Source organism: Rhinoderma darwinii, chromosome 2 (genome assembly GCF_050947455.1).
Source record: "Rhinoderma darwinii isolate aRhiDar2 chromosome 2, aRhiDar2.hap1, whole genome shotgun sequence".
NCBI lineage: Eukaryota > Metazoa > Chordata > Amphibia > Anura > Rhinodermatidae > Rhinoderma > Rhinoderma darwinii.
The window spans coordinates 406,862,365-406,934,453 of NC_134688.1; the positions used below are offsets into that span (position 1 = coordinate 406,862,365).

The 72,089-nt window shown below is 44.5% G+C and overlaps 1 protein-coding gene across 2 annotated transcripts; it reads left to right on the plus strand.

Moving 5' to 3' along the window:
• The first annotated feature begins 602 nt into the window (after nt 1-602).
• On the plus strand, nt 603-37,850 carry VTN (vitronectin). Of its 2 annotated transcripts, XM_075854148.1 has the most exons (8): nt 603-712; nt 14,596-14,715; nt 20,387-20,629; nt 20,816-20,955; nt 26,020-26,176; nt 29,725-29,877; nt 35,317-35,619; nt 37,207-37,850. In XM_075854148.1, exons 1-8 carry the CDS (start codon nt 646-648, stop codon nt 37,332-37,334), a joined length of 1,311 nt encoding a protein of 436 aa, XP_075710263.1. In that variant the 5' UTR covers nt 603-645; the 3' UTR covers nt 37,335-37,850. The 2 variants fall into 2 exon arrangements, with proteins under 2 accessions (XP_075710263.1, XP_075710264.1); XM_075854149.1 differs by lacking the exon at nt 14,596-14,715 and having other exon boundaries at nt 610-712.
• Nucleotides 37,851-72,089: the final 34,239 nt, after the last annotated feature.

Consider the following 72,089-nt stretch of genomic DNA (forward strand, 5'->3'; position numbering starts at 1 on the left):
AATCTCTGGGAGGCTATTCTGACATCCTGCAAAGATATTCAAGCAGAAACTGTCCAAATACTCACAAATTCAATGGATGCAAGAATTGTGAAGGTGATATCAAAGAAGGGGTCAACATGTAACTTGGCCTGTTAAGATTTTTTTGATTGAAAGAGCTTTTGATTTCTGTGAATATGTCCTCCTGATGCTGCAAATGCAACAAATTACCATTTAGTTCTCTTTACAACCTATAAAATGTTTTGATCTCTGTTGTGCATAATAATTTGAAACAGTGCATTTTGAGTTTTTTACTTCTAAAAAAAAATCTGGTATCATTAGGAGATTTGTTCAATAAAATTCACATTATACTACAACGGTTGATGGCTTGAAGATTATACTGACTGTCATTTGCATCGACTATTTAGGAAAATCAGCAAAAAATAACATTTGCATAATAATTTGGAACGCGGTGTATACCCGTATATTCCCTATTTAGTGTTTTCATTAGGAATGGATTCCTGGATACCAGGAATACAGAGGTGGGGGATTAGAAAAAATACTGTTGATCTGTGCAAACAAAAGTGGTGAAATGTCAAACAAACAGGATGATAAAACCATAGGTCAGAAACTACACCAGAGTAGACCGGAGAGTCTAAGAGTCCAGTGATGAGAGCTCTACTGCTCTCTGCTCTACTTCTCCTGGGGGCAGCCTGGTTTGCCCAGGCTGCTGAAGGTAGGTGGACATGGAGATGTAACTGTGTAGAGTTGTAGCTGTAGTTTTTGTTTTTTGTTTGTTTGTTTATTGATTGTATTCCAGGTTAATTTATGTAGTGTAATACTGTCTGTATAGTCAACAGCAATATACTTAATTATAGAGACCTTTTCTACAGGAGCTATCTGGTATTGCTGTTTATACTGACTGACACAGCTATCCCCATAGTCCATGTGTTTTAGAAATCTAGACTGCTACTTAAATGGGTTTTCCAGCTCATGAAATTTTTGGGAAACGGCTGACAATGCTGTAAAATAACAAAAGAAGTGATATCATAGCACGTCGACACAGGAGTGGCTGGGGATCGGTAAGTTGGGTACTCCTTTTGTTATTTTATAGCATTATCAGCCGTTTACATAAAAAAATCATGCACCTGGAAAACCCCTTTAAGAAGTCATTAAAATTTACAGAAAGCCTTGTCAATACATTGACAATGTTATAACTTATTATTTTGATTTGATATAACTGTATTAGTCATCAAATTTTACATTTATCAAAGAATCCTTCAATTGCAGCTATTACTAGTTAGCTCTTCCCAGAGGTGTTAGTGTACAGCATCTTCCTAAAAGCTCATCCCACAAGAGCTCGTAGAGTTGATATCTGGTGATGACAGTTTCATCGATGACAGTTCTCTGAATTCCTGTTTCTAAACCAAGTAGCTTTTGCATATTTTAGTTTCAGTCCTGCTGCATGATGAATTTGTTCAAATCAAACACTGAACGCAGGGGGCAGGGACGTAACTAGGAAAGACTGGGCCCCATAGCAAACTGACTGGGGCCCCCCTCCCCGGGGTGTCACACAACCCCCCCCCCTTGTAGATAGTGCCTTTTTTACTGCCCCCCCCTGTAGATAGCACCATACAGCCCCCTCTGTAGATAACCTCTTACAGCCCCCTTGTAGATAACGCCATACAGCCCCCATGTAGATAACGCCATACAGCCCCCCTGTAGATAACGCCATACAGCCCCCCTGTAGATAACGCCATACAGCCCCTCTGTAGATAACGCCATACAGCCCTCCCTGTAGGTAACGCCATACAGCCCCCCCTGTAGGTAACACTATACAGCCCCCTGTAGATAACGCCATACAGCCCCCCTGTAGGTAACGCTATATAGCCCCCCCTGTAGGTAACGCCATACAGCCCCCCCTGTATGTAACGCCATGCAGCCCCAACCCCCCAAAAAAATGCGACCTACAGTGTGTCCTACAAAAGACATGCATCCCCTATCCACAGGATAGGGGATACATGTGTGATCGCTGGCATTGATAGGGAGAACGGCGGACCGAAAGTCCCCTGAAGTTCTCCATGACTAACCTCTGACTTCCGGCGTCTGCTCAGCTCAATAAAAATGAAAGGAGCGCTGGTCACACATGCGCACAAGCGCGACCGGCGCTCCATTCATTTCTACGGAGCTGCCGACACAGACCCCGAAAGTCCGAGGTTTGTGATGGAGAACTTCAGGGGACTTTCGGTCCCCCGTTCTCCCTATCAATGCCAGCGATCACACATGTATCCCCTATCCTGTGGATAGGATAGGGAATACATGTCTTTTGTTTAATGACAGAGCGGGGAGATACCTCCCTGCTCTGCCGTAGTGTTCAGTGGCGTCGCGCTGTAGCAGCCGTAGCGGCAGCTAGCGGAGCCTCCGGCCATGGTGGGGGCTCGTGCCGGCGGGCAACATGGGCCCCCTCGTGCCGCAGGCCCCGTAGCAGCCGCTACGGCTGCTACAGCGGTAGTTACGCCACTGGCTGCTACGTACATGTACGTGGCATGTCGTTAGGGTGTTAAAGGGGTCCTCTGGGAATTTCTTATTGATGGTCTATCTTTATGATAGGTTATCAATATTAGATCGGCGGGGGTCCAACTCCCGGAACACCCGCCGATCAGCTTTTTTGAAGGGGCCGTAGTACTCGTCGCCTTGGCCTCTTCAGTGTTTACCAGGCACACCGCCGTACACATCGGTAGCAGCTGCGCCTGGGATTGCAGCTCAGTCCCGTTCACTTGAATGCAATCACATGCACAGTCGCCCCGTGTGTGTACGGTGTTGTGCTTGTTAACTGTGAAAAGTCAGACGAACGCTATGGTCCCATCAATCACGGACCCCCACTGATCTGATATTGATGGTCTATTCTAAGGATGAGCCATAAATATAAAATGCCCAGAGGACCCCTTTCTTTAATGTAATGTGTGTGAAGTTTGAACTTATATAACGTGGCAGAGGGCAGGCATCAGTATATGTGTTAGGGGGAATTCACAGAGTTTTTCAGCATGCTTTTTGACGCGGAAAAACGTGTAAAAAAACAGACGAAAACTGATGCGTTTTTTCCAGCGAGCGCTAAAACCGCTCACGGGAACAAGCGACTTGCCCCTATCTTCGTGCGTATACGTCTCTGACCTCCCATTGACAATAAGAGGCAGAGAAATTTGCCAGCGGCGCTCAATGTCCGCAGCCAAAAAACGCAGCAAAAAACACGGCAAACGGCGTGCAGACATGTGAAAATCTGCCTCGAAATTACAGAAGGAATTTTGAGCCAGATTTTTCTGCCTGCAAAAAACTCTGTGTGAACAGGACCTTAAGGCTTCAGTATAGGTGTTAGGGGGAGTTCACACTGAGTTTTTTGATGCGGAAACCGTGGCAACAGTAAAAAACGCCTGCGGGAAAAAGAAGCGTAAGGCTATGTTCACACTGAGTTTTTTGCAGGAGGAATATCTGCCTCAAAATTCCATTTGGAAGTTTGAGGCAGTTTTACCTCTCGCTGCACGCCGATTTTCGCGGCGTTTTTCGCCCGCGGCCATTGAGCGCCGCGGTCATAAAACACCGCGAAATACGCTTTCTCTGCCTCCCATTGAAGTCAATGGGAGGTAAGAGGCGTAAACGCCCGAAGATATGGCATGTCGCTTCTTTTTCCCGTGAGGCAGTTTTAGTGCTCGCGGGAAAAAGACGCCAACGCCTCCCATTGAAATCAATGGGAGGAATTTTCGGACTGTTTTTGACGAGTTTTGCGACGCGGTTTCCGCATCAAAAAACTCTTTCAAATACTACGTGTGAACATAGCCTAATGCCCTTTCTTCGGGCGTTTCTGTCTCCGACTTCCCATTGATAACAATGGCAGGCAGAAAATGCGTTTTTTGCTGCGTTTTTCTGCCCACGGCCCGATGGCTGAAAAACGTCACAAAAAACGCAACGAAAAATGCGGGAAGTGTTCAAAATATGCCTCAAAATTCCAGAAGGAATTATGAGGCAGATTTTTGTACCTAAAAACTTTTCCCTTCTCCCATGAAGTTTTTAACTTCATGTACCTGTCCTCTGCGGTCTGCACGCCCTCCACCCGTCCTCTGAGATACCTAGTACCCCGGCAGTCCTGACTGTGCTGTCCTCCGCCCGAAGTCTCGCGTCGTTCGTTCCCTTTAGCTCCCCCCCCCTGCCCTCTCCCCTGCCTGAGCGCTCCTCCTAACACCTATCTCCGTCCTATTCAACTGTGTGGCAGACTATCAGTGCACAGTGTGCAGAGCAGCGGCTATCACCCGGCCCCCGGACCCCCCCCCGCGGCTATCACCGGACCCCCCTCCCCCCGCGGTTATCACCCGGCCCCCGGAATCCCCCCCCCCGCGGCTATCACCGGGCCCCCGCCCCCCCCCCATTATTGATGCTACTATTAGGCATGAGGGGGCCCGTGCCTCCAGCCCTGGCACATAATGTAATGTGCCTGTCAGGGCGACACGGGCCCCCCCATGCCGCGGGCCCCGTAGCAGCTGCTACGGCTGCTATTGTGGTAGTTACGCCACTGGCATTACTTTGTAAGTGGTGACCTTTCTACCTCATTATACCTTGCACTGCGGAAATCTCTTACCATCACCAAATGAGTCCTATATCAGTACATCTCCATTATCCATGATGACAGGAGGTATCAATCACTTCTACAGGATCTTTAATTTGTTCTATGTCTCACGTGCTCTTCTTTGACCCAAACAAATTATATATGGATGTTGACAACATCGAGTTAGAACATTGGTGTACTGATCCTGTTGAACATCTGGGCCTTCTTTTTCTTTTCCTATTTCGGCTTGATCCAGTTTGCCACCTTAAAGGTGCATTCACACACGGCGTGCGGAAGACTTTACAACGTATGCCTATGGGAAAAATATATTCCGCAAATTTCTACACTTTTTGCATTGCAGAATATTTTTCCCATAGGCTTACAAAGCAAGTATGCCACGTGTGACTGGACCTTAATACTATTGTGGACACCTGTGCATTAAATCTTGCCATTTTTATTCGCTCACTACAAAAATTGTGTAGTCTATAGAAACGCATTGAGTAGCTTAAAAATCTCTTTAAAAGTGCTCCAGTCAAGTGAACCGCTAGTGATTTCTTTTTTAATCGCTACATTCTGGGATTTCTTAGCCTTTTTAAAAAAGTAGTACCTCCTTGTTTCCTAAACAGAGTAATATAAGGGTATGTTCCCATAGGTTTGATTTGCTGCAGTATTTCCACAAGGGAATACTGTGCAGAAAATCCACAGTTTTAGGCCCCATGAACACGACCGTTTTAAACCTCTGTTTTTGTGGACCGCAACCCATTCACTTCCATTGAACACCTTTCCGTATCGCTACGGATGAGTGTCCGTGTCGCATAACTGTTCCGGGAATTATGGAGCATGTCCGTTTTTGGTCCGTAATTGCAGCACAGACTCCTCCATAGAAGTCTATGGGGGAAGCCAAAATTGCGAATGGCTACAGAGGTGCGTCCGCAAATACGTATAGCCATCCGCAAATATGGAAGTGTTGTTAAGCATTAACCAGGCCTCTTGTTTTACGGATCCGTATATATGGATGCAATACGGATGCACTACGGGTCGTATTTGCGGATACCATTCAGCAGAAATGGGTACGTTGCTGATGACTATAAAGCAGTACGGAACCGTATTTACAGTCAGTATTTGCGGATATGGTCGTGTGCATGAGGCTCTAGGCCCCATGCACACGACCGTAAAAAACGGACCCATTCACTTCCATTCAACGCAGATACCTTTCCGTATCGCTACGGATGGGTGTCCGTGCCGTAGAAATGTTCCGAAAATTATGTAACATGTCCGTTCTTTTGCATTTTGCGAGCCGTGCTCCCATACTTTGTATGGGAGCACGGCCCGAAAATGCGTGAGGCAGTCGGTGGCCGGCCTTGCCCGCAATTACGGGCACGGCTGTGTGCATGGGGCCTTACAGTAGCAGCAAAGTAGATGAGATTTTAGCAAAAATTTGTCACGCTGCAGAAAAAATAAGCAGAAAAGTGGCGCGGAAAGTGTTCTGCGGGGCAGCTTTCAAATCTACAGCATGTCAATTTATGCTGTATACTCTGAATGGAGATGCGTCGTATTTGGGCCATAGACTTCAATGGGAAGCATAAATTCCGTACTAAAATACGCAAATTGAGTTTTGTTGCAGTTTTTACAGCGATTCTGTTCGGATTCCGCAGTTATAACCGCAGTAAATCCGCACCTACATATACCGCTTTCTACAATCAATGCTTCACACTTAAGTCGCAGGTTAAAGCTATATGTGCAGAAAAAAAAGGCACTATTTGTTGCGGATTTCTGTGACTAATTTACCTGCGGATTTATGAGTTCCGCAAAATCTGCAGCGTTTCCAGCTGGTGGGAACATACCCTAATATTTGCTTGGAAATCTCTTGAAAATCGCTCAAGGGGCTGACACATGAATGAGCCTTTATTTCACAAAATATTTAGCAAAATATCAGTAGATTGGGATGTTTACTGAGAAACCTGTTTAGTTTTCTCTTTTTTTTAACCCACACTCTAGAAATACTAGTACCACGCCACTAGTTCTGCCCCTTCTTCTTGCTAACCTAAAGACAGTAAAAGGGGACAGGGCATGGGGTAACACATGCAGGATCAGACTACATACAAGGTTTGTTTGTAGTCTGTAACCAGGGAGACAAATAGGTATGCGTAGGACCTGTAAACACAAAATGTTTTAAAAAAATAAAATAAATGTATCATGAATGGAGCAAGGAAAAAACATCATAACCAAAGAAGTGTATTCTTGAGAGATGAATACAGATAGTGAACTTCTGATATATTTTTTATTTTATTTTCTATCCTATTTTTACAGTTAGATAACTGATGACTTGGAAAATAATTAACATGGGGCATTGACCTTTCCTGAGTCAACAGATGTGCAGAAACTGCAAATAAACATGTGATGAAACCAAATAGAGACATGAGATCATAGAGCCTTGGATTAGATAGCACTGTTGATAAGACAATAACATGGACATAACAACATTTCACCAAATGTAACCATTTACATGCATTCCCACAAAATTATATACATGTATGTTATTAATTGCCTTTTCTTAATGCAAAACGACGTATAAGTACAACACGGTGATCACACAGGTGTAGAAGCCATGGCCATGCAATTTCCGGAGGAGGCAGCGGTTATTGACAGCCAGGCTTCCCTGAGCCCTCTAATCCCGGCCATTTAACCGCTTAGACGCATTAGAGGTGTTTGACAGCGGAAGGGGGCTCCCTCTGTCAGTCAATCAGTGCCCCGCAATGCAATCACGTGGCGCCGATCGGATGTCAGGGCAGTAAGGGCTAACATAGATCTCCTGGCCTACCATGGCTATATGCCTATTAGTATGTTTATTACTGACATCCAATAATGCTTTGCACATTGTGAAGTCCACTAGTGGGACTAAAAAATAGAATGAAATAAGGTTTAATAAAGTTTTTTTGTTTTTTTAAAATAATTATTTCCATAAAAAGTGGTTTTATTTGATAAAAAAATAAACACGTATGGTATCGCCTCAGTGGTAAAGACCTATGTATAATAATGGTTATTTAAACTGCACGGTGAAAGACGTAAAAAAAAAAACTCGCAAAAAAAACTCAAAAGTACTTTTTTTTTTATTCCCCACCACAAAACAAATTATAAAACGTAATCAATAATCTAAAAATATGACTTTGTCACGCTCAAATACAGCTGCATAAAAAAAAAAAAAATTATGACTTTTGGAATGCGACAACATAAAAGCTATGTTTTTGCATTAAATGTGCTATAATTGTGCAAAGGTAATGAAACATAAGAAAAACTATACAAATTTGATATCGCAGAGATTAAAAAAAACAATGATGCAATTGCTGTCATTTTTCCATTCCCCCCCAAAAAAAGTAATAAAAGTCATTCAATAAGTTATATGTACACCCAAACGGTACCTTTGAAAAGATGTCATCACTCAAAAAACTATGTCCTCATATCGCTACAACGATGGAAAAATAAAAATTTCATGGTGCTCAGAAAGTGGTGACACAAAAACAAAAAAATTCTTGCGCTCCGTAATGCCAAAATAGGCTCAGTCCTTAAAGGGTTATTGATAATTATTACATATATTGTGTTAAAATTATTGGTCCTAAACATTTTTAATCAGTTTTATCATCTTGAATCAGGCATTCTTCAACTTTGAGTTGTTTGGTAGCCTTACACAATTATCATAACGTCTAAAGAACAACCAGAATTTCAATATCAAATGGGAAAGTCTGTCTATGAAAAATGTATTTCCAGGGAACAAAGAAAACATTGTTGGTGCAGAAATAATAGACTGACATTTACTGTTTTCTGCAACTCACTTTATAGCTTTGCTAGAAAGACTGGGACAGAGTCAACAGAGTCATCTCATTACTATTAGAGGCCAGAGGATTAAGTAATAGATGACATCTCTGCTGTTCTGCACTTTCTGTTCTGGGGGAGAGGGGGATTGGTTCTCCATCTTTTTTTTTAAAATATAAATTCTTCTATTTATCAATTTTTCAAACATAACACGATGATGCAAAAAGAATCTGCAAGCATATAGCACGTCGGCACGCGGGCCGGAAAATGAGGTCATCTTGTATGATGTGTGTGCAATCAGAGAAAAATCAACATTAATTGGGGCTAGGCCCTTGCATCCCGAACCTGCAGACATGCACTAGGCCCACAGTGAAGCATAACTTAAGAGGGGGAATGAACAAGGAGAGGAGAAAAAGGGAAATACAGGGGAGGGAGGGTAAAGGACAAATTCTGGTGTTATATGCCCTGCAAAGAGTACAAATCAGGAGGCTACGATGTTCCTGAACTCCACTGATGATTGAAACCTGACCCAGTGATACCAGGTCTTCATGAACTTGGCGTGAGTACCTCTCATGGATGCCGTGAGATCCTCCATCCTCATAATCTCCTGTATCTTATTAAACCACATGCTGAGCGACGGCGCAGCAGATTGTCTCCACAGCGCTGGTATGCAGGCCCTGGCAGCGTTCACCAGGTGGCGGACCACAAAGCGACGATATGAGGCTAGTGGAACCTCGCACAGATGGAGCAAGAAGAAGGCCGGTGTGCATGGGAGCGGGAGGTCCGTGAATTTAGAAGTGATGCGCCACACTTCTGACCAAAAGTCAGTCAGCCTCGGGCAATGCCAAAAGACATGGAGAATCGTTCCCACCTGGTCACCACATCTCCAGCACAGCGGGGAGACCGCCGGAATCATGGCATGTAATCTGGAAGGCACCCTATACCATCGCGTTAAAATTTTAAATCCCGCTTCTTGATACCTGCTGGCCATGGACGATTTATGTGTCATCGTGTATACCCTATCTTGTTGTTCAGCCGAGAGTGAAATTCCCAAATCCCTTTCCCACCGTAGCAAATATGTGGGTGTGGAGAGGGTAGATGGGGAGATCAGTAAGGAGTATAGTCTGGATAGAGAGTGCTGCATCAAGCCCGTGCCTGCGCAAAGGAGTTCAAACTGAGTTTTGGTCTGCGCATATTCCGCAGAGTTAGGTAAGGACCTCAGGAAGTGTCTCAGCTGAGTAACCTGCCAGGGAGTGAGGGGGAGAGGGTCTTTTCAAAGACGTCAGTTGCGTGCCAGTCATCCATGACTCCCCGTGCAGGTAATGGGAGGCGGGGCCCCTACCTGCCTGCAACCAGCTCCGAAAAGGACCCCCCTCCCGCCCTGGAGGAGACGCCGGGTTACCTAAGACCGGGAACATGGGGGACGGAAATGGGGAGATCTCTTTCCGGGGAAAGACCTTTAACGCCACTGTCAGTGAGGGCCCTATCGTCGGATGTGTCTTTGCTGTCAGAGGGGTATCCCTGCCCAGCCAAGGCAGAGCCTGTAGGGGGATAGCCATAGAAGACTGTTCCATCGATACCCATTGTTTGACCTCCGTGCGGCGAAACCAGTCCAGGATGCGCGTCATGTGCGAGGCCTGGTGGTAGGAAATAAAGTCAGGGAGCCCCCTTCACTCTTAGAGCGAAAAAGTGTGGAGCGGGTTATACGGGCCGGTTTCCCCATCCAAATGAAGCGGTGGAGCAAGGACAACAGAGTTCGGAAAAAAGTGCGGGGAATGTGGATCGGTAGGGCTTGGAAGAAGTACAATATCCGTGGGAGAATATTCATTTTGAAGATTGCACATCTGCCGAATCATGTGAAGGTGCCCTTCGTCCAGGAATCCAAATCGCTCTTTACCCGTTGCAGGAGAGGAGGATAGTTAACTGCGTAAAGGCGAGAGAGATCCCTGGAGAGCTGGACCCCCAAGTATTGAAGCGAGTCTCTAGCCCACTTGAAGGAGAAGGACCCCGATAAGTCCTCAACTAGGGACTGTGGCAATGATATGTTTAGAGCCTTAGATTTCTGATAATTAATTTTACAATTTGACAGCTTCGAGTATCTACTCATTTCCGCCATGAGGTTGGGCAGGGAGATCCTGGGTGCAGTGAGGAAGAACAGAAGGTCATCCGCATACGCCGCCACTTTATGCGATCTTCCCCCCACTAATACACCCGCTATATCTGGATTGGAACGAACCCGACAGAGGAAGGGTTCCAGGCACAAAATAAAGATCAAGGCAGACAGGGGGCAACCCTGCCGCGTGCTATTGGAGATAGAGAGCGTAGATGATAAGGTACCATTCACCTTAACCCTGGCAGATGGAGATGAGTAGAGACTCGAGATCCATTGCATCATGTGGGAACCCAGTCCGACGTGCCGCAAAGTGGCCGACATGAAGTTCCAGTCCACTCTGTCAAATGCTTTCTCCACGTCCGTGGACAGCAGCAGTGTGGGCAGAGACGAGGCAGTCGCGTGATAAATCAGGTTAATTGCCCTAGTAGTATTATCCCTAGTTTCCCTCTGGGGCATGAAGCCCACCTGATCATAGTGGATCACACTGTGGTGAAGGGGGGTAAGTCTATGGGCCAAGATCTTTGCAAACAACGTGAGATCTACATTAAGCAGGGAGATGGGACGGTAATTTTGGCAGCTGGTGGGGTCCTTCCCTTCCTTGGGTATGACCGTAATGTATGCCCGCAAGGCATCCTGAGGGAGAGGACACCCGTCTGTGAGGGAGTTATAGGCCTGCAGGAAGTGAGGCCCGAAAAGGTCTGAGCATGCCTTGTAGTACTGAATGGGAAGACCATCCGGGCCCGGTGCCTTCCCCACCGGGGAATCCTTCAGGGCCCAGGACCACTCCTCTGGAGAAATCGGCTCTTCCAAGGCCGCTAGAGCTTCCTGTGGGATACTTTTCATCCCCGAAGAGCGGAGTTATGCCTCCATCTGCTCCCGTCTAGTTCCCCCCTCTGCGGAAGGGGAGGTCCGCGGGAGATTGTAGAGTGAGTGGTAGTACGCCTGGATTCCGAGATGTCCTGGGGGCGGTGTACACTCCCAGCTCCGTGTGTCTGCACTTGGGGGACATAGGTTCGTGACCTGGTTTTCCGCAGTGCCTGTGCCAGAGTCCTGCCTGGTTTGTTACTGAATTCATAGAAGTGTCGCCTACATTTTACTAGGGAGACCCTAGCCTTAGCAAGACAAAGAGACCGGACCTGAACACGCAACTGCCCCAGCTCCGCCCCACCACCCGGTCCAGGGAAGCCTTGTGGGTCTGCTCAAGGAGGTGTATACGGGATAATAGGTCGCTCAAGTGAGCTGTCTGTTCCCTTTTGAGTTTAGATCCGATCCGAATAAATTAACCTCGGATCACGCACTTATGTGCCTCCCAGACACTAAGCGGACTTACATCTGGAGTTACATTCGTAGCAAAGTACTCCTGTAAGTCCCTGTGTATTTCTGAGATTACCGTCGGGTCCTGCAGAAGCGAGTCATTTAATTGCCACTGCCAGGAGCGAGGGTGGGCTGCAGGAAGACAGAGAGTGTAATGAGGGCGTGATCCGAGAAGGTTATGTTGTCTATAGCGAGGAGAGGGTGGAAATATGGGAGTGGCGCAGAAAGAAGTAGTCTAGTCTGGTGTATGTGTTGTGGGGGGCCGAAAAGAAGGTGTAGTCTTTAGTCGTCGGGTGCATAAGCCTCCACGCGTCTATCAATTGGTGGTCATGAAGCAGCCGCCGCAGCCGGCGATGTGCCGATCTGGGTAGCGACGAATGTCCACGTGAGGAGTCTATAGTCGGGTCCAATGTAAGGTTCAGGTCCCCCCTAGTATGAGAGTGCCTTCCGAAAAACCATCCAACTCCGTCCAGACCCCTTTAAGAAGGCAACCTGACCAGTGTTAGGGAGATAGCATGTGGCCAGTGTGAACAGTGTGTTAGCCAACCTACCCTTCACGAAGATATACCGTCCCGCTCCATCTGTACGAGTCTCCACGTGCTCCCACAGTAGAGAGCGAGAGATCAGGATAGAGACCCCCTTGGTCTTGGAGTCCGGTGAGGTACTGTGATACCCCTCCGTATAGCGAGAGTCTGTCAACCGTGGAACGCCCGGAGGTGAGTTTCCTGAAGGAACGCCACATGCGCTTTCTTTTTCCATAGGAGACGGAGGATCTTTTCTCTGGAACGTTCAGGCCCTGTGCATTCAGGGAAACAACCGTAATGTTAGACATATGGAGCCACAGAAGGGAAACAGAAAGGGGAGGGAAAGGCGGGAAAAGAAATGGAGACCCCCGTATAGAAGGATGAGGGCCGAGAAGAGGGACACTAGCATCCCACTAACAGCGGGGTGCAGAACCCCTAATCAATACTTTGCGTGTAATGCCGGACCCGGAAGAAAATACCCCCTAAGCACGACACTACAGCGCGGAATCTAGTGGGGAACATAGAAGGACAGCAGCGTGAAGAGGTGATCTCCCTGAGACTCGCCACCAGAAGAGCCTGAGGTAGTAAGTGCCAAAAAGAGAGCTGCCCGGAACCCCGGACTCATGCGGCCAACTCCAACGGGTGCATGAAGGTTCCCGACCTCACACCGCGGCACAGTGTGAGGGGGGAAAGGGTCCCTCAGACAAATCCCTGGACCACACTGAGAAAACCCACTGACCCACCTAAAGTCCCCTTCGGCCTACCAACAATCCCTCCCGCCAGAACCTGAGAAGAAACCTGAGGAGAAAAAGAAGGGGGGTTAGACACTCATATCAAACAAAACAGACCCCCACAGACTCCCTTATAGATACAATGGTCCATTAGTCTTCTGGCCGCAGGTGGATCAGTTTCTTCGGGTCGACCGCCGTCCAGATGCCCGTTGCTCCTGAGGACCGTCTCTAGGATGTGGCAGAGGAGGGCGCGGGGTGTCCGAATACAGTCCCCCCCTGGGGAAGAGCGACGGTGGCGGCTCTGTCCAGTCTGGAAGGCGTACAGGAGAGATGTCTAGGAAGCGGAAGGCTTCTTCCAAATCATCCGGTGAGCGGACGGCAAAGGATTGCCCCTGTCGGCGGAGAATGACCTGGAAGGGATGACCCCATCTATAGGAAGCGCCCGCATCTTTGGTAGCCTCCAGCAAAGGGCGTATCACCCTGCGCATATGTAGGGTCAGCTGAGAAACATCCGGCAAGATGGACACCAACTCGCCCTGGAAGGGGACGCCCCCCCGCTCCCAGTGCAATGTCCTCTTTTTGCTTATAGAAGTGCACCCTGCAGATGACATCTCGCGGGCGGTTGCTGTCCCTGTTCCGTGGGCCTGCTAAGCGATGCCCCCTGTCCATTTCAATGGCCGAGTCACGAGGTCTGTCCATGAGCATGTTAAAAATATGGGTGATAACTTCGTATAGATCCTCGGGCGGCACAGATTCTCAGATGCCCCTCAATTTTAGGTTGTTCCGCCTCCCCTGTTCTCCACGTCGTCCAGGTGCAGGGAGAAGGTTCTCATTTGGGTAGCATGGGTGTCCATTGACTGAGAGAGAACCGAGATATCTGTGATGTGATCAGAATTCTGGTGCTCCAGGGCGTCTACCCGTGCAGTTAAAGATCGTAAATCCTGGGACACCTCCCCTATGGCCCGGTCATGTTTCTCTTCCATACGGACGAGACGAGCGTCCAAATCTGATTTTGTGGGCAATGCCCTCACCATCTCCCATAACTCTGCCAGGGTCCGTTCCATGGAAGGAGGGGGGCCGGTAGAAGAAATTGGGTGGGGGTCCACGCGGTCCACGGAGGTGGTGAGCGGGCCCCTTAATATGGCTGGTGTGCCCTGGCTCAGGGGGTGTCATGTCGTCTACTTGGGGTTGCGGGAGGGCGGTGGGGGAAAGTGGCGCCTTATCAAACGCACCTTTTAGTGCCCGGCGGCTGGTTCTCCATCTTTAGATTATACATGCACACCAAACAGACAATATGGAAGAAAGTGTTTGTTTCCAGCATGGAAACTGTCAGGAAAGTTTTTAAAAGTAAAAAAAATAAATAGCTACAACATTTGAGACATTGCCTTTAATACATGTTTGAATCATTTCAATTTGGTCTGAGATATGCCTCACTGCTGATCTGGTCATAACAGAGCCTATTAGGGTGTCTCCAGCTTCTTTTTATACATTGTTATGTGCCTGAATTGGAGTTTTCATGTGTTCTTGTTGCAGAGTCCTGTGTAGATCGATGTTTAAGTGGCTTTGATGTTGACAAGAAATGCCAATGTGATAACTTATGCATATATTACAAGAGCTGCTGCTACGACTACATTTCAGTCTGCAAACCGAGAGGTAAGAAGGTAACATTAACGGTAGTGAACCGTCTAAACTAGAAATGTGCATGAGACACACAGCTTAATTACATCTCTGTTAAAGTCCTATAATAATAATAATAATAATCTTTATTTATATAGCGCCAACATATTACGCAGCACTTTACAATTTAGAGGGAACATGAAACAAACAATATCAGACATTACATAGTGACAAAGTTCATTTACAATTCAAACCTGGGGAGTAAGGACCCTGCTCGCAAGAGCTTACAATCTATGAGGACATAAGGGAGACACAAAGTGTAATAGTGTTTGTTCTGTACAATGGTCCGGCCATTTTTATACACATGCGGTGGTAACATAAAGCTGCATGAGCCGGTCACCAGCCAGTATCCGTGTATGACGGACATGAAGAGAAGGAGTGTGAGGGAATCTTATTCTGATGACTAATCTAAATGGAGGGCCATGGAAAGGAGTCAGATTAGGGAATGTTATAGGCCTGTCTAAATAGATGTGTTTTCAGGGCACGTTTAAAACTGTGGATATTGGGAATTAATCTGATTGTCTGGGGTAGCACATTCCAGAGGACGGGTGCAGCACGAGAGAAATCCTGGAGACGGTAGTGGGAGGTTCGGATAATGGAGGATTTTAATCTAAGGTCGTTGGCAGAACGTAGAGCCCGAGTAGGGTGGTAGACAGAGATGAGGGAGGAGATGTAAGGAGGTGCAGCACTGTGGAGAGCTTTGTGGGTGAGAGTAATAAGTTTGAATTTTATTCGGAAGGGGATGGGCAACCAGTGCAGTGACTGGCACAGATTAGAGGCGTTGGTGTAGCGGTTGGTCATAAAGATGAGCCTGGCTGCTGCATTGAGGATAGATTGGAGAGGGGAGAGTTTAGTGAGGGGAAGACCGACTAGTAATGAGTTACAGTAGTCAAGACGAGAGTGAATCAGAGCAACAATGAGAGTTTTGGCAGTTTCCTCCGTAAGAAAAGAGCGGATTCTGGAGATGTTTTTGAGGTGAAAATGACAGGAGCGTGAAAGTGATTGTATGTGAGGAGTAAAGGAAAGATCTGAGTCAAAAATAACCCCGAGACAGCGGGCGTGCTGCTTAGGAGTTATGATAGTGCCACACACAGAGATGGAGACATCAGGTTTAGGGAGGTTAGTAGATGGTGGGAACACAAGGAGCTCAGTTTTAGAAAGATTCAGTTTCAGATAGAGAGAGGACATGATGTTAGAGACAGCGGACAGACAATCACTGGTGTTCTGTATTAGAGCAGGGGTGATGTCACGGGAAGAGGTATATAATTGGGTGTCATCAGCGTAGAGATGGTACTGGAAGCCAAGTCTGCTGATGGTTTGTCCAATAGGAGCTGTGTAGAGAGAAAAGAGGAGCGGACCTAGGACTGATCCCTGAGGAACCCCGATATCAAGGGGAAGAGGAGAAGAAGTGGAACCAGCAAATGACACACTGAATGAGCGGTCAGAGAGATAGGAGGAAAACCAAGAGAGAGCCGCGTCCTTGAGGCCAATAGAGTGGAGCATGTTAAGTAGGAGTTTGTGGTCTACAGTGTCAAAGGCTGCAGAGAGATCCAAAAGAATCAGGAGAGAGGATTTACAGTCCGATTTAGCCGCCAAGAGATCATTTGAGACTTTAGTAAGGGCAGTTTCTGTGGAGTGTAGAGTGCGGAAACCAGATTGTAAGAGGTCAAGAATGGAGTTAGCAGAGAGATAGCGGATAAGGCGAGAGTAGACCAAGCGTTCCAGGAGTTTGGAGATGAAGGGCAGATTAGAGACTGGTCGGTAGTTGGCAGCGCTGGATGGGTCAAGAGTTGGTTTTTTCAATAATGGGTTTATAATGGCATGTTTAAAAGCGGAGGGAAAGATACCAGAGGAAAGAGAGAGGTTAAATATTTTAGTCAGGTGACTAGTGACAGCTGGGGAGAGGGACTGGAGGAGGTGTGAGGGGACAGGATCACTAGGGCAGGTAGTAGGACGAGAAGAAGAGAGGAGCCTCGAGACTTCTTCTTCAGTTATTGGGTGAAATGCTGAGAGTGAAGAAGAGGGAGTGCGGGGGGAAGGGGATCGATGTTACTAGGGGACTGGGAGATAATATCATGCCGGATGTTGTCAATTTTAACTTTAAAATAATTGGCCAGGTCTTCAGCACTGAGATCTGTGATTGGCGTCTGAACTTTAGGACTAAGGAGGGAGTGAAAAGTATCAAAGAGGCGTTTTGGATTATTAGATAGTGTGGAGATGAGAGAAGTGAAGTAGACTTGTTTGGCGCGGTGAAGGGCAGAGTTGTAAGTTTTGAGCATAAATTTGTAATGGAGGAAATCTGCATTTAAATGCGATTTTCTCCACAGTCGTTCGGCACATCTCAAGCACCGCTGAAGAAAGCGGGATTGAGGCGTGTGCCAGGGTTGTCGTCGTCTTTGTCGGGTGGTTCGGAGTGTAGTGGGGGCTGCTTCATCCAATGCATTTTTGAGAGTGTTATTATAAAGTTTGGCAGCCAGATTGGGACAGGAGAGGGAAGAGATAGGGGACAATGAGGACTGTAGACTGTCTATGAGTTTCACAGTGTTAATGGCATGTAGATTTCTGTATGTCTGATACGTAGGGATGACCTGAGGAGGCAGAGAATATTTGATAGTAAAGCAGAGAAGATTGTGGTCAGAAAGCGGGAGAGGAGAGTTAATAAAGTCAGAAACTGAGCAGAGCCGGAAGAAGACCAGGTCAAGTGAATGCCCGTCTTCATGTGTAGGAGAGTTAGTAAGTTGTGACAGACCGAGGGACGAGGTTAAAGATAGAAACTGGGAGGCAGATGAGGAGATTGGGTTATCAATGGGGATGTTGAAGTCACCCATGATGAGAGTGGGTGTTTCAGAGGATAGAAATTGTGGAAGCCAGGCAGCAAAATGATCCAGGAATTGGCGGGGTGAGCCCGGTGGGCGGTAGACAACTGCCACTCGGAGGGAAAAAGGGTGAAAGAGTCTGAGGGTGTGGACTTCAAAAGAGGGAAATGTGAGTGAGGGGACCGGGGGAATGACCTGGAAAGTGCAGTGTGGGGAAAGAAGTATACCTACTCCTCCACCCTGCCTGTTCTCAGGTCTGGGGGCATGAGAGAACTGGAGACCACCATAAGATAGAGCAGCAGGGGAAGCAGTGTCAGACAGGTGTAGCCATGTTTCTGTAAGAGCCAGAAGGTTGAGAGAGTTAGAAAGGAATAAGTCATGAATAAAGGTGAGTTTGTTGCACACGGACCGAGAGTTCCAGAGAGCACAGTTAAAAGAGACAGGAGAAGACATACAAGGAATGGTAAGAAGATTTGCAGGGTTTCTATGTGTGGCAGGTAAGTGGTTGAGCTTGGCAGAAGAAAAGGGAGGCCCAGGGTTGGGAGAGATGTCCCCTGCAGCTAATAGCAGGAGAATGGAGAGAGACAGCAGATGGTTCTGTGATTTATGAGAGCGTTTTTTATGTTGGGCAGTGGGATGAGATGGGTTAAGTTGACTGAGGAAAGTGAATAGTGAATGGGAGCTGTACATGGGTGAGGCCAGGAGAGAAGGACTGATGTGGACTGTTTTTGAGCAAGTATTAAATGGGCGATAGGATTGAAAACCAAGAGCAGCTATAATGATGAGAGCGGTGGCAAACATGTCTGTTTACAGATAGTTAGAAATCTAATATTGAGAGCGTGGGCTAGTTTGTCTGGTTTGGTAATGCAGCTTACCTGTCACTGACCCTGTGCAACTGCCATGTATAACTGCCAGGACACTTTGACAGTATGACACTTTGACAGTATGACACTTTGACAGTATGACACTTTGACAGTATGACACTTTGACAGAGATGACTTCTGCCGTCGTGCCCCCCTGCACGAGTGCCTTCCCCATATGCTACATCTAAATTTATAGGGGAGTAGATGCTCAGATCTAGGCCTAATTAAGCTCGTTCAGCTATTAATCAAATCAACTAGACACATGAGGTGAAAAGCTATGCAGAGATAAACAAACAAACTAGCAGGTCTGGATGATCATAAAACTTAACGACGATCAAACACTTTGACAAAACTTTGAGATAACATTAGACTATATAGCAAGACAGGAAAGCAGAGTACCATAAAATAAAAGTTTCAGCTTTTTGAAATGCAGCTACAGCAGGGATGAGGTTCATGCAGGAATGAAATGGATTATATACCATAAAATAAAAGTTTCAGCTTTTTGAAATGCAGCTACAGCAGGGATGAGGTTCATGCAGGAATGAAATGGATTATATACCATAAAATAAAAGTTTCAGCTTTTTGAAATGCAGCTACAGCAGGGATGAGGTTCATGCAGGAATGAAATGGATTATATACCATAAAATAAAAGTTTCAGCTTTTTGAAATGCAGCTACAGCAGGGATGAGGTTCATGCAGGAATGAAATGGATTATATACCATAAAATAAAAGTTTCAGCTTTTTGAAATGCAGCTACAGCAGGGATGAGGTTCATGCAGGAATGAAATGGATTATATACCATAAAATAAAAGTTTCAGCTTTTTGAAATGCAGCTACAGCAGGGATGAGGTTCATGCAGGAATGAAATGGATTATATACCATAAAATAAAAGTTTCAGCTTTTTGAAATGCAGCTACTTCACTACAGAATAAAAGTCATCTAAAGTTTACTTTTCCATTAGATGTTTTGCCAGGGAATGTTGTATTGCACATCCCCCATTAAAATGAATGGCCATGTATAAAAGACATATATGGTTATGCGAAGTTCTCCAGAGGTGAGTTTTCTATGGGCATCTTAGCACTGTAGCCTTGCAACTCTGGGGTTCTGGGTTTGAATCCAGCTAAGGACAACATATGCCTGAAGTTTGTATTTTCTAGCCATGTTTGCATGGGTTTTTAAAATGACATATGAGACACAGCCGGCAAGTCACCCTAATTAAAACTGCCCTCACGATCTTACATTGGACCTACCTGGTACGGGAATTCTTCCAACAAAACTTACCACAACATCTTACCCTTTTGCTTGCCGCAATTTACCATATATGGCGGTGCTATAGAGAGATCCAACATTATCTCTAACTTTGGATCCACCTCTTTAAGCTACCTACAATATGTTTACTAGGTGACAAGCTGTTGTGTATTGCCAACATGTATAGCACTTGTATATGAAATTCAGGTCAACTCTATTGTTTCCTGAAAACCGTACCCTAGAAGTAGGTGGAATACTTGAATCAGGAAAAAATTAAACATTACTTAAGACTAATACTTAAGAAGACTTAGGCCCTGTTCACGCGGCATGTTTGCGTGCCGAAAAACGTGTCAAAAACACATGATTTAAGCTTGACATCATTGTTAGTGCATACGACACATTTTTTACGCCAGCGTACTGAAAAACGCATCGCGTAAAAAAAAAAACATCAGGGCATTTCTTTGGTGCGTAAAACGCTCCTCATTTCCATTGTCAATGGGAGTCCTAATTACCCACCAAAAAAACATGCAGAAAGCAGGCACAAAACGCGTAAAAAAACCAGACAAAAATTTTAAAAAAACGCCTGTGTTTTGAAAAGCACGTTACAAAAACGCTAGCTTTTTGACACGTTTACACATTGTTTTTTTTATCTCTGTTGGCCTAAAACTGTTGACAGGTGAATGACAAAACATTAGCTGGATGTAAGTTCTTCTGTTTCAGAGACACGAGGAGATGTTTTTGACATTCCTGAAGATCACGTAAATTTGGATTCTTTTGACTTCACCACGGATCAAGCGTTTACAACACCTGCAGATGAGCTGGTGGAATCTACTTCTGTAACACAGACTGAGCAGACCTCTATAACACCTCCTGTAATAGAGGAGAGTCCCGAGGAACTATGTAGTGGGCAACCCTTTGATGCTTTCACTAACTTAAAAAATGGTTCCATTTATGCTTTCCGAGGTAAGGATACAAAATAACATAACTTGGGTTTAGTGATGTAAGTATATGTGATATTTCGTAACATCTTTTGGGTGCTTATACCAGTTTTAGTTTACATTACAATCAGTATATTTATATGTTTCATGAAAAATTGTCACCTAAAATACAAAAACTTGTGCTCAGAGTTGTTATTTTTATCCTTTAAAGGGAAATACTTTTATGAACTTGATGATAAACGCGCACTGGATGGATACCCAAAACTTATAAAGGATGTGTGGGGTATAGAAGGTCCAGTAGATGCTGCTTTCACTCGCACAAACTGCCAGGGGAAGACTTATATTTTTAAGGTGGGAATATCATTTTCTATTTCAATATTTTTTATTAATGGTTTTGTAAAACACAAAAATGTAAAAGTGCACTCGAAACCAGCTGACAAATATATTGAAAAGCACGGTGTACAAAAGCTACCAACAATGACACTTTAAAAAGTAAAAAGATTGAGCATGTGAAGAATTAAACTGTACAACAAAACCAAAAGCATAAAAGATAATCAGGAAGTTGGAGTTAGCAAAATAGAGGAAGTATTGATGGTTGGAAAGGGAGAAGTGAGATTAAAATTAGTTCCCATCCTTGAACACTATTTCATTCAACATACATTGTTCTAACATTCTGTGGTGATTAAGTTCTTAATATATCTTTATAGGAGTTGGAGCTTTGTTTTTCTGATCTAGAGCTCCAAAACACTTGCATAGACATAATAACATTCTGGCTGCCTGGAGCTACCACTAGGGGGAGCTTAAGAGCTTACTACATATGATTTATACATTAATCAATGATAAAACAGTATGCAGTAAGATAGTAGGGAGCCAAACTTTTAGCAGTTAACTCTTTGCCTTTGCAGGTTATTTGCAGCTCTATATAAATAAACATGGAACTTTGAACGCTATAAAGATATATTATGATAATTATTAAAAATTATTGTTAATAATTTATCAGCATAGAATATTAGAACTAAAAACGACATGTTGTTAAAAGATTGAAATTCACTTTCAGGCTGGGTTCACACGACCTATTTTCAGACGTAAACGAGGCGTATTATGCCTCGTTTTACGTCTGAAAATAGGGCTCCAATACGTCGGCAAACATCTGCCCATTCATTTGAATGGGTTTGCCGATGTACTGTCCTGACGACCTGTAATTTACGCGTCGTAGTTTGACAGCTGTCAAAAGACGACGCGTAAAATTACAGCCTCGTCAAAAGGATTGCAGGACACTTCTTGGGACGTTTTTGGAGCCGTTTTCTCATAGACTCTATTGAAAACAGCTAAAAAAAAGGCCAAAAAAACGGCGCAAAGACGGCGCGAAGAACGTGAGTTGCTCAAAAAACGTCTGAAAATCAGGTGCTGTTTTCCCTTGAAAACAGCTCCGTATTTTCAGACGTTTTTGGCTCAGCGTGTGAACATACCCTCATCATGGAAAAGTCAAGGAGGCCCTAAAAACTAGCAATGGTGCCAAGTTTCTCTAGACAGTATAGTGAATTGACCTTATTGAGCAAATGAGTGTCTAGGAGCACCATTTTGGGGTAATGAGAAGCTTGTTATTATGTTTATTCAAATTATTAAAGGGGTTGTCTCATTAAGACTTCGTTCACATCAGTGTTAGGGCTCCGTTCATGGGTTCCGTCGGAGCTGTCCGTCAGGGGAACCCTGACTGAGCGGAACCCTGACTGAAAGAAACAAAAACCATAGGTTTGCATTTGCATCACCATTGATTTCAATGGTAACGTATCCGGTACAAATGGTTTCCGTTTGTCACCATTGCGCAATAGTTCCATCGTTTTGCCGGAAGCAATACCGTACCTGACTACGCTATTCATTCCGTCAAAACAACGGAACCCTTAATCAACGGTGACAAACGGAAACAATTTGCACCGGATCTGTCACCATTGAAATCATTGGTGATGCAAACGGAAACCTATGGTTTTTGTTTGTTTCAGTCAGGGTTCCGTTCAGTCAGGGTTCCCCCGACGGAAAGCTCAGACGGAACCCCTGACACAGATGGGAACGTAGCCTAAGGGTATGTTCACACTCTTAACAAAAAACGTGTGAAAATACTGAGCTGTTTTCCAGGGAAAACAGCTCCAGATTTTCAGACGTTTTTTGAGCAACTCGCGTTTTTCGCAGCGTTTTTTACGTCCGTTTTTGGAGCTGTTTTCATTGGAGTCTATGAGAAAACGGCTCCAAAAACGTCCCAAGAAGTGCCCTGCACTTCTTTTGACGAGGCTGTAATTTTACGTGCCGTCTTTTGACAGCGACGCGTAAAATGACAGGTTGTCGGCACAGTACATCGTAAGATCCATTGAAAGCAATGGGCAGATGTTTGCCGACGTATTGGAGACGTCTTTTCAGACGTAATTTGAGGCGTAAAACGCCTCCATTACGTCTGAAAATAGGTCGGGTGAACCCAGCCTTACACTCATGAACCGCTTATTAAAAAGAACCCGGCTGATTGTCATTGGTCCAGCTTCTCAAACAGCTTCTATTGCTGGGGAATCTGGGGTCAGAGTCGCTCTCCATTTTGACACGTAATAGGGCGTATTTACAGAGGTTGTCGTGTAAGACAATCATTTTAAGGGGCATATGTAAAAGTACAGCTGACAGGCATAAGAGAGTGGGGGGTTATGCATATACTGTACATTCTCTCCCATCTGGAGGCATGGAGGAAGCGATAAAGCATACTAATGTCATCCTCTGAGATACATGCAAAAGCTTCAGGATCTACATAGTTAAGTTATCTGTTTTTTTGTTGGCGAGAAAGGGAATGGGACATTTGAGTTGATAAGTGTCGTGCACATTGGAGTAGTGAGTATAGTCTGTGTTCATATATCTCAAAGTGTCTTGGACTGGGGGGATCCATGCAAACTGCCTTTTATTAGGAGTATGTATATGTATATATATATATATATATATATATATATATATATATATATATATATATACAGTACTGTGCAAATGTTTTAGGCAGTTGTGGAAAAATGCTCCAAGGTAAGAATGCTTTCAAAAGTAGAAGAGTCAATATTTTTTTTTAATCAATCAGCAAAATGCAGAGTGAATGGACAAAAGAGAAATCAAATCAATATTTGGTGTGACCACCCTTTGCCTTCAAGACAGCATCAGTTCTTCTAGGTACACTTGCCCACTGTTTTTGAAGGAACTCGGCAAGGATGTTGTTCCAAACAATCTTGGAGAACTAACCACAGATCTTCTGTAGATGTAGGCTTCCTTAAAACCTTCTGTCTGTCCATGTAAACCCAGACAGACTCCATGATTTTGAAATCAGGGCTCTGTGGGGGTTATATCATCACTTACAGGGATCCTTGTTCTTCTTTACACTGAATATAGTTCTTAATCACATTGGCTGTATGTTTGGGGTCTTTTCCTGCTGCAGAGTAAATTTGGAGGCAGTCAGATTCCTCCCTGATGGTATTGCATGATGAATAAGTATCTGCCTGTATTTCCCAGCATTGAGGACACCATTAATCCCCAACTCCATTTGCTGAAATGCAGCTACAAACTTGCAAGGAACCTCCACCATGCTTCACTGTTGCCTGCAGACACTCATTATTGTACCGCTCTCCAGCCCTTTGGCAAACAAACTGCCTTCTGTTACAGCCAAATATTTTAACATTTTGACTTATCAGTCCAGAACACCTGCTGCCATCTTTCTGCACCCCAGTTCCTATGTTTTCATGTATAGTTGAGTCCATTGGCTTTGTTTCCATGTCAAAGGTATGGCTTTTTGGCCGCTATTCTTGCATGAAGACCACTTCTGTCCAGTTTCTCTGAACAATAGAGCGGTGTACCTGGGTTCCACTGGTTTATGCCAGTTTTGAGCTGATGGCACAGCTGGACATCTTCCGATTTCGAAGGGAAGTAAGCATGATGTGTCTTTGATCTTCTGCACTAAGTTTCCTTGGCCGACCATTGCATCTAGGGTCCTGAACGTTGCCCGTTTCTTTGTTCTTCCTCAAAAGAGCTTGAACTGCACATCTTGAAACCCTAGGCTGCTTTGAAATATTTGCCTTTGAGAGACCTTGCTAATGCAGTATAACCACCTTGTGTCTTATGGCTATGCTCAGTCGTGCCATGGTGGACCTATGACATGAAACAGTCTTCCACAACCTCACCTTTGTAACAGAGTTTGGCTGTTCATCATCCAGTTTTGAGCCTCCTACACAGCTGTTTCTGATACAGTTAATGACTGTTTCAACCTACATATGAAAATGAAGATCATCATCACCTGTTTGGTATAATTGGTTAATCATACACCTGACTATAATCCTACAACATCCATGACTTTGTGCAAGTGTACCTAGAAAAATTGATGCTGTTTAGAAGGCAAAGGGTGGTCACACCAAATTTTGATTTGGTTTAAATTTCTCTTCTGTTTATTCACTTTGTCTTTTGTTAATTAATAACAAAAAAACTATTAACACTTCTATTTTTGATAGCATTCTGAATTTGTCCCCTTTATGGAAATGTAGTATCCCTCTTGGTCATGCAAGCATTGGTTTGTTTAAAGGGAATGTTTTAAGCTAGCACTATTATTATAAAAAACCTGGAACCAAGTATTATAATGAGTGCGTGAGAAGTAGAGAACATGTGTGTGGAAAAATATGTGAGCCCTAAAATGTAGTGATAGAGAAATGAGGGCTATTCAGCTTTGACAAAATCTGGGTGGTGTAATTGGAAATGCAAAAAAAGAACCAGAAGACAATTTTCCTCATCTTAGGGAAAAAATCCTTTAAAGAAAGGCGTCCAAACCCCTTTCCATGACAACTTCCTCTGGCAGAGAGTTCAATAGTCTCACTGCACTTACAGTAAAGAATCCCCTTCTACAGTATGTTGGTGTAAAAACCTTCTTTCCTCTGCCCACTTGTTATATAGTTATTAGATTGCCCCTTAGCCGTTTTAACTCAAATTATGATATATGTTTTTGGGGTACAATAGTCAACCCTTTTTTTGTTTATTAGTTTGGTTGCCCACCTCTGAACCAGCTGTAACTCTGCTAGGTCTTTCTGGTGCACTGGAGCCCAAAACTGTACACAATATTCCATGTGTGGTCTGACTAATGATTTGTATAGAGGTAAATTTATGATCTCATCATGTGCATCTATGTCAATTATTGCCTTGGCAGCAGCTGCCTGGCTTGTCTTATTTGCCTTGGCAGCAGCTGCCTGGCATTGATTGTTACATTTCAGTTTGCTGTTGAATGAGATCCCCAAGTCCATTTTTTTTTTTTTTACTTAAATACACAAATGTTATAATTATAACATGCTATAATACATTTGTTCGTATTAAACTACTGGAAACCCCTTTAAGCCATAGTTGATTGCCCACCTGCTTTTATAGGGTACTCAATATTGGCGGTTTTCTGACGGCGTCCTGGACTCTGGATTCCCCAATATCATTAACGACGGTTTTTCAAACATTCCGGATGATATTGATGCAGCCTTTTCTCTTCCAGCCAGTAATTATCAAGGCACTGAAAAAGCATACTTCTTCAAAGGTAATTTTCACCAACACCAAGATACCTTTAAGTATTGTCAAATACCACATAATTTTGGTGATATTTGCAGAGCATATTTGTTCAAGAATGACATATAAGAATCCTGTTCTACAAACCTTTTGTAAATAATGGTATATTAGTGTTTCCCCCTTTACCCAATATACTTATTTTATTGGATTTTCTCCCATTATGAGCCTGAGTGATCCGGTAATAGACCAAAGAAGATGTATGGAAGGCGTGAGGAGTTTTACAACATCCTAATGCACCATAGGTAGTATACAGTGGTTGCAATTGGTGGTCAGTAGTCTGCTGACAGACATTCTGCATTGTCTGTCTACTTTCTCTCATAAAACTTTTTCAGATAATAGCATATTAGGGCAAAATAGTCATACACAACTAACAGAATAGGGCACTACTCTGCCTGTGACTCCTGCCAGTGTAATTACCATTGACAGTAGGAAAGATATCAGGATTTCTAGCTGCTCTATAGTGAAAATTTACATAATGAAAGAAGAAAAAGAAGTAACCTCTGGCATTGTCTGGAGGATCTGTTCCCTACCCTATGATTATTTCATAGGGAGAGAAAAAAGTGTAACAGATCCTCTTTAAAGGGGTTTTCCTATGAAGGATCTTTATGACATATCCACAGGATATGTCATAAATGTCAGATAGATGCGGGTCCCACTTCTGAGACCCGCACCTAACTCTCGAACAGGGCCCCCTAAATCCCGTTCTACCTTTTTGTGCACACGCTGCCTCCCGGCCACTTACTGATTACATGGTCGGGAGTTATGGAAACAGCGTAACTTGCTGATCTACGCTGTTTTCATAACTCCCATAGTAGTGAATGGCAGTCACCGAAGCAGCGTAGCATGCAAGCTGCGCTGTTTCCGTAACTACTATTCAGTTCTATGGGAGTTACAGAAACAGCGTAGCTCAGCAAGTTACGCTGTTTCCATAACTCCCGACCATGTAATCAGTAAGTGGCCGGGAGGCAGCGTGAGCACAAAAAGCTAGAACAGGGTTTAGGGGGCCCCGTTCTAGAGATAGGTGCGGGTCCCAGAGGTGGGACCTGCATCTATCTGACATTTATGACATATCCTGTGGATACCCCTGAGGAAGCCACTTGTTGGCGATACGCGTGGGGCTTTTTCTCTTCCTCCCTCTCCCCTAAAACGGTTCTCACACAGGACATGCTGATCTCATGCTAATTTTGATGTAAAATTTTTGTCCTTGTTCCTTTATCTTTGGCATTCGAACGTCTGCTCTAGGGGTTTAGGTGAGTTAGTGGGAGTTACTACTTTGTTTGCCACTTATCATGGTGGTCTGTCTCCCCTTCCCATTGACTTGTATATGGCATTCTCTATGCCGTTTTTAAATGTTTTTAACCTCTGCATAGCATACTGAGTTCTAATCAAATAAAATATATTTTGGATATTCACATAGCTATTCCATGACTTATTGGTTTTTGCCTTATACATACCCATTCTTTGGTTTCGATATCCTGTGGATATGTCATAAATGTCCTTCATGGGAAAACCCCTTTAAATGAAATGTCTGTTCTGCCATCTAGTGGTCTGCAATGAATTATACAATATACTAGTCTATTAATACCAACTCACATATTCCTACACAGGCCAGTAGGACTAAATCATGTAAGGCTAGGTTTACATACATAGATTTTGACTTCCCCAAAAAATGTACTAGAACTTAACATGTAAAAAATTCGTCCCTATTTTTTAAAGTAATGTAACATCAGAAAAAAAAAATTTTTTTTTTTTTTATGTGCATGTATATTTTACAAAATCCTGAAATCTTCACCTTGGCCACTAAGCCTCACAACAGACTGACACTTCCTGTTCTGTAGAGATCATGTCTCAGCAGTCATCTCATTATCATCACAGGCAGGATTACAATAAAAGGTAACACCTATATCAGACAGCTGGAGGCAGATAACACAGGATCCACAATTGACAATAGGAGAATGGGATAGTTCAGCTCCTCCTCTCCTTCCCTGCACACTGAGGGTATGTTCACACGGCCTATTTTCGGACGTTTTTCGGGCCGTAAACGCCCGAAAAATCGGAAGCAGAACGCCAACAAACATCTGCCCATTGATTTCAATGGGAAAAACTGCGTTCTGTTCCGACGGGCCGTTTTGAAAAACAGCCGCGTAAAAAAACTGCCGCGAAAAAGAAGTGCAGGTCACTTCTTGGGACATTTTTGGAGCAGTTTTTCATAGACTCTATTGAAAACAGCTCCAAAAACGTCTGTAAAAAACGCTGTAAAAATCGCAAGTTGCTTAAAAAACTTCTGAAAATCAGGAGCTGTTTTCCCTTAAAAAGAGCTCCGTATTTTCAGACGTTTTCGGTTAAGCGTGTGAACATACCCTGACACTGAGCATGCCCACAACACTCTCCCATAGACAATAATAGGTCATGTTATGCATTAGTTTTCTTATGCCTGTTGTAAAGCACATTTTTGGAACTGATGTTGCAGCAATTCAGCCAGTACGACTGCCCTAATAATCATGTAAAGAAAATTTAATATATACAATCTGAAGATTAAGACACATTAGAAAAAAAGAGCATATTTCAGTATATATTTTTAAGTAGTAAAAAAATTAAGATGATACAGCCTGCAGCTGCTTGAGCTGTATGGACATGTTGTTGGAGAAAACAAACTAGCGCAAAGTAAAACTGGAGAATTTGTGTATAGCATCCATTTGAGTTGTAAGTCCCATTTCTCTAAGGCCTTATGTACTGACCCTTTGCATTATGGACGATAATATAGTGTGCATCAAAGAAACAGTCCATATTGTGTGCTTTATATCACACCAAAGCAGTGCTTCTAGGGGAAGATACAGTCCGATATAAGGCAACTTTTTTTTAATGCAAAGTCACAGGGATCCCAAATATGATCGCGTGCACGACACTTGAGGAACATTGGAATGTGAAAATGTTTGCTTTAGGCAATTGCAAACTTAATTTTTTTAAATAAATTTCCCAATTTGTTTCTTTATACATACACATTCATACACAACACAGACTTCAATGTGTGCAGCATGACACATCGGGGCAAATTTGTTAGGACTGGCCTTTCATACCCCAGTCTTAATCGAAAGTGTGCTGGAGTAGGATTTGGCACATCTCTGGCCATCCGTGCACCAGAAAGTCAAACCAAGCCAGCCATGAGCTGGCATAAATTTGCTCTATAATTGACATCAAATTCTGGCGGAAATTATAGTAAATTTGTTGAGCCTTGGTGGCCACGCCTTCCTGCCATGCCCTGCCCACTTTTGGAAAAGTTTTATGAGCAGATTAAAAAAATGAAAAAGTTGCCAATTTTTTGCACAAAATACAAATGACCTACGCCAATACATTAGCATAGAGTGTTTGATAAATTCCCCCTATCATGTCCATGCTCAATTTTTATAACATGTATATTAAAAAGTGTTAACCATTTGTTAAAACTTTAGAACCTATTTTTTTGCATAATATTTATTATTATTTTTACGTAATCTATAAATCCATGTCTCTTTACTATAGGTAGTCGGTATTGGCAGTATGAATTCAAAAACCAACCCACCCTAGAAGAGTGCATGGCCTCATCCCCATCAGAGACATTCACACGATATGTAATGATCCAGTATGATAGCTGGGAACGAGACCTTGACTTTGTCTTTGGAGGGTGGTTTAGAGGTAAGTCTGCAAAAACCAAGCTGGCCAATATTCATGTAATATATACCAATTTTGGTTTGTAGTTGAGTATAACACTTCTACCTTCCCAATTCCTAATCCATTCAAAATTATGTCTGAGGTGCAGTTGCCATTAGTTATCAGACACAAGAGGTTTTTGTTTTTTTTGTTACAATTTCTTTTTCTAAAAATTCAATAATTTGTAAAATAGTTGTGCACGATGAGGACCTGTTCACATCTGCGTTGGTATTTCCATTGTCCTGCTCCGTCATAGGAGTAGTACAACGAAAATACCGAAATACTGTTATACGACTGACATCACCACCAGCGGCCAATGGAACCCATTGACTTTAATTGGTTCTGTCGGCTTTGCGTCGGGGTGTCCGTTATTTTACTGGAAGCAATAGTGCAGCATGTTGCGCTATGGCTACCGGTATTTTCAGCCGTATCTGCGACGGAGGCTCCTAACGGAACCTCCTACCCAGATGTGAATAGGCCCTTACAATCATGCATGAGATGTAAACATACTAATATAAGCTATATATAAGGGGAAAATACCTAATCTCTTAAACATATAACACTACTCAAAACCAAGTGTCACGATCTGTGGATATGTGGACACACCGGGCCATACTGCCGTAGCGGGATAGCAGCTGGCCAAACAGTGTACCAAGTCAATGTCTATATAGTCCAAGCAAAAGGGTACCTGTAGTAGTTCAGACAGTAGTAACGGCTAGGCTCAGATGGGACATTGGCAGTAGACACCAGGCGTGGTGTAACACAGCAGGCGTGACCGATGGCACAACATGACTCCAACTTTCTAAGGCACAGGAACAATGGTAGCACGGGATACAGGATACAGGTAGCAGGTACGGGAACACTGGAACAGGATAACACTAAGGGACCATTTGCAAGACTAACACGGGTAAACACAACAATGCTCAGGCAATGAGTGAAAGGGCAGAGCCCTTTTTATAGTCCAGGGTGATCATGGGTTAATTGATGATTATTTTCATGTGTGCGCGCTGGCCCTTTAAGGCCAGGCACGAGCGTACGCGCGCACCCTACGGGACACAGCAGAACCGGGCGGAAGTGAGCGCTGACGTCTCCTGGGGAGGAGATGCAGTCCATCGCTCACAGATCCATGGCTGCAGCCGTCGGGGAGTGAGTAATCCAGACGATCCGCGGCCATGGACGCTACACAAAGCCCAGCAACCCATTATCAGATTTCCAGACCCAGTATTACCTGTCTATGAATGGTAACTAACTGTTACTTAATCAAAATTCTTTAGATTTTTTTTTATTCTGACCTGTTGACATTGATGTCCTATTGATGGTTTAAAAAAAAAAGTGTTGATCTAGACTAGTGCCTATATTATAGAGTAGCCATTTGTGTTTTCTCCACATCATAGTGGGCGCCCTTTACTACAAATGAGCACTAAGTATCAGAATAAATTGGCCTTACCTACTATACGGTGGTATTTTTTCAGTACTTCATGGCAGCATTATTTAAGCACAGTAATGTAGTATTATTTCAGCATTTTATAATGAATGTAGTGCTGTATGGTTATATGTGTGACAATTTCATAGATACAGAGTTTCATTGATCATGCATTATGCACTCTTTGTGTCGCTGTATGGTGCCTATCATGGTGATATTCTCCCCAAGAGGCATTTCAGCACACATTGCTACAATGCCTGTTAAATGTATTCATTTGAAGTCCCGGCTGTTAAAGAGGACCTGTCACTAGGTCATAAAAGTTGTACTGATTTACTGACCTGAATAGCTAGGTTCGCTTTAAAGAGGCTCTGTCACCACATTATAAGTGCCATATCTTGTACATGATGTGATCGGCGCTGTAATGAAGATTACAGCAGTGTTTTTTATTTAGAAAAACGATCATTTTTGACTGAGTTAAGACCTATATTAGCTTTATGCTAATGAGTTTCTCAATGGACAACTGGGCGTGTTTTACTTTTTGGCCAAGTGGGCATTGTGGAGAGAAGTGTATGACGCTGACCAATCAGTGACCAATCAGCGTCATACACTTCTCTCCATTCATTTACACTGCAGATAGCGATATAGCTATATCGCTATGTGCAGTTACATAAACACACTATAACGCTACTCATGTGTCATGACAATGAATATACATTACCTCCAGCCAGGACATGATGTGTATTCATTCTGCTAACCACTTCTGTAGCGTCTCTGTGAGTTACAGCACAGCGAGATCTCGCTGTGAATGACAGTTTACAGCGTAATCTCGCGAGACTACGCCTGCTGTGCTGTAAATCATAGAGACACTACAGAAGTGATCAGGAGAATGAATAGACATGACGTCCTGGCTGGAGGTAATGTATATTCATTTTCATGACACATGAGTAACGTTATAGTGTGTTTATGTGACTGCACATAGCGATATAGCTATATCGCGATCTGCAGTGTAAATGAATGGAGAGAAGTGTATGACACTGATTGGTCACTGATTGGTCAGCGTCATACACTCCTCTGTACAACGCCCACTTGGTCATATAGTAAAACTCGCCCAGTTGTCCATTGAGAAACTCATTAGCATAAAGCTAATATAGGTCATAACTCAGTCAAAAATGATTGTTTTTCTAAATAATAAACACTGCTGTAATCTACATTACAGCGCCGATCACATCATGTACAATATAGGGCACTCAGGGGCGTAGCTAAAGGCTCATGGGCCCGGGTGCAAGAATTCAGCTTGGGCCCCCCTACCACTCCCCAACACCACCATCATCATTATCATCAGACCCCTGCCCAGACGCTTTGCCCAACAGCCCCCATAGTATAATGCCCCCACACAGTATAATGCTCCCATAGCTGCCCCCACACAGTATAATTCCCCCCCATAACAGCCCCATACGATATAATGCTCCCCATATCAGCCCCCATGCCATATCTGCCCCCCATGCAGTATAATGCCCCCCACACAATATCAGCCCCCCCCATACAGTATAATGCCCCTATATGTGCATAATAAAAAAAATAGCATAATTACTTACCTATCCCCGTTCCTACGCCGGGTGAAGGATCCTTCGCCTCCTCCGGTCTGTGCTATGAGTGACTCAGCGCAGACAGGCGCGATGATGTCGCTACATCCCGCCTGCCTGCGTCGAGCCGCTCAGGGCACAGTGAATGCTGGATCAAGGAGATGCCAGCTCCTTGCTCTAGGATTGAATGGAACCGGGACCTCGGTGAGTGACTCGCGACCCCCCGGAGGTCTTCACACGAACCCCCAGGGGGACGCGACCCACAGTGTAGGGATGTCACGATACCAAAATTTGGACTTTGATACCGATACTTCGTTTACAGTAATAAAAAAAAAAAGTTCTTTCGTTTTCTAATGTGAGGCACGAGGTGTGATGATGAATTTTGAATGTGCCTCACGTTAATAGTAATTAATCCCGTCATGTTTCTCAGTCATAATGGGTTAATATGTAAGGTACATGATGGGGTTAATTACTATTAATGTGAGGCACATGGAGGTTAAATTCATCACACCTTGTGCCTCACAATAAGTGATAGAAAGCAGTTTATTTTATTTTTTTACAGCGTACACATCACAAATAATGCAAAAAAATCGTTGTGCAGGTTATTACGGCCGCGCCAATACCCAATATGTGTATATTTTATGTATTGAGACCTATTTTAATGTTTATTGTAAAAAAGGTGAATGTGTGTTTTTTTTATTTAACATTACTTTATGTTTTTACTTTATTTTTAAACTTTAATGTACTGGCATATATCAGATATATGTCAGTACATTAGCCTGTGGACAGATAGCACACAGGCAGTTGTTAGGACATACCTCAGTATGCCCTAACAGGAAATATGGTAAGACAGCCCTGGGGTCCTTCAATAGACCCCAGGGCTGTCTGCCCATATATGGTATGGCCCTCGATCGCGTCACAGGAATTCCCCCCCCCCCTTCTCATTTTCCCCTGAATGCTGCAGTCGGCTTTGATTGCAGCATTCAGGAGAATAGCGGCGGAAATGAGAGGTTCCTCTGATCTCCGCCGTTATAGAGCGGGGCTGCGACTGTGTAATACAGTCTTTGCCCCGCTCCTGACAGTAAGTGCGCGCGCGGTCAGCATGAGGAGATGCTGCCGGCGCTGCACTAATGAGCGGCGGTTCAGGCACTGAAGACAGAACATGGGGGTGCCATGTTCTGTCTTCAGTGCCGCAGATCATTAGTGCAGCGCCGGCCGCATCATATCATGCTGACGGCGCGCACATGTCAGGACTCAGGAGCGGGGCAATGGCTGTATTACACAGCCGCAGCCCCGCTCTCATAGTCATGTGTACTATACTGTATTGTGAAGTTTGCGGTGGAGAGAGGAGGGGGGGCTGTGATTTAACGCCCCCCCCCCCTCCTCTCCACCGCAAACAGCACAATACAACACAATACATTACAAGGCATCACAACACAACACATTACATCACAATACATTACAACACAACACAGACTGCAGCTCACCTGGAGTCCTCGGCACCAACTCTTCCACTCCACTGTCCGGAAGACGTGTCACGTGACAACACGGTCACATGGTACACTAAGTGTACCATGTGACCGTAACCAGGAAGTGCCGGCTTTACGGCACAGATTTTTTTTGGAAGCATACAGTATGGCAACGGGGGCCCGTGGGCCCCCCAGGCTTAGGGGCCCGGTCGCAAGTGCGACCGCTGCGACCCCTATAGCTACGCCACTGAGGGCACTTATAATGTGGTGACAGAGCCTCTTTAAGCTCACAGAAGATTACCTAGACTGGACACAATTCTATCCAGCTGTGAGCTGAGAATAAGACTACAGTAGGTATATACCGATTTTCAGTCTGTGGATGCAAAAAATGATGTTTTTATCTGCTGACAGCAGACAAAGATCTTGAAAACGGTGAAGAATTAAAACACAAAGTATATTAGAAAGACTTTTTTTTATACTGTTTTGAAAGGGATTCTGACAGGTCCTTAATGGCAACTAAACCAATAACAGAGGCGGGTAGGGAACTTAAACATATGTTCAAACAAACTTTTATGCACATAGATGGACTTACTGTAGCATATAAATTTATGCAATTATAAGTGCCCTGAGGGCGGTCCTAAGTCCGGCAACTGCTCCCGCTCTCATGAGTAAACACCTCCCCCTTGGCATTGATTGGTGCCTCCATTGTTTGACTGATGACAGTGACATTTCTGAATGCAGCATTTCTGGACTTTTAGTATGAAAATGATTTGTGGCATGATCCCTTTAAGTTATTGATTTGTATATGGCATCCTGCTACTTTTAAGATTAAAGATCATGGAAACTAAACGCAATATCAGTTGCACATGATTTATATGCTGGAATCCCGTAATTATGTTATCCATTTTTTTTAATTACATTGATTCATAATCATATATATTCATTTCAGATAGCAATGAAGTTCCTCGCTATATAAAAAAAGACTGGAAAGGAGTTCCAAATGGAGTTGATGCTGTACTGCCAAGCAGATTATATGTCCCTGAAAAAAAAAAATCTGCTCTGCGTCGTAGTCGGAGGCGAAAGACCAACCGAAGAAAGAGCCGCAAGAGAAGGCCAAGCTGGAGTGATGCCTTTGAAATTCTAGATGACGTTTTAGCCTTCGATTATGATGAAGAGGATGATCCTGATTGGGTTCCTCCTGAAAGTCCGCCAAAATGCCAGCCAGTACAAAGTGTTTACTTCTTTAAAAATGGTGTGTACTATCCTAGAGCCTGCAGCTAGTTTTATTAGTGAGAATAGTTACCAAGAAGCAGTGAACAGGTGACTAAAACAAGATAAACCCAGTAAAAGCAGTGGAATTATTTTTTAGCTTATTGTGCTTTTATAGTACATTGGATCTAACCATAGACATATATGCCGAAAGTGCAGTGGTGTGAACATAGTCTAAGAAAGAAGTCCCCTGCTTTTCCTCCCCCATGTACCCTTAAAAAAATGTACATACAGTTGCAAGAAAAAATAATTACCTGGATTTCTGCATTGATTACTATTAACCCTTTGGCGACGCAGCCAAATTTTGTTTTTTCATTTTCTTTTTTCCTCCCTGCCTTCCAACAGCCATCATTTTTTATTTTTGCCGTTGACATGGCCGTATAAGTGCTTGTTTTTTGCGGGACAAGTTGTAGTTTTTAATGGCACCATTTATTGTACCATATAATGTATTGGGAAACAGAAATAAAAAATATTTGTGGGGTGAAATGGGCAAAAAACAGCGAATTCGGCATTGCTTTTTGGGTTTCGTTTTTACGGCATTCACCATGCAGTAAAAATGTCTTTGTTCTACGGGTTGAAACCATTACGGCGATACCAAATTTATATAGTTTTTTTTATGTTTTAATACTTTTACAAATAAACAACTTTTTTTTTTTTTTTAAAAAACAGTTTTTTATATTTTCGTTGATTGTGGTATGAGGACTTGTTTTTTGCAGGGCGAGCTGTTGTTTTTATTGGTACCATTTTGATCACCTTTTATTAAATTTTTTTGGGGGGAGCTAAGGTGGCAACAATCACAGCATTTTTCTTTTTTCTCCCAGCGTTCACTGTGTGGGATAAATGATATTATATTGTAATAGTTGGGACTTTTATTGATGCAGCAATACCAGTTATGTTAATTTCTAATTTTTTTAACATTACTTTAGGGGAAAAATGGGAAAAGGGAGCATTTTTTAACTTTTAAACTTTGTTTTATTTACTAGTCCCTCTAGGGAACCTGAACTAGCGATTGTTGGATTGCTTGCACGATATATTTCAATACTAATGTATTTCAGTATGTCGTTATTTTTACAGGCTCATATGCGAGCCCGCTCCATACTTCCCCTTGGCGGTTACCATGTACATGTACAAGGCATGTCGCCAAGGCGTTAGAATATGGTCCGATTGATTTGTAAGCCATAATTGTAGATAAACACAATCTGACTATACCATTAACACACAAACGATTGTACTGTTCATGTCTTTTAGGCATTATTCACGCGGTTTCTGTCCATGGTCATGTCAGGTGCACAGCTCGTTACAGTTACAGTATGTGTATCCTGTGTGTCCATCACATGACCAGGGAACATGCCAATGTCTAGTCCTCGGCCTTATCTTGATAGTGATCATAGACGTTTCATAACTAGAAAGAGATGGACCTGTTGACAGGACAACATTATGATTCTCAGCTATTGTTGAACTTTGCATCCCACAATGCATCACTCCCACTCATATTTTCTATCCCCACATATACTTATTATAAGTACTATTAACTAATGTAATGATTCCTTGTTTCTTTTTATTCCTACAGATAAATATTACCGTGTAAATCTCCAGACAAAGCGCGTGGACTATGTTTCTCCTCGCTACCCGCGATCCATTGCAGAATACTGGCTGGGATGCAAGAAATCTAAACTGGAAAAGAAGTCCAGAGGCTAATATTTTTCCCTAGCAATATATTCTATAAAAAAAAAAATTAACACTTAATTATTTCTGCCATATTACATTTGTAATTATATTACATAGATTGAAATGTTTATTGGTCAAACTACCCACCAGGGTTTATAAAGACAGGATTTATACTCTACGTGATTTTATTGCTATACCAAAATGATATCTATTTTTACATTATAAAGTGACTTTTTTTGATGAAATTTGGATACCAGTGACCATGATGTGATAGCCGCCAACCAATGACTTTCTAAACCAACATAAAAGTTATATTGCTATGACTTATAATACAATTTCTTTAAAGTTATCTTTAGAATTTTTTTAACTAAAGTTGGCCATACATGAGTGATTTTAGATGCCTGTGTTCTGAATAACTTATCATATACTGTAAAGGTTGTCACTTTAAACAACAACAACACCGTATGTTAAAATGTAAAATCACTGATCGCTCTCTGACTGGTCTGTGGCCTTGTCTGGGCTTCTAATAAAGGGATGCAGATCTGACGTTTGGCATGAACAACTTTCCAAGGACTAAACCAGTCAACGTCCCAAAAAATCCACACGGCAGATCAACTTTTTCACGAATATCTGTCTTCAGTCGATGTCTGTGAGCAGAAAATAGTTTAAATCTGCCTTTCGTAAAATCTGTAGTGTATAACCAGTATCACACCTAATGTTATCTGACAAATTGGAATAGAATTGGGTTTAACAGAAATGGATTATTTTGGAAGGAGAATATAATGCAAAGTGGAGTAACATTTTAAGGGCTTGTCCACACGTAACAGAATAGCTGCGTATTTTCCATCCGGAATTGTGGACGGAAAATATACACAGAATAAAGTAGCAGCAAAGTGGGTGTAAATGAGCAAATGTGATCCACACGCTGCGGAAAAATTCAGTCCTGAAATTGACCTGCGGTGCGGTTTTTTTTCGTTCCGCGGCATGTCAATTCCTGCTGCAGAAAGTGGACTGAATTACTGCGTTTTTCAGAGGCGATATCACAATTTCACAGACTTGAAAAAAACGCAGCAATATTCGCCCTATTTTCTGCAGTAAAAAACAGCTAATGGTGCGTTTTTTCCGCAGCGGATTGTCTGCTGGTTTAAGCGGAAATGCTGCACAAATTTTATACAGCAATTCCGTTACGTGTGGACAAGCCCCAAGATGGGTTGACCCTCTCCCAGTAAAAATCTAGTCAATTCAAGTTCCCTGTGCCAGGAATATATGAATTTACCATTTTTCTCAAACCTTACCAATTTCCTTATATAAAGCAGGGCCGGCCTTAGAATAGATGGTGGCATGTGCAAATTTTTTCTTTTGCGCTCCACCCCATCATAAATAAAATGCCCCATAAGAGTATAATGCCCCCACACAGTATATCACCCCACAAACCGTATAGTGCCCCCAACACAGTATAATGTCCCCCAAGCGTCCCCACAAAGTATGAATAATGCCTTGGAGGCCCGAGGAGTGAGTGTTGGTTGGTTCGCAGATACAAGTGAATGTGGCTGTCGCTAGCCCCGGGGACCCTTGGTGCTATCTACGCAACCGGGCTGCCCAGCCCATAATAGTTATGGGCTGGGCTACAGGGTGCCCTCATACCGCGGGTCCCGTAGCAGTCGCTACATGGCCCGCAGCACTGCCGGGTGCTTCAGAAACGCAAGGGGAGGGGAGCCAGTGCAGCGTCCCCTTCCTCTTGTTTTGGAGATGCGCCATGTGCGACCGCACAGGTCGCACACCCCAAAAGCCGGCCCTGATCAGCAGTAACAATAATCGAACTACATCTAGTTTATTCATTGGTTGATACATGGAGAGAGCTCAATCCCACCATGAGAGACTACACGTCAAATACTCATTCAATATCCTTCCAAACATCCAACCAAATCATATAAATGATCCCATTCAATTGAGCAGAAACTTCTTTGTCTAGTCACAATCCCCAATATATATAAAGGATGAACAATTTATCAATTTCAAATGCAGATAAATAAATGTTATCTCTGTGTCAGAAAGCAATCACCATGAGTTCATTTATCAGAGGTAATTGTTGAGCTCAATTGGTTTTAGTCAACTCTAAAAAAAAAAATAAATTTCTTTTTCCTTAAGGCTTCGTTTACATCTACGTTGCGGTCCCGTTCTGACATTCCATCGGAGCTTTCCGTCAGAACGGGACCCTGAACAGACACAAACTGACATGAACGGAAACCAGAGTTTTCTACGCTATTGCATTCGGCAAAACGACGGGTCCGATGCACAACAGACACAAATGAAAACCATGGACACCGGATCCGTCACCATTGAAATCTCAATGGTGATGGAAACGGAAACCTCTGGTTTCCGTTCGTGTCATTTTGTGTCTGTTCAGTGTCCCGTTCTGACGGAAAGCTCAGACGGAACATCAGAATGGGACCGCAACGCAGATGTGAACGAGGCCTTAGTCAGTTTCAATGTAAAAATTTGAAACATATATAGCAGGGATCTGTGGAAGTGAACAGAGGGCCAGCTGAATAGAGTTTGTTAGGAAGGTCATCCTAAGGCCGGATTCACACGAGCGTGTGCGTTTTGCGTTTTTCAGCTCCGTGTGTCAGCAGCATATGATGAGTGGCTGGGTGATTTTCGCGCAGCCGCCATCATTATGACACTCTGTGAATGAAAAACAGCTCCAAAAATGGCTCAAGAAGTGACATGCTCCTTTTTACGAGGCGTTTTTTTACGTGCCGTTTTTTAAAGCGGCGGCGTAAAAAAAAACCCTGTCTAAACGAAATGCCGTTTTTCCTATTGAATTCAATAGGCAGCTATTTGTTGGGGTTTAGCTACCGTTTTTTTCAGGCATATATTTCTAAGCATTTACGCCCTGAAATACGCCTGAAAACACAGCTTGTGAACATATCCTAAGAGAACGCCATCCAGTCCTAGAGTACTAGAAGTATGTTTGTAAACTTGTTAAAAAGTCTCTCAAGAGAAGTAGGAATACAAGCAACATACATGCCAACTCTCCCAGATTTCCAGGAGACTGCAGGAAAAAGGGTAGACCTTTCCCAGACTCCCAAAAGAACAAATATATCTCCCAGGTGCCCCACATCCTCTAAAATATACTTACCTAACTAACCCACTTCTGCAATCTACTTCCCTCCCGGTTGCTGAAGCAGACAACGTAACGAGAAGTACTGCAGGAACGGGGAAAGGTTGGTATCTGCATGTTTGGTCTAAGGTCTGTATTTAGGGGTCTGTTGTTTGTATTTAGGTCATCTGTATTTAAAGAGGCTCTGTCACCAGATTTTGCAACCCCTATCTCCTATTGCAGCAGATCGGCGCTGCAATGTAGATTACAGTAACGTTTTTATTTTTAAAAACGAGCATTTTTGGCCAAGTTATGACCATTTTTGTAGTTATGCAAATGAGGCTTGCAAAAGTCCAAGTGGGTGTGTTTAAAGTAAAAGTCCAAGTGGGCGTGTATTATGTGCGTACATCGGGGCGTGTTTACTACTTTTACTAGCTGGGCGTTCTGATGAGAAGTATCATCCACTTCTCTTCAGAACGCCCAGCTTCTGGCAGTGCAGATCTGTGACGTCACTCACAGGTCCTGCATCGTGTCGGCCACATCGGCACCAGAGGCTACAGTTGATTCTGCAGCAGCATCAGCGTTTGCAGGTAAGTAGCTACATCGATTTACCTGCAAACGCCGATGCTGCTGCAGAATCATCTGTAGCCTCTGGTGTCGATGTGTCCTTGCTCGTCTGACACGATGCAGGACCTGTGAGTGACATCACAGCGTGATCTCTCGAGAACACGGCTGTGTCTGCACTGCCAGAAGCTGGGCGTTGTGAAGAGAAGTGGATGATACTTCTCATCAGAACGCCCAGCTAGTAAAAGAAGTAAAAACGCCCCGATGTACGCACATAATACACGCCCACTTGTACTTTTACTTTTCAACACGCCCAGTTGTACTTTTGCAAGCCTCATTTGCATAAATACAAAAATGGTCATAACTTGGCCAAAAATGCTCGTTTTTAAAAAAATAAAAACGTTACTGTAATCTACATTGCAGCGCCGATCTGCTGCAATAGCAGATAGGGGTTGCAAAATCTGGTGACAGAGCCTCTTTAAGAAGTTTGTATATATTTAGAGGTCCGGTCGGATGCCTGTATTTAGGTGGCCGGGTGGAATTCTGTGTTTATTTAGAGGGCCCTGTCTCTGCATTTAAAGGATCTGTATTTATTTAAGGGGCCTTATTTGTTTAGAAGGTCTGTATTCATTTTTGGGTGTGTCATATGTACTATTTTTCATTCAGATGCATTCATTTGTGGGCGTGTCCTATATTAATGGGCGGGGTATAATTGTATTTTCTTTTTTACTTTGGCACTATTCAAAGTTTCCCATAAGTACGTTCTATTGCTTGAAGGTTTGGTTGTTTTTTGGAAAAAAATCTCTTCAGAGTGATAGTGTGTTCTTGACTAATCTGTGATCTGTGCACCTCTGGTCCTCAATGTCTCTCCTAACCCATTTCACCATTATTACATACATGTATATCATATGGGGGGCTATATATTAATGCATCCCCATCAATAACCCTTATCCTTATTCTGAAACTATAAATCAGTTTCATTAATCTGAATAAGGCCGGATTTACACGAGTGTGTGTGTTTTGCGCACGCAAAAAACGCTGCATTTTGCGTGCACAAAAGGCACTTAACAGCTCCGTGTGTCAGCCCCGTATGATGCGCGGCTGCGTGATTTTCGCGCAGCCGCCATCATTATGACACTCCATTTGGATGTTTGTAAACAGAATGGCACGTGATGCTTTTCTGTTTTCAATCATAGTTTGACAGCTGTTGCGCGAATCACGCTTGTCCCACGGAAGTGCTTCCGTGTGGCATGCGTGATGCGCGAACAACGCAGAAATATAGGACATGTCGTGAGTTTTACGCAACGGACTCACGTTGCGCAAAAATCACGGACTGTCTGCACGGCCCTATAGACTAATATAGGTCCGTACGACACGCGTGAAAATCACACGCATTGCACGGACGTATTACACGTTCGTGTAAATAAGCCCTAAGATTGTTTCTGCAGCATGTGCATGGATTTCTGCAGGCCTCATTCAGAAGAATGGAACAGTGGCAGAAATTACTGCAACAAATCTGCCGCATGTGAATGTACCCTAAATTACAGACTGTTTTCAGAAGAAAACAGCTCCGTCGTTTCAGACGTAAATGCTCCTCCTCGCATTTTGCGAGGCGTCATTGATGCCTGTAATCTTGAGCTGTTCTTCATTTAATTAAATGAAAAACGGCTCAAATTACGTTTCAAAGAAGTGTCCTGCACTTCTTTGCCGAGGCAGTCAAACGACGACGCGTAAATGACAGGTTGTCTGCACAGTACGTCGGCAAACCCATTCAAATGAATGGGCAGATGTTTGCCGACGTATTGGAACCGTATTTTCAGACGTAAAACGAGACATAATACGCCTCGTTTACGTCTGAAAATAGGTCGTGTGAACCCAGCCTTAGGCCCCATGCACACGACCGTGCCCGTAATTACGACTCGTAATTACGGGCATGGCCGGGCACGGCCGGCCACGGGCAGCCGGCCATTTTTCCGGGCCGTGCTCCCATTATAAAGTATAGTAGCACGGACCGTAAAATAAAAAAATAGAACATGTTCTATCTTTTTCAACGGCACGGGCACCTTCCCGTAAAAAAACGGGAAGGTACCCGTGGCCAATAGAAGTCTATGGGCCCGTTATTTCGGGTCGTAATTACGACCTGTAATAACGGGAGTTTTTACGGTCGTGTGAATGAGGCCTTAGAGCGCCGACTTGGATCAGGGGTCTTTGAGCTCATTTAAATAATAATCTCTAGGGGGAAAAAAAACACCACAAAATCTCCAGGGGTCGAACACGTCCACAGCAAGTCCTCAAAAACCCACTGTGTGAATGGGGATTCATAATTCTCCATTGTTTTACATTGGACATCTGGACTTTATAGTATTTTACATGTAAGACGTGTTGCCACTAGAGGGAATAAGAGATCTGCATTGAAGTGTATCAGTCCAGCCATGCAGGATGTTCGTTTGTATTCTGACATCAGTTCATTTGATGTCTGTTAAGTGACTCGGAGTAGAATCAACAGCCGTACAATGTGTGAGATGTGTACAGTGTGTGTTATTCGGACTATGCCATAAAAGCTTACACTACTTCTGAGCGCTCGGTGCTAGCTGCTTGCATATTGACAATACAGTAGGTGTCAGAGTTGAAGGCCAAGAGGAACACTGATGGTAGAGGCTCTAAACAAAAACCGAATGACAAGTGTTTGTCTGCTCCAAATCCACATCTCCGAGTCTCAGGTGACAACATTGGGAAGGTAACGACAGTTTACTGACTCTCCAAATATACGAAATATGGTGGTTCAGTACTGAATTTATTCTTCTGATCTGTTAAACGAAGTTAATCTTTCATGGTCTGGGGTGTGACATCTGACGTGCTTACATTTAACACACCATACACTGAAATGAAAACACAGTTCCACCTGGCACCGCATACGGTAACATGGAAGGGACTTTTATGGGGGTTACTCTGCGTAGTTATGGGCGATTTTTGTGGCTGGAATTTATGTGCTCATTTGTAGGGGGCAGATAAGAAATGCGAAATCTGTGATAGGTACTTTGCTATAGGTCATCTGTGGCTAAGGGCTTATTCAGACGAACGGGATGTACGTCCGTGCCTATATTAGTCTATGGGGCCGTGCAGAGATGTGCGTGATTTTTACGCAGCGTGAGTCCGCTGAAAAAAAGTCACGACATGTCCGTTCTTTGGCCGTTTTTGGCGCATCACGCACCCATTGAAGCCAATGGGTGCGTGAAAACCACACATGCCACACGGAAGCACTTCCGTGCGACCAGCGTGATTCGCGCAACAGCAGTGAAAAGGATGAATGAAAACAGAAAAGCACCACGTGCTTTTCTGTTTACAAACATCCAAACGGAGTGTCATAATGATGGCGGCTGCGCGAAAAGCACGCAGCCGCGCATCATACGGGGCCGTCACACGGAGCTGTCAAGTGCGTTTTGCGTGCGCAAAATGCTGCGTGTTTTGCGCGTGCAAAACGCACACGCTTGTGTGAATCCGGCCTTAATGAACCTTTATAATGCCCAATGCTGTTAGTATTTCACAGCCAGCCCTGGCAATCACAATACTAGGGCTGATTGGCACAGGACAAAGCAATGGTCCTCCCTTTGGCCACATAGCGATCAATACGAATCTCAGTGCATCAGGGGTTAAACAGACAACATGTAAGTCATCTCCAATCCCAGTCATTACTGCGAGGTGTGTCTCTTGCTGGTGATCGCACGAATTTTGCCACATGACCATGATGCCATACATGTAAGTAATTTTGCGGGAAGGGGTTAAATAGGACCTGTTTTAGTAAATACTTGCATTCCCCCATGAACTAGCAATACTGGAACATCTTTTCTTAGAACTGTGCTTTGTGCTGTTCCCCTGTTATACCTCCAGGAAATGCATGAATAAACTCACAACTGGGTGTTACCATTCCCCATGTCAATTTGGTATGTTCCCTACAGATTCTGACACTGTGCAACCTGTGCTGATTTTATCAGACACATCCTATTGACAAGGGGAATGATAGCATGCAGATGTCAATTTATTCATATATTTCCAGGAGGAATTATGGAGGAAAAACACAATGACGAATTCTAAGAAAAAATGAGCGACATTTATTATTTCATTGGCAATGCAAGCGTTAACTGAAACAGTCCTTTTAAAAATATTAAGGGTAAGTTCACATGGAGGTTTTTGTCAGGCAGAAAAAAATTGCTATAAATTCCCTCAGGATTTTTTAACGCTTCATATGCCGCGTTTTTTGAAGGGTTTTTTTTAGCCGTTTTCAAACTAGCCACGCTTTTTTTTCTGCCTCCACTTGATTTCAATGGAGGTTCGAAGGTGGAAACTGCTCAAAGAAAGGGCATACTACTTCCCGGAAAAAAAAAAAAAGCCCCTGTCTCCCTGAAGTCAATGGAGGGAGATTTGGTGCATTTTCTGGAGCTGATTCAGTGGTCATGTGTGTCAGTGTTAGGCCCTGTTCACACGGAGTTTTTTGGCGCTGATTTTGCCTCGGAAACCGCATTGGAATCAGTGGCAAAAAAAAACATCCGAAATTGTCCCCCATTGATTTGATTTGGAGGCAGAGGCATTTTTTTACCGAGCGGCCGCTCGCGGGGGAAAAAAAAGCGACATCTTTCCACGGTCTCCACTTCTGACCTCCCATTGACATCAATGGGAGGCAGAGAAAACCTGCAGCACTTGTTTCAGAGTTTTTTTCGCAGAGTTTTTTTTCCTGCGGTCCTTGCATTAGCTTTATGGCCATGGGCAAAAAATGCAGCAAAAAGAGCATATGCAGGTCAAAATCTGCCTCAAAATTCCTGAAGGAATTATATATTTGTGTGTGGTTATCACTGTGATATTTGTGGCGTTACGTAGGACTACAGGTAACACTATAACATTATCTGTACTCAGAGAGCTATTCCTGTGTGTTATGTGTGGTGTTACATAGGACTGCAGGTACACTATCTGCACTGTGTGTGTGTGTGTGTGTGTGTGTGTGTGTGTGTATATATATATATATATATATATATATACACACATGTCTCCTATATGTGTGTGTATATATGTATACATGCCTCATGTATGTTTATATGTATACAATGCCTCCTATGTGTATGTATATGTATACATGCCTCGTGTGTGTGTATATGTATACAAGCCTCCTGTGTGTGTGTATTTTTACACATATAAATGCCTCGTGTGTGTGTGTGTGTGTGTGTGTGTGTGTGTGTGTGTGCGTATATATGTATGCATGCCTCCTGTGAGTGTGTATGTATACATGCCTCGTGTGTGTGTATGTGTGTGTATGTGTGTATATATATGTATACGTGCCTCCTGTGTGTGTATATCCAATTTGTTATACGGTGTATCCTTAGCATGAGTCATATACTGTCAGACATGAATTATTAGCTGATAGCTGTGCAGAAGAGGAACATCCGCCTTGGCAGCAGTAAAGCCTTGTCATTCCTATTTCAGCCTCCATTATTATTGAAGATTTTATCAAATAAATTTAGGTGGAGAATCTTTTTCAAAATCCAGCCAAAAATTATCTACTGACTTGCCATTGATACGTGTCAGACGATCCCAATAGTGACATTTTCAGCTCAGATTAGCATAGATTTCCACACATCACTTTGACACAGTGGCCAATGCGCGACCACCGAGTGTAGGGACAGGCCATCTGTATGGAAAACTGTGGTGGGTTCTCTAGCTGGTTTGGGGTTCCCTTGTCTGAAAAAGTTTGGGAAGCACTGGTCTAGTGAATATAACAAGAGATCACACAGTAGCTGCTGCTTTGGAACTGTGTTTGGGGTACAGTAATGGTATTCATATGGAAGTGCTGCAACATAATTATTTTATTCTTATTGCTTATCTAGCACTAACATATTGTATGCACGTGACAGAATAAAGTCACTCACATGAGTCTCTGTTTCCAGTAGGGTAAAGAACACACCCGCTTCATGCAGATGTTGCCCTTGGTTAGATCTGGACTCCTGCAAGGTAACAGTGCTAACCATTGATGTCCTCCAGAATGCCAACAACAAACACCTTTCATAGTGATAGCCACATATGCCCCTTAAAATGCCAGCGACAGATGAGATGGTCCCTCAGAGTGCCACCCACAGATGCCCCACAGAGTGCTTGCCAATGTTACATTGAAGTGACCAAGTAGCCTTGGAAGGTGAGGAACTGGCGCAGATACATTTTCATGAGGCTTGTTTTGTTTTGTTATCTACTCCAATCCACAGTATGTGCTCATTTTTGAGGATACATTAAGGTGGTAGCAATTTATCAACGCATTTTATGTAACATGACAAAAAAAAGCAGTCAACAACCAACAGTTGAGGAGTCCTCTACCAAGGTATTTACCTACCACCATAGTCCTCTGCCACAGGAAAAGGCATCCCATTGCTGTCTTTGTTTTTATTTTTGATAACCAATGTGAGTAATAAGTAGATAGTTGGGTTGTGACAGTCGATCTGCAGCAATTTCCTTGTGACTTCACCTGCCAGCATAGAAAATTATGTTGATGTTTTTCTCTATTGACACTGTAAGACTAAATATAATATTATTATAAATGTGCATGCAAAGGAATCCAAAGGAGCACTTTCCAAATTACAACAGTATTTAAAGGGGATTGTCTGGTTTAGTAAGTGAAATCACACAGAGTTAATGAAAGAGGGCCCTCATTCTTTGGGGTGGGATTCAAATTTTTAACAACAGGTTCCCTGTTTTTCGGACAAAGACATGCGGGGGGGGGGGGGGGGATGGGTTCACTGTGTTTTGCAGTGTATTGCACCATTGAAAATGATTCTAATAATAAAATAAAACCATTATGATATTCCAAATACCCCCTACATTAAAGTGGACTCTAAATAAAGAGTCCAGAATGTTTTAGTATGGATTGCCAAACTTTTTATATAATTACATACAGGCCTACCCACACATTATATTAAGCTCATCCATTACTTATAGGCCTATATGCGCACATTCAATATCCTAAGCGTGCTCAGCCCATTTAGTTAGGCTGTGCACATGAGAAGGGTGGCGGACAGTGCGGCGCGTGCAGTAAGCCACGACAACTCTCCCAGCTAATACACAGATACGGCGCCAGGAGCAAGCTCAGTACATATATACAGCACCAGAACAAAGCTCAGTACATATATACAGCACCAAAACAAAGCTCAGTACAAATATACAGCACCAGAACCAAGCTCAGTACATTAATACAATACCAGAACAAAGCTCAGTACATATATACAGCACCAGAACCAAGCTCAGTACATATATACAACTCCAGAACTAATATATGTTTTGAGCTTGGTTGTTCTAATATATATGTACTGAGCTTTGTTCTGGTGCTGTATATATGTGCTGAGCTTTGTTCTGGTGCTGTATATGTGTGCTGAGCTTTGTTCTAGTGCTGTATATGTGTACTGAGCTTGATTCTGGGGCTGTATTTATGTACTGAGCTTTGTTCTGGTGCTGTATATATGTACTAAGCTTTGTTGTGGTGCTGTATATATGTACTGAGCTTGATTCTGGTGCTGTATTTATATGCGGAGCTTAGTTCTGGAGTTGTATACAGTGAAGGAAATAAGTATTTGATCCCTTGCTGATTTTGTAAGTTTGCCCACTGTCAAAGACATGAACAGTCTAGAATTTTTAGGATAGGTTAATTTTACCAGTGAGAGATAGATTAAATTTAAAAAAAAACAGAAAATCACATTGTCAAAATTATATATATTTATTTGCATTGTGCACAGAGAAATAAGTATTTGATCCCTTTGGCAAACAAGACTTAATACTTGGTGGCAAAACCCTTGTTGGCAAGTACAGCATTCAGACGTTTTTTGTAGTTGATGATGAGGTTTGCACACATGTTAGATGGAATTTTGGCCCACTCCTCTTTGCAGGTCATCTGTAAATCATTAAGATTTCGAGGCTGTCGCTTGGCAACTCAGATCTTCAGCTCCCTCCATAAGTTTTCGATGGGATTAAGGTCTGGAGACTGGCTAGGCCACTCCATGACCTTAATGTGCTTCTTTTTGAGCCACTCTTTTGTTGCCTTGGCTGTATGTTTCGGGTCATTGTCGTGCTGGAAGACCCAGCCACGAGCCATTTTTAATGTCCTGGTGGAGGGAAGGAGGTTGTCACTCAGGATTTGATGGTACATGGCTCCATCCATTCTCCCATTGATGCGGTGAAGTAGTCCTGTGCCCTTAGCAGAGAAACACCCCCAAAACATAATGTTTCCACCTCCATGCTTGACAGTGGGGACGGTGTTCTTTGGGTCATAGGCAGCATTTCTCTTCCTCCAAACACGGCGAGTTGAGTTAATGCCAAAGAGCTCAATTTTAGTCTCATCTGACCACAGCACCTTCTCCCAATCACTCTCAGAATCATCCAGATGTTCATTTGCAAACTTCAGACGGGCCTGTACATGTGCCTTCTTGAGCAGGGGGACCTTGCGGGCACTGCAGGATTTTAATCCATTACGGCGTAATGTGTTACCAATGGTTTTCTTGGTGACTGTGGTCCCAGCTGCCTTGAGATCATTAACAAGTCCCCCCCCCCCCCCCGTGTAGTTTTCGGCTGAGCTCTCACCTTCCTCAGGATCAAGGATACACCACGAGGTGAGATTTTGCATGGAGCCCCAGATCGATGTCGATTGACAGTCATTTTGTATGTCTTCCATTTTCTTACTATTGCACCAACAGTTGTCTCCTTCTCACCCAGCGTCTTACTTATGGTTTTGTAGCCAATTCCAGCCTTGTGCAGGTCTATGATCTTGTCCCTGACATCCTTAGAAAGCTCTTTGGTCTTGCCCATGTTGTAGAGGTTAGAGTCAGACTGATTAATTGAGTCTGTGGACAGGAGTCTTTTATACAGGTGACCATTTAAGACAGCTGTCTTTAATGCAGGCACCACATTGATTTGGAGCGTGTATCTGGTCTGGAGGAGGCTGAACTCTTAATGGTTGGTAGGGGATCAAATACTTATTTCTCTGTGCACAACGCAAATAAATATATATAATTTTGACAATGTGATTTTCTTTTTTTTTTTTTTTATATAATCTATCTCTCACTGGTAAAATTAACCTAGCCTAAAAATTCTAGACTGTTCATGTCTTTGACAGTGGGCAAACTTACAAAATCAGCAAGGGATCAAATACTTATTTCCTTCACTGTATATGTTCTGAGCTCGGTTCTGGTGTTGTATATATGTACTGAGCTTTGTTGTGGTGCTGTATATATGTACTGAGCTTGGTCCTGGTGCTGTATTTATATGCAGAGCTTAGTTCTGGAGTTGTATATTTGTTTTGAGCTTCTCTTTGGTGCTGTATATATGTATTGAGCTTGGTTGCTATGATGAATATAACTCCAGAGCCAAGCTCAGTACATATATATATATATATATATATATATATATATGTATGTACAGCACCAGAAAAAAGCTCAGTACATATATACAGCACCAGTACAGATACAGCTCAGTACAGAGATAATTTTCACATTTAGTTTAACCCCTGCCATATAAGTTTGTACGGCATAAAACTACAGCTCCCAGTTGTAATGTCAGAATAGGGAGACAGACAGGTGAGCCCTAATCTACCCGCCACTCAGTCCCTGCCTACTTGCACAGCCCGTCCTAGGCAACGGCGTACAACTGGGCGACGGTCCCTATGCTCAATATGTGTACGAAAGACAAACAAGACAAGGGTACACAAAAGCAAGGGATGTGGGGCAGTTGCCCACGGCGACACCGTGAGCAACAGAGAGTAGTGGACGAGCCGAGAAAAAACAGAAGTGTACGTGGTAACAAATGCAGAGCAGGAGAATAGTCAGTCAAGCCAGGGTCAATATGAAGCAGAGGTCAATTGTAACAGCAGGAACAGCAGAGTCAGGAAACAGGAGAATCACAGGCAAAGGACAAGCAGCAAATGAAGGTATAAGTAGACCAAGGGCGGGAGCTAGAACCGTCTGGCCAGGCTGCGAAAGGCTCTCCCACACCTCAGCCTACCAGCCTGAGTGGTAGCAGGTCGAGTCACTCTAGCAGACCTAGGAACAGATGCAGGCTGATTAACCACGGACGTCGACACAGAAGCTGTGTCAGGAAAATCCTTCACAGTACCCCCCCTTTTATGAGGGGCCACTGGACCCTTCCTAGTTGGACCTGGCTTGTTGGGGAACCGAAGGTGGAACTTCCTGAGCAATAACCCGGCGTGAACATCCCGGGCGGGTACCCAAGTCCTCTCCTCAGGCCTGTATCCTCTCCAATGGACCAGGTACAGGAAGGAGCCTTGGACCATCCTGCTGTCCACAATCTTGGCCACCTCGAATTCTACCCCTTCAGGGGTAAGAACAGGGACCAGAGGTTTCCTCGAGGTAGCCAAGGACGGGGAGCAGTGTTTAAGGAGGGAGGCATGGAACACGTTGTGTATTTGAAAAAACCCCCTGGTAACTCCAGCCGGAAGGAGACAGGATTAAGGACCTCAATGAACTTGTATGGCCCTATATACCGGGGAGCACATTTTTTGGACAAAACTTTAAGGCGCAAATTTTTTGAAGACAGCCACACCAGATCCCCGACCACAAACAAGGGGTTAGAAGAACGTCTTTTATCTGCCTGAGTCTTTTGTATGCTCTGGGACGCCTCAAGGTTCTTCTGAACCTGGGCCCAGACTGTGCACAGTTCTCGATGAACGACATCTACCTCGGGATTGTTGGAACCACCAGGTGAAACTGAGGAGAACCGTGGATTAAATTCAAAATTACAGAAAAAGGGGGAGACCCCTGACGAGTTACTGACCCGGTTATTGAGGGAAAATTCGGCGAGGGGAATGAAGGAGACCCAATCATCTTGGCAGTCAGAGATAAAACACCTTAAATATTGTTCTAGAGACTGATTAGTCCTCTCGGTTTGGCAATTAGTTTCAGGATGGAAGGCCGAGGAGAAGGACAGATCAATCTCCAACTTCTTACAGAAAGCCCTCCAAAACAATGAAACAAACTGTACCCCTCTGTCAGAAACAATATTGACAGGAACCCCATGGAGCCGCAGGATGTGTTTGACAAACAAGGTAGCTAACGTCTTGGCATTGGGTAGTTTCTTGAGGGGCACAAAGTGGCACATCTTACTGAAGCGGTCTACTACAACCCACACCACCGTCTTGCCTTGGGATGGAGGCAGATCGGTGATAAAATCCATGGAGATATGGGTCCAAGGTCTCAGGGGAATGGGCAAAGAACAAAGTAAGCCCGCTGGTCGGGACCTGGGAGTCCTGTACCTAGCACAAATTTCACAAGCGGCGATGTAGGCCTTAACGTCTTTAAGCAACCCAGGCCACCAATAGGTTCTAGAAATGAGGTGCTTGGTACCCAGGATGCCTGGATGGCCAGATAGTGCAGAGTCATGATTCTCCCTGAGTACCCTTAGCCGGAATTGCAGGGGAACAAACAGCTTGTTCTCAGGAAGGTTCTCGGGAGCTGAACCTTGATCAGCCGCAATTTCGGAGACTAAGTCAGAATCAATAGAGGATATGATTATACCTGGGGGCAAAACACAAGCAGGATCCTCCTCTGGAGGAGGGCTGGCCATGAAGCTACGCGACAGCGCCTCAGCTTTAATATTTTTAGACCCAGCCCTATAGGTGACCACAAAGTTGAATCTACAGGGTGGGCCATTTATATGGATACACCTAAATAAAATGGGAATGGTTGGTGATATTAACTTCCTGTTTGTGGCACATTAGTATATGGGAGGGGGGAAACTTTTCAAGCTGGGTGTTGACGATGGCGGCCATTTTGAAGTCGGCCATTTTGTATCCAACTTTAGTTTTTTCAATGGGAAGTGGGTCATGTGACACATCAAACTTATCGAGAATTTCACAAGAAAAACAATGGTGTGCTTGGTTTTAACGTTACTTTATTCTTTCATGAGTTATTTATGTAGGATATTTAATCTCTCTTGTCCCGAATGTGAAGCCATGAGAGAATATATCCAGGAAAGCCTAGCCAAGGGTAACATTCGTCCCTCTACTTCTCCGGTAGGTGCTGGCTTCTTCTTCGTAGGGAAGAAGGGTGGTGGTCTTAGGCCGTGCATCGATTACCGAAACTTGAATAAGGTCACTGTAAGGAACCAATATCCCCTTCCTCTGATTCCTGATCTCTTCAATCAGGTTCAGGGGGCCCAATGGTTCTCTAAGTTTGATCTTCGGGGGGCTTACAACCTTATCCGAATCAGAGAAGGGGATGAGTGGAAGACTGCATTTAACACGCCCGAAGGTCATTTCGAATACCTCTTCATGCCCTTTGGGTTGTGTAATGCCCCCGTGGTCTTCCAGAATTTCATAAATGAGATTTTAAGAGACTACCTGGGGTTATTTCTTGTAGTGTACCTTGATGATATACTTGTGTTTTCCAAGGACTGGTCCTCCCACATTGAGCATGTCAGGAAGGTGCTCCAGGCCCTTCGGGAAAACAAACTCTTTGCTAAAACCAAAAAATGTGTGTTTGGGGTGCAGGAGATACCATTTTTGGGTCAAATCCTCACTCCTAACGAATTCCGCATGGACCCTGCCAACGTTCAGGCTGTGGCTGAATGGGTCCGACCTGCCTCCCTGAAGGCTTTACAGTGCTTCCTGGGGTTTGCTAATTATTATAGTAGATTTATTGCTAACTTCTCGGTCATCGCTAAGCCTCTTACGGACCCCTTACTCGCAAAGGTGCTGATCTCCACTGGCCTCCGGAGGCGGTCCAGGCTTTTGAGGTCCTTAAGAGGTGCTTTATCTCTGCCCCAGTGCTGATTCAGCCTAACCAGATGGAGCTATTCATCGTGGAGGTTGACGCCTCCGAGGTGGGAGTGGGTGCTGTCTTGTCCCAGGGTACTAGGTCTCTCACTCATCTCCGTCCCTGTGCCTACTTCTCCAGGAAGTTCTCCCCCACTGAGAGTAACTATGACGTTGGCAACCGCGAACTCTTAGCCATTAAATGGGCATTTGAAGAGTGGCGCCACTTCCTGGAGGGGGCTAGGCACCAGGTAACGGTCCTTACCGACCACAAGAATCTGTTTTTTCTAGAATCTGCCCGGAGGTTAAACCCGAGACAAGCTCGATGGGCGTTGTTTTTTACTACAGGGTGGGCCATTTATATGGATACACCTAAATAAAATGGGAATGGTTGGTGATATTAACTTCCTGTTTGTGGCACATTAGTATATGGGAGGGGGAAACGTTTCAAGCTGGGTGTTGACCATGGCGGCCATTTTGAAGTCGGCCATTTTGTATCCAACTTTAGTTTTTTCAATGGGAAAAGGGTCATGTGACACATCAAATTTATCGAGAATTTCACAAGAAAAACAATGGTGTGCTTGGTTTTAACGTTACTTTATTCTTTCATGAGTTATTTACAAGTTTCTGACCACTTATAAAATGTGTTCAAAGTGCTGCCCATTGTGTTGGATTGTCAATGCAACCCTCTTCTCCCACTCTTCACACACTGATAGCAACACTGCAGAAGAAATGCTAGCACAGGCTTCCAGTATCCGTAGTTTCAGTTGCTGCACATCTCGTATCTTCACAGCATAGACAATTGCCTTCAGATGACCCAAAAGCTAAAAGTCTAAGGGGGTCAGATCGGGAGACCTAGGGGGCCATTCAACTGGCCCACGACGACCAATCCACTTTCCAGGAAACTGTTCATCTAGGAATGCTCGGACCTGACTCTCGGCAAAGGCAGTCTTGTCAGTCTCGTCATAGATGAGTCCGAGAGCCGAAAAAAAAATGTCAACAGAAGAGAGTTCAGGGGCGTCAGGGGCCAAGGAGAAGGCCCATTCCTGGCGGCCGTCCTGGAGCCGGGACATAATTATACCCACTCGCTGGCTCTCAGAACCTGAGGAGTGGGGCCTTAAAAGGAAAGAGCCTACAACTTTCGTGAAAGGAGAAAAAAGTCTTCCGGTCCCCTGAGGACCGGTCAGGCAACTTGAGGTGGGGTTCAAGAGGTGGGGTGGAGGTCACTACCCGGGTAGCATCACGCTGGTTGCACCTCTGAGCCAGGTCTTGGACCTGTAGGGAGAGACCCTGCATTTGCTGAGCCAGGGCCTCAAGGGGGTCCATGGTGTGTCAGGGACCAGGGTAGAAAAGGTATATGGGCCTCTGATTATGTAATGTCAGGATAGGGAGACAGACAGGTGAGCCCTAATCTACCCGCCACTCAGTCCCTGCCTACTTGCACAGCCCGTCCTAGGCGACGGCGTACAACTGCGCGATGGTCCCTACGCTCAATATGTGCATGAAATACAAACAAGACAAGGGTACACAAAAGCAAGGGATGTGGGGCAGTTGTCCACGGCGACACCGTGAGCAACAGAGAGTAGTGGACGAACCGAGTAAAACCAGGAGTGTACGTGGTAACAAATGCAGAGCAGGAGAATAGTCAGTCAAGCCAGGGTCAATATGAAGCAGAGGTCAATGGTAACAGCAGGAACAGCAGAGCCAGGAAACAGGAGAATCACAGGCAAAGGACAAGCAGCAAATGAAGGTATAAGTAGACCAAGGGCGGGAGCTAGAACCGTCTGGCCAGGCTGCGATAGGCTCTCCCATTCCTCAGCCTACCAGCCTGAGTAATAGCAGATCGAGTCACTCTAGCAGACCTAGGAACAGATGCAGGCTGATTAACCACGGACGTCGACACAGAAGCTGTGTCAGAAAAATCCTTCACACCAGTATAGCCAGAACGATGGTAAGGATATCCTGGGAGATGCTGTTTCACAAAAAAGAATGATACACACATCATCTTGTTGCAGATCATACAGTGACTACAGTTCTGAGCAGTTACAGGGAGAATAAACAATTACATTTAGTGACTCACCGGTGACCACTTCTCAGATTGTAGTCGTTCTCTTTACTTTTCCATCTGGCCCAGAACTCTATGATGCCTCCTGGCCATGACCCATTTCTGTGGAAATGGGTAAATTTGCTGCTCAGATGTCTTTGGAAGCTCACTTTTTCAACATTTCTGCACCTATAAACGAAGAGCAAATTCTTATGGTACCACACTCTTTGCCCCCAAATATAATAGTACCATACACTGTGTGCCCGAATATTATAGCGCTACACACTGTGCCCCTGAATCTAATAGTAACATACACTGTGCCCCTGAATAAAATTGTGTCAAACACTGTAAAGTAATGCACCACACACAGTGCCCCCTGCAGATAGTGCTCCCAGTAGAGCCCTCTGTAGATAGTGCTCACAGTAGAGCCCTCTATAGATAGTTCTCCCCATAGAGCCCTCTGTAGGTAGTAGCGTTCCCTGTAGATAGTGCCCCCTGTAGCATTCCCTGCAGACAGGGCCCCCTGTAGCGTTCCCTGTAGATAGTGCCCCCTGTGGCATTCACTGTAGCGTTCCTTGTATAGTGCCCCCTGTAGCGTTCCCTGTATAGTGCCCCCTGTAGATAGGCATTGGATAGAGCCCCCTGTGGCGTTCCCTGTAGATAGAGCCCACTGTGGCGTTCCCTGTAGATAGAGCCCCTGTGGCGGTCCGTGGAGGTAGGGCCCCATTTGGCGTTCCCTGTAGATAGAGCCCCATGTGGCATTCCCTATAGATGGGGCCCTATCTACAGGGAACGCCACATGGGGCTCTATCTACAGGGAACACCACATGGGGTCCTATCTACAGGGACTGGCACAGGCGGCTCTATCTACAGGGAACGCCACAGGGGTCTCTATCTACAGGAAACCCCACAGGGTGCCCTATCTACAGGGAACGCCACATGGGGCCCTATGTGGTGTTAACCTGTAGATAGGGCCCCGTGTGGTGTTCCCTGTAGATAAGGGCCCCCTGAGGCGTTCCCTGTAGATAAGGGCCCCTATATAGGGGACATACTAAAAAGAATGAAGAAAAAGAATTAACAATATATTAGTAATGGGTGAAAATATAAAAAAAGATATGAGTTCTTTATGTTTCGAAAACATGGAATGAACAGATTTTCTATGTAGTTAATGAGAAAATAAAACAAATTCCATAGAAACAGATGTGTAAAAATGTTTACTGTGCTTGATAGACCTGGAATGAACAGGATATAAGTGTAGTTTATAAGGGAATGAACACATATTCCATAGAAACAGATGTGTAATTATTTTCCTGTGCTTGATAGACCTGGAATGAGCAGGATCTATGTGTAGTTTATAAGGAAATGAACACATTCCCTTATAAACGACACATATATTGTGTTCATTCCAGGTCTATCAAGCACAAGAAATTAATTACACATCTGTTTCTATGGAATATGTGTTCATTCCCTTATAAACTACACTTCTATCCTGTTCATTCCAGGTCTATCAAGCATAGGAATTTCCTAAGGCGTCTGTTTATATGGAATTTGTGTTTATTTCCTCATTAACTACAGAGAAAATCTGTTCATGCCATGTCTACCAAACATAAAAAATTAATTATGCCCTTTTTTATAATTTCTTCCCATTAGTAATAATGTTCATTCTTTTTCTTAATTCTTTTTAGTATGTCCACCTATATAGTCCCCTGTAGTTAGTTCCCTATAGTCTTCTGTAGTTCTCGTTCCCTGTATAGTCCCCTATGTAGTGCCCTATAGTGCCCACAGTAGAAGGAAAAAAACCACATTTCCTTAACTGTCCCGTTGCCGCGCCATCCTCCAGCGACGTCAGCCCTCCTCCATCGGAACGATATCGCGCCGACTGCATCATCACTAAAGCGCCGAATATTGAGCCGAAAGCAAGGATATTGAGCCGAATTGTTGCATTTGGACCTGGAAGCCCTCAGGCGTATTAGCCGCTGGGCTCATGACTGTGCGGCACAGCGGGGGTTAAAGGATTAACAGGCAGGCCAGGGCGGGTAGAGCAGGGAGCAGCGTGTGTGAGGAGTCGTGATGGGGACATAGGGACCCGCCCCTATGGGCGTTCCGGAGGCGGGCTGTGGTCGGGGGACCCTCCCTTCATGGCAAGGGTTCTTAAGTCAGCGGAGGGCGGCCATCTTCCTCTTCTGGCCGTTTGCTTGTCCACGGTGGTGAGTAAACATACCTCGGGAACATGAACCGGCAAGAGTTAGAGGAACTTATCCGCTTTCGCCTGCATAGTGAGGGTTCGGTATGGCTGCAGTCTCTGTTAGACGAGACCGGGGCACCCGAACTTCCTGGAAGCAGTCAGCTCCCCGCGAGGCGTTCTGGGCGTCGCTCTAGGCCGCCAGTGCGGTTGTCCCCTTCCGGTACCCAGCGAATTCGGGCAGAGGCCCCTAGTCGGGTGGCGCAGGCACAGTTAGGTCCTGCGCAGCAGCTATCGCAAGACCGGCAGGAGGACGTGATCCCCCCGTCTCCAGGCCCGGCTACTTCCACTGGACTGGGAAGGGCTCGGCCTAGGGCAGCAGCACGGCCGCCACTGTACACAGGCTAATCCGGCAGCGACTCTCCTTCCAACAGGTCGTGGGATGGGAACTAGAAGCAGCACCAGAGGGTCAGTTCCGCAGCACATCCCACCTAGCGCTGCTACGGGAGGGTGGCATGAAACGTCACCCCCCCCCATTGGATGTGGCGGACAGCGATTCAGTAGGTGACAGTGAGGAGGACTTCTTCCACTGCGGGCAGGATCCGCCAAGAGTGACGCAACCGGCACCACTACCGCCGCCTCTTCCCACGACTACTTGGATGCACTGGTCGTTCCTGCTGCCGGAGGTCCTAGTCTTGCGGCTACGGACGTTATTGAGCGGGCGTCGTCAGTCAGCTCAAGGGGCACTAACAGGACTAGGCAATCCCACTCACGGCGGTCTTCCAGACGCCACTCCTCCCAGGCGCAGCAGTCGGCGATCGCGACGTAGACGGACTCCTTCATCCTCAAGTTCTGGATCGTCAAGCTCTTGCACTGGGTCATCCCATCAAGGCAGGCGCCGCAGCCATGACGGGCGTCACCATAGCACACGGGCGTCCGGTCGCCGAAGGTCCGCGAGCGCAAGGATGGGAGAGGTGCCGGTAGCATCCTCTGCACCTGCCCCTCCCCCACCGCCGCCTTCAACGGCTCTGGTCCCAGCGCCAGCTTCTGGACGCAGTGAGTATGATTGCCTTCGGGCTTGGGGTTCGGGGGCTACATCTGATGTTGAAATTGTGAATGTGTTGCGATCCCTGTTGGCGGGTGGGGCGAACGCCCTCCCCACCCCGGCACCGCTGGAAGTACCAAAAACGCTAGTGGAAGCGTCTACGTCTATGACCGGCCCTTCCTTACCCGCCTTCAGGGATACGTATTTTTGCGGGATTCCCCCCCTTGGAGCTCATTTATCTGATGATACCCGGGAAAAAATAGCGCGTAATGAATACGTGGATATTTGGTCCCTGGTGTCTGTGGACTCAGCTACCATCGACAGGGAACGTCGTTTTGAAAGAGGGGTCCCGACCAAGCCCAAGGTAGCGAGAACTTTTAACAATTGGGTACAGGCGTTTGCGGTGTTAGGCTGCGTAGCTTCCCAGAATAACCCGGGAAAATCATTCCAGCTTTTCGTGTATTTAGATACGGTTTTTAGTGCTTATAAGTCTCATGGGGGTACGGCCTGGTGGCGTTATGATGAGGAGTTTCGCAGGCGCATGTCACAAAAACCGGAGGTGGGTTGGGACACTAAGGCAACGGATGTGTGGCTCAGACTTATGATGTCACAACGCCCCTTTCAGCCCGGGGCCCCTTCCCCACCAGCATTTGCAGCCGCGGGGGCCGGGGCCCTCAACAGTAAGCGCAACGGGTCCTGCTGGCTTTTCAATGAGGGACACTGTAAATTTTACGCTTCCTGCAAATTTAAGCACGAATGCTCATCCTGCGGCGCCGCCCACCCAGCCGTGCGGTGCAATCGACGGAGCGCTCAAGGCCCACGTCCCAAGAGTACGGGTAGGATCGAGGACCCCAATCCGCGTGTTAGAGATGTTGCCATGACTAGACCGGTACCCCAAGATGGGGGAAGCCGCCCTGCTTAGGACGGGTTTTTCATTTGGTTTCTTTATCCCTTTCGTTTTCAACCCGGCGCCCCTTTTTTCGGGAAATTTAAAATCGGCGTCCGAATTCCCGGAGGTCGTCAGGGCCAAGGTGGACAAAGAGGTTGAGTTGGGCCCCTTCTCGGTCTTACCATTCCCTAACTTACGGGTTTCCCCTTTAGGCGTAGTTCCCAAGAAGGAGCCCGGCAAATTCCGTTTAATACACCACTTGTCATACCCCAAGGGGCGTTCGGTTAACGACGGTATAGATAAGGACCTAGCGGCTGTCTCCTACGTATCTTTTGATAGGGCAGTTGAATTAGTATGCCAGGCGGGCCAGGGTGCTCTCATGGCAAAATCCGATGTGGAGTCCGCGTTCAGATTGCTGCCTGTCCACCCTGATTGTTATCACTTACTCGGCTGCCAGTTGCAAGGGCAAGTGTTTTATGATATGTGCCTACCCATGGGATGCTCCATTTCCTGTTATTATTTCGAGGTTTTTAGTTCTTTCCTAGAGTGGGTTTTGAGAGATGTTACGGGTTGTAAGTACACTACACACTACTTAGACGATTTTCTTTTCGTAGGCCCCGCCAGTTCGACACGTTGCCAATCGTTGCTTGATTCGTTTCGCAGTATATCGGCACGGTTCGGCGTTCCCCTTTCGGAGGAGGAGACTGAGGGACCTACTACGGTTTTGTCTTTCCTGGGAATCGAGATTGATTCGGTACAGATGGTGTTCCGTTTGCCGGCGGACAAGGTCTCAAAATTGAGGTCTCACCTGTCCGCGGCCATAGCGGCCAAAAAGTTGCAGCTACGGCAGGTTCAGTCATTATTGGGTTTGTTGGTGTTTGCAAGTAGGATCATGCCCATGGGCCGTATTTTTTTGCGTCGTTTGTCGTTAGCCACGGTTGGGGCTCGGTCCCCTACACACCATGTGCGCATTACTGCAGGGCTGAGGAGTGACTTACAGGTGTGGGTCAATTTCATAGCTGATTACAACGGGCGAACGTGCTGGCGTAGCCCCCCGGTATCCAGCCACGAGATTCAGTTGTTCACTGACGCCGCTGGTTGCGCCGGTTTTGGCGCCATTCTCGGTCCATCTTGGTGTGCTTCTCCCTGGCCTCCAGTGTGGCGTGATCGGGGCTGGTGCAGAAATTTGACGCTCCTGGAAATGTTTCCTATCATAGTTGCTGTTGAGCTTTGGGGTGAGAGACTGGCTAATTCCTCAGTGGTATTCTGGTCAGATAATGCTAGTGTTGTTCATGCTGTGAATCACTTAACCTCTTCTTCCCCCCCCCCCCCGGTGGTTGTGTTGCTAAGGCGTCTAGTTTTAAGATGCCTCCAACACAACATCCATTTCAGGTCCAGGCATATTCCCGGTATTTGTAATAAAGTTGCTGATGCTTTGTCGTGTTCTAATTGGCAGGCGTTCCGTTCACTTTGCCCACAGGCGGACTTGGAGGGGGCCAGCTGCCCGGACTCGTTGTGGAAGATGATGGGCTTCAGTTGACCCCCCTTGTGAAAGCATCACTCGCACCATCCACTTGGGCGGCATATGGTAAGGCGTGGAACGAGTGGCTGGAGGTGGTGGGTGAGCGCCCCTTGGGGCCGGATGCGGCTAATCTTAGCTCTTACGTGTTGTCATACTTGTCTAAATTATTACAGCAAGGGGTTTCGGGAGCGATAGCGCAGCGGCGACTCTCAGGTTTGGCCTTCTTTTTTAAGTTGTGCGCGTGGCCGGATGTTACCAAGTCCTTTTTCATAACACAGGCGTTAAAGGGATGGAAGAAGTCCGCGGTCAGGCGCGAGTCGAGGCGCCCGGTCTCTTACCCAATTCTAATAAAACTGTTACAGGAGTTGCCTGTCGTCTGTTCTTCTCCCTTTGAAGTTAAGTTGCTCACTGCTGCGTTTGCATTGGCCTTTTTCGGTGCCCTACGCATTTCCGAATTGGTAGCCATGGCGGCCACCCGCCCGGGGGGCCTGCTTGCTGACGACGTGGTGTTGTCTAGTGCCGGCGTCCGTTTCCGCATTCGGAGGTCTAAGACAGATACGTTTGGGAAGGGTTGTTGGATTTCCCTGCGGCCGGTACCCGGGCCGGCTTGCCCAGTACAAGCCATTACACAATACGCGCGGGCCAGGTTGCCCGGGGCCCAGTTCCTAGCCCATGCAGATGGCAAACCTCTTACCAGGTTCCAGTTCACGGCGGTGTTCAGGTCCGCCTTATCCAGGGCTGGGTTCCCCCCCAAGGAGTTTGGTACTCACTCATTCCGGATAGGAGCTGCTACTACGGCCAGCGAACTGGGATTGCCCGATGGGGAGGTTCGGCGCATAGGGCGCTGGCGTTCTGAATGCTTTGCTGGTTATATTCGCCCGGATTTGATTTTGCATTAATATTATGTTTATTGCAGGTCCTCGTCCGGTTATTTGGATTATCGGCCATTCCTATGTCTTTTGGGCTGAACGTCGGGCTTCTATACGGCCAGGAGGTCTTTCGTTGGGGATCCTGGGATCTGATGTGCACTGGAGAGGAGTTCGTGGGCTAAGATGGCTGGATGTCTTGCCTGAAGTGGTAGCGATTAGTAGGCAGCGGGCGGCTCCCACCGTGTTGGTGATACATGTTGGAGGGAACGACCTGTGTTTGGTGCGGTTGGGCGAGCTGATAGCGTTGATTCAGTCCGATTTGGAAAGGTTTACGTCGTTCTTCTCCCAGTTGGTTTTAGTATGGTCTGAGGTGATTCCTCGGGCGGAATGGGCGGGAGCACGTGATCTTAACGCTATTGAAAGGGGGAGGCGCCTGTTGAACACCAGGGTCTCGAGGTACGTCAGAGCTGGTGGGGGGGTGGTTATTCGGCATAGGCAGTTGGAAGGGGATAATAGGTGTTTACTGTTGCCGGATGGGGTGCACCTCACGGATATTGGGCTGGACATCTTTTTGTCCGGTCTCCAGGATGGCATGGAGGAGGCTTTGTTCAGGTTGACCGGTGGTCGTGGGGGAGGAGGGGTGCGCAGTTGAGAATGTGCATCCTCCTCGTGGCGGTATTTTGTTATAAAAGAAGTGACCTACATGCCCTGCCCTAGGCAGGCTGGCATACGGGTATGAAACGGTTAATAAGTTATGTGGAAATTGGATAATAAATAAATAATAATTAAAGCTGTGGCCGACCCTCGAGTCAACCCACGTTAAAAGGAAAATTGGTGTCGGTCTAATTATTTAGGGGTTATAGGTAAACCCCCCCCCCCCTGGCCTTTGTAGGATGGTGGCATGCGCACAGTCTAATATTGATCTATTTTTTTCCACACTTACAATTGGATGTGCTGCTTGTTTTGTTTTTCTTGTCAATTTGGGGATGATAGTCAAATCCCTGGGATCTGCACCTTGGATTGGATAGATGGATAGATGGATAGATAGATAGATAGATAGATAGATAGATAGATAGATAGATAGATAGATAGATAGATAGATAGATAGATAGATAGATAGATAGATAGATAGAAAAATTGAATCCAGCAGCACAGGCTTAAATGAAAGGGCGTGCAAGCCTTAGGGAACTGACTACTGTCCCTCTAGACATAAAGCAGTAAATAGGCAGCACAACCTCAGCCTTTCTCAAGCTTGAGAAAGGCTCAGGTTGTGTGAGCCGAAATGGCGCACTTTTGGCGTCAATAAAACACCCTCTTTTTTTCAACATAAGCCTTTGTGAGTTATTGTTTTTTTATTTTCTTGTTTTTTTTAGATAGATAGATAGATAGATAGATAGATAGATAGATAGATAGATAGATAGATGGCTCTATAGATCGATATTATAATTTACATAGATAGATGGTTATGAGACATAGATATATGAGCTCTCATATCTATAGTAATTCAAATAGTAATTCAGGTAGATAGACAGACAGACAGATATGAGAGCGATAGATAGATAGATAGATAGATAGATAGATAGATAGATAGATAGATAGATAGATAGATAGATAGATATTTTCCACATTTCTTTTTATGTAACTTGAGCATAAAAACATTTGTACATTTTACAAGCAATATAGTTCTATACACAACACCAGAACCGAGCTCAGTACATATTTACAGCACCAGAACAAAGCTCAATACATATATACAGCACCAGAACAAAGCTCAGTACATATATACAGCACCAGAACAAGCTCAATACATAAATACATAAATACAACACCAGCACAAATACAGCTCAATTTAGTGCAACCCCTGCCGTATAGGTTTGCACTAATTTGTTTCCAGCTCCCAGCATGGTCCGTACAATGGTAAGGATATGCTGGGAGATGCTGTTTCACAAAAAATAAATCATATCATAATCCTACCACCCATCATCAAGCTGCAGATCATACAGTGACTACAGTACTGATTAGAGGTAGAACAAACATTTACATTAAGTGACTCACCGGTGACGTCTCAGATTCTAGTTCTTTTTCTCCATCCGGTCCAGACCTCTATGATGACTTCATGATGACCGCTCAGATGTCTTCAGCTTCTCACTTTTCCAACATTTCTACACCTATAAACAAAGACAAAGTTCTCATTATACCACACAATACGCCCCTAAATATAATAGCGTACCATACACCATACACTGTGTCACACACACACACACACACACACACACACACACACACACACCGTGCCCCCTGTAGATAGTGCCTTCCATAGAGCCCCCTGTAGATACTGCCCCCCATAGAGCCCCCTGTAGATAGTGCCCCCATCTAGCCCACCCCTGTATATAGTGTCTCACAAATAGCTCCCCCTATAGTGCTCCACAGATAGCCCACCCCTGTATATAGCCCTCCTGTAGATATAACCTACCCCTGTATATAGTGCTCCACATATAGTCCACCCCTGTATATAGTGCTCCACAGATAGCCCATCCCTGTATATAGCCCCCCTGTAGATATAGCCCACCCCTGTATATAGTGCTCCATAGATAGCCCACCCCTGTATATAGCCCCCTGTAGATATAGCCCACCCCTGTATATAGTGCTCCACAGATAGCCCACCCCTGTATATAGTGCTCCACAGATAGCCCACCCCTGTTATAGCCCCCTGTAGATATAGCCCACCCCTGTATATAGTGCTCTATAGATAGCCCAACCCTGTAGATAAAGCCACACACTTTTGTATTACAATAAAATAACAAACTATTTAACCCCTTAAGAACGCAGCCTTATTTTGGCCTTAAGGCTCAGAGCCAATTTTTGAAATCTGACATATTTCACTTTATGTGGTAATAACTTCGGAATGCTTAAACTTATCCAAGCTATTCTGAGATTGTTTTCTCGTGAGACATTGGGCTTTATGTTAGTGGTAAAATTAGTTCAATATATTCAGTGTTTATTTGTGAAAAACTGCAAAATTTAGAGAAAATTTTGAAAAAATATACTTTTTCTGAATTTAAATGCATCTGCTTGTAAAACAGATGGTTATACCATCCAAAATAGTTACTAGTTCACATTTCCCATATGTCTACTTTAGATTGGCATCATTTTTTGAAAATTCTTTCAGTGGCTGTGAGGGGCCTATGTATTAGACACCCCCATAAAACACCCCATTTTAAAAACTAGACCCCTCAAAGTATTCAAAACAGCATTTAGAAAGTTTTTAACCCTTTAGGTATTTCACAGGAATTAAAGCAAAGTGGAGGCAACATTTGCAAATTTCATTTTTCTTGCTGAATTTCAATTTTATTCCATTTTTTTTTTTTGTAACACAGTAGGTTTTATCAGAGAAACACAACTAAATATGTATTGTCCAGATTCTGCAGTTTTTAGAAAAGTCCCACATGTGGCTCTAATGTGCTCGTGGACTAAAACACAAGCCCCAGAAACAAAGAAGCACCTAGTGAATTTTGGGGCCTCTTTTTTATTAGAATATATTTTAGGCAGCATGCCGGGGTTGAAGAGGTGTTGAGGTGCCAAAATAGTAGAAAAACCCCAAAAGTGACCCCATTTTGGAAACTACACCCCTCAAGGAATTCATGTATAGTTGTTGTTACCATTTTGACCACACAGTTTTTTCACAGCACGTATTTGAATTGGGCTGTGAAACGTAAAAAATTAAATTTTTTCCAATAAGATGTCATTTTTGATCAAAATATCTTATTTTCACAAGAAATAAAATACCCCATTTTGTTGCCCAATTTGTCCTGAGTGCGGCAATACCCCATTTGTGGTGATAAACTGCCGTTTGGGCCCATGGGAGGGCTCAGAAGGAAAGGAGCGCTATGTGTTCTTTGGAGTCCAGATTTTGCTGGATTGGTATTCGGTTGCCATGTCGCATTTGCAGAGCCCCAGAGGTATCAAAGCAATGGAAACCCACCAGACGTGACCCCATTTTGGAAACTACACATTTCAAGGAATTCATTTATAGGTGTTGTGACCATTTAGACGCAACAGTTTTTTCACAGAACTTATTTGAATTGGGCTGTGAATTTAAAAAAATGTAATTTTTTCCAATAATATGTCGTTTTTCTCAAAATTTCTTATTTTCACAAGAAATAAAATACCCCATTTTGTTACCCAATTTTTCCTGAGTGCAGCAATATCCCATTTGTGGTGATAAACTGCCGTTTGGGCCCATGGGAGGTCTCAGAATAAAGGAGCGCTATGTGTTCTTTGGAGTCCAGACTTTGCTGGATTGGTTTTTGGGTGCCATGTCGCATTTGCAGAGCCCCAGAGGTATCAAAGCAATGGAAACCCACTAGAAGTGACCCCATTTTGGAAACTTAAGGCATTCATCTAGAGGTGTAGTGAGCATTTTTATCCCACAGGTATTGTCTAAAAGATAATGCGCAGCAGATGGTGCAGTGTGAGATTTGCAATTTTCTATATACACTACCGTTCAAAAATTTAGGGTCACTTAGAAATGTCCTTATTTTTGAAAGAAAAGCACAGTTTTTTTCAATGAAGATAACAATAAATTAATCAGAAATACACTCTATACATTGTTAATGTGCTAAATGACTATTCTAGCTGCAAACGTCTGGTTTTTAATGCAATATCTACATAGGTGTATAGAGGCCCATTTCCAGCAACCATCACTCCAGTGTTCTAATGGTATATTGTGTTTGCTAACTGTGTTAGAAGGCTAATGGATGATTAGAAAACACTTGAAAACCCTTGTGCAATTATGTTAGCACCACTGTAAACAGTTTTGCTGTTTAGAGGAGCTATAAAACTGACCTTCCTTTGAGCTAGTTGAGAATCTGGAGCATTACATTTGTGGGTTCAATTAAACTCTCAAAATGGCTAGAAAAAGAGAGCTTTCATGTGAAACTCGACAGTCTATTCTTGTTCTTAGAAATGAAGGCTATTCCATGCGAGAAATTGCCAAGAAACTGAAGATTTCCTACAACGGTGTGTACTACTCCCTTCAGAGGACAGCACAAACAGGCTCTAACCAGAGTAGAAAGAGAAGTGGGAGGCCCCGCTGCACAACTGAGCAACAAGACAAGTACATTAGAGTCTTTAGTTTGAGAAATAGACGCCTCACAGGTCCTCAACTGGCAGCTTCATTAAATAGTACCCGTAAAACGCCAGTGTCAATGTCTACAGTGAAGAGGCGACTCCGGGATGCTGGCCTTCAGGGCAGAGTGGCAAAGAAAAAGCCATATCTGAGACTGGCTAATAAAAGGAAAAGATTAATATGGGCAAAAGCACACAGACATTGGACAGAGGAAGATTGGAAAAAAGTGTTATGGACAGACGAATCAAAGTTTGAGGTGTTTGGATCACACAGCAGACGCAAAACAACTGAAAAGATGCTGGAAGAGTGCCTGACGCCATCTGTCAAGCATGGTGGAGGTAATGTGATGGTCTGGGGTTGCTTTGGTGCTGGTAAAGTGGGAGATTTGTACAAGGTAAAAGGGATTTTGAATAAGGAAGGCTATCACTCCATTTTGCAACGCCATGCCATACCCTGTGGACAGCGCTTGATTGGAGCCAATTTCATCCTACAACAGGACAATGACCCAAAGCACACCTCAAAATTAAGCAAGAACTATTTAGGGAAGAAGCAGGCAGCTGGTATTCTATCTGTAATGGAGTGGCCAGCGCAGTCACCAGATCTCAACCCCATAGAGCTGTTGTGGGAGCAGCTTGACCGTATGGTACGCAAGAAGTGCCCATCAAGCCAATCCAACTTGTGGGAGGGCCTTCTGGAAGTATGGGGTGAAATTTCTCCCGATTACCTCAGCAAATTAACAGCTAGAATGCCAAAGGTCTGCAATGCTGTAATTGCTGCAAATGGAGCATTCTTTGACGAAAGCAAAGTTTGAAGGAGAAAATTATTATTTCAAATAAAAATCATTATTTCTAACCTTGTCAATGTCTTGACTATATTTTCTAGTCATTTTGCAACTCATTTGATAAATATAAGTGTGAGTTTTCATGGAAAACACAAAATTGTCTGGGTGACCCCAAACTTTTGAACGGTAGTGTATGTATGCCATTTCAGTGTCCAATATATTGTGCCCAGCATGTGCCACCGGAGATATACACCCTATAAATTGTAATGTGGGTTCTCCTGGGTACAGCACTACCCTACATGTGGCTGTTATCTGCTGCCTGGGCACACGGCAGGGCTTAGAAGGGAAGGACCACCATTTGGCCTACTGGAGCTTTTCTGGTGCTAAGTCATGTATGCAGTAGCTCCTGAGGTACCAGTACAGTTGAAACCCCAAAGAAGTGACCCCATTTTAAAATCTACACCCCTTAAGGCATTCATCTAGAGGTGTAGTGAGCATTTTGATCACACAGGTACTGTGTAAAAGGTAATGCGCAGCAGATGGTGCAGAGTGAAATTTGCAATTTTCTATACATATATGCCATTTCAGTGTCCAATATATTGTGCCCAGCATGTGCCACCGGAGACATACACGCCATAAACTGTAATGTGGGTTCTCCTGGGTACGGCAATACCCTACATGTGGCTGCTATCAGCTGCCTGGGCACACAGCAAGGCTCTGAAGGGAAAGATGAGGCGGATAAGCTGTGCGGAGTGCGTCAGGGTAGATCTAAGGGATCTATGATACATTTTAAAACACTATCATACAGAGCCCTGGTTTTTTGGGACACGTGTCACATTGGTATATTGTGTCCTTCCTTATCCCCCTCTTATAGCAGACTTTGCACCTCTTTTGACTTTTTCCCCTTCTTGCCAGTTTGGGGAACTTCTCCTGGAAAGTGTTGCCCTGGTAGGATGTGTGTGGCCTCGCTTCCAGAAGTACTGGGTGTCCCCCTTCTTGGTCCCTAAAGATTAGGTTCTTGATAACCACCTCTTGAAATTCCGGGAAAGTTCCCGTCTGGTCTGTACATCGACGTAGCACGTACGCATTGTACAATGCCATCTGTATGAGGTGCCCGGCCAGCTTCTTATACCACACCGCATGGCGCTGTAGGGCTTCAGGACTTGATCTGACAAGTCCACCCCTCCCATGTACCTATTGTAGTCCAGGATGCAGTCTGGTTTGGGGGTCTCTGTACTGGTACCTCGTACAGGTACATTGGTACTGGTGTGGCCATGTATTCTTGTCAATACAAGGACATCTCTCTTGTCTTGTACGTGACACACAATATGTTGCTGCTAGAATGTGCCTTGCTCTCACCCTTTCTAAGTGTTTGCCCAAGCAGAGTCTTAGGGAGGCCTCTCAGATTTCGAGGCACCTGAAGAGTGGGATGCTGGTATAAAAATTATCCAGGTAGAGGTGGTAACCCTGGTCCAGAAGTGGGTGCACCAAATCCCACACAATTTTTGCATTAACTCCCAGTAAGGGGGGGCATTCTGGGGGCTGAATACTGGTGTCCTTCCCTTCATGTATCCTAAATTTGTAGGTATACCCTGATGCACCCTCGCACAGCTTATACATCTTCACGCCATACCTTGCCCTCTTACTCGGCAGGTACTGGTGGAATTGAAGCCTCCCTTTAAAATGTACCAAGGACTCATCAATAGAAATACACTTCTCGGGGGTGTATGCTTGGGCAAACCGGGCACTGAAACGGTCTAATAGGGGTCTCCGTTTATACAAACGTCAAAACTGGGGTCATCTTGGGGTGGGCACGGCTCATTATCAGTATAATGTAAGAAGTGAAGTATTGCCTAATTTATTTTTTTTAGGTTCCTGTAATGTTGGGGTAGGGAGACAGACAGGAGAGCCCTAATCTACCCGCCACTCAGTCCCTGCTTACTTTCACGGCCCGTCCTAGGCGACGGCGTACAACTGGGCGACGGTCCCTACGCTCAAAAAGTGAACGACAGACAAACAGACAAGGGTACACAGAAGCTAAGGGAAATGGGACAGTTGCCCACAGCAACACCGTGAGCAACAAGAGTAGTGAACGAGCCGAGTCAAACCAGGAGTGTACGAGGCACCAAACGCAGAGCAGGAGAGTAGTCAGTAAAGCCAGGGTCAATTTGAAGCAGGGGTCAATAGTACTAGCAGGAACAGCAGAGCCAGGAAACAAGACAGAATCACAGGCAAAGGAAGAGCAGGAAATTAAGATATAAATAGACCGAGGGCGGGAGCTAGCTCCGTCTGGCCAGGCTGTGATAGGTTCTCCCACTCCTCAGCCTACCAGTCTGAGTGGTAGCAGATCGAGTCACTCTATCAGACCTAGGAGCAGATGCAGACTGATTAACCACGGGCGTCGACACAGAAGCTGTGTCTGGAAGATCCTTTACAGTTCCTGTTCAGTTCTGAAGTAGCTTTGAGGGGCCTATATATTAGACACCCCTATCAAACACCTCATTTTAGAAACTAGACCCCTCAAAGTATTCACAACAGCATTTAGAAAGTTTATGAACCCTTTAGGTGTTTCACAGGAATTTAGAGCAAAGTAGAGGTGAAATTTACATTTATTTATTTTTTTTCAGAAAATCCTTTTAATTCCATTTTTTTCTGTAAAACAGAAGGTTTTACCAGAGAAACGCAACTCAATATTTATTGCCCAGATTCTGCAGTTTTGAGAAATATCCCACATGTGGCCCTAGTGCGGTAATGGACTGAAGCACCGGCCTCCGAAGCAAAGGAGCACCTAGAGGATTATGAGGCCTCCTTTTAATTAGGCACCATGTCCGGTTTGAAGAGGTCTTGTGGTGCCAAAACAGTGGAAACCCGCCAAAAGTGACCCCATTTTGGAAACTAGACCCCTTGAGGAATTCATTGTAGTTTTCATGGGGTGCATGTGCTTTTTGATCAGTTTTTATTCTATTTTTAAGTGGCGTGGTGACTAAAAAACAGCAATTCTACTATTATTTTTTATTTCTTTTTTTTACAGCGTTCACCGTGCGCTATAAATGACACATTCACTTTATTCTGCGGGGCGATACGATTACGGCGATACCAGATGTTTATAGTTTTTTATGTCTTATGGCGTTTGCACAATAAAATACGTTTTGTAAAAAATCATTTACTTTTTGTGTTACCTTATTCTAAGAGCCAGAACTTTTTTATTTTTCCATCAAGAAAGCCGTGCGATGACTTGTCTTTTGCGTAACGAACTGCAGTTTCGATCAGCACTGTTTTTAGGTACATGCGACTTTTTGATCTCTTTTTATTCCATTTTTTGGGAGGTGAAGTGACAAAACAATTGTGATTCTGGTACGGTTTATTGTTATTTTCTTTTATGGCGTACACCGTGCGGGATAAATAACAAAATAATTTTGTAGTTCAGGCCGTTACGGACGTGGCGATACCAATTATGTATAGTTTATTTGTTTGTTTATATATTTTTATGAATAATAAAGGACTGATAAGGGAAAAAGGGGGATTTTTACTTTTATCACTTTTAAAACTTTTATTTTCTTATTTTGACACAACTTTTTTAACTTTTTTTTTTTACTTTTTTACTTTGTCCCACTAGGGAACTTGAGGGCAGGAGGCCCTGATCGCTATTCTAATACACTGCGTAGTGCAGTGTATTAGAGCTGTCAGCTACTCACTGACAGCAAGCATAGTGGGTCCTGACTTTGTCAGGACCCACTAGGCTTCCGTCGATGGCATAGCCGGACGCCATTGTTTGGTGTCCGGTTGCCATAGTCACCATCGCCGGCCGCTATCGTGTAGCAGGCCAGCGATGTTAGCTTAAACCCTAAGAAGCCGCGATCACTATTGGACG

Bases quoted from the DNA above. Each gene is read 5' to 3' on its own strand.
- VTN (XM_075854148.1), top strand. From the start codon at position 646: ATGAGAGCTCTACTGCTCTCTGCTCTACTTCTCCTGGGGGCAGCCTGG. The intron at 14,716-20,386 runs GTAAGAAGGTAA...CTTCTGTTTCAG, and splicing joins TTCAGTCTGCAAACCGAGAG to AGACACGAGGAGATGTTTTT. The intron at 29,878-35,316 runs GTAAGTCTGCAA...TATTCATTTCAG, and splicing joins CTTTGGAGGGTGGTTTAGAG to ATAGCAATGAAGTTCCTCGC.